This window comes from Ranitomeya variabilis, chromosome 2 (assembly GCF_051348905.1).
Source record: "Ranitomeya variabilis isolate aRanVar5 chromosome 2, aRanVar5.hap1, whole genome shotgun sequence".
In the NCBI taxonomy this organism is placed as follows: domain Eukaryota; kingdom Metazoa; phylum Chordata; class Amphibia; order Anura; family Dendrobatidae; genus Ranitomeya; species Ranitomeya variabilis.
Window position 1 is genome coordinate 464,185,245 of NC_135233.1, and position 59,741 is coordinate 464,244,985.

At 47.7% G+C, this 59,741-nt stretch overlaps 1 protein-coding gene across 2 annotated transcripts; it reads right to left on the bottom strand.

Annotated features, from left to right (window-relative positions):
• Positions 1-10,086: 10,086 nt before the first annotated feature.
• On the bottom strand, positions 10,087-38,242 carry STX5 (syntaxin 5). 2 transcript variants are annotated; one of them, XM_077287542.1, is made up of 11 exons: positions 37,974-38,242; positions 30,843-31,057; positions 30,522-30,592; positions 21,899-21,954; positions 21,345-21,415; positions 21,124-21,240; positions 13,339-13,395; positions 13,137-13,218; positions 12,850-12,950; positions 11,046-11,167; positions 10,087-10,950 (listed from the first exon to the last, which is right to left on the bottom strand). In XM_077287542.1, the coding sequence occupies exons 2-11, from the start codon at positions 31,041-31,043 to the stop codon at positions 10,791-10,793; spliced, it is 1,038 nt and encodes a 345-aa protein (XP_077143657.1). In that variant the 5' UTR covers positions 31,044-31,057; positions 37,974-38,242; the 3' UTR covers positions 10,087-10,790. The 2 variants fall into 2 exon arrangements, with proteins under 2 accessions (XP_077143657.1, XP_077143658.1); XM_077287543.1 differs by lacking the exon at positions 37,974-38,242 and adding an exon at positions 33,404-33,528.
• Positions 38,243-59,741: the final 21,499 nt, after the last annotated feature.

Consider the following 59,741-nt stretch of genomic DNA (forward strand, 5'->3'; position numbering starts at 1 on the left):
CACTGGTGAAGTTTCCCCCAGCATACCCCGCTCTAGATATATAATCATGCTGCTAACTACTTTATCCTACCTCATGCGGGCTGCTGTGTTAGGATTTCGGCGCCAGACAGGAGACTTCTGCATGTGACATTTCTATTTACTTCTCCTAGTCCGGTGTAGACGCGCCCCACGCATGCGCTGTGTCGCCTCGGCGGCGTCGCCGGCCGGCAGCGTTGCCGTGGTGATGGGACGGATGACGCACGTCCTCCTGCCCATACTCCACGGCGTGCCCTGGCCTGCGTCGCGGCTGACGCGCTTACACATCATGCTGGGCCCAGCGCGCCGATTTGCTGGCACTCCCCTCACTTCCCTACATATATCCCGGCCCTTCTTTTATTAGCCACGCCTCCTGACGAAGCCAAGGCGGTGAAACACGCGTCGAGGCATCCTGTCCCCTGTCTGCACGCCGGCACCCTGCTTTCATGATGTCTCAAGGTATTTTGCACCCAGTACTTATTTAGTACACTCTGACTCTATGCCTTATCTGGCTTACCTTAGGCTATATGATGCAGTATTGCGACCCAGCAATTGAGATATTTAGTACTGGCACCTGTTAGCTTGCCCTGTTATATTCTTCCCCTTATGAGGTGTTACATCTGTCTATTGTGGGCGTTTATATCGATTTGTCTGGCATCTATGTTTCAGGTGTTGTAGGCAGTGCAGCAGCGATTTTTTCTGTGCAGTCTTTTCAGTGCATCCCCTCCATGTGTGTTCACACCTGATGCACTGTGCTTTTTAGCTGTTTTTTTGCTTTATCACTGTTGTCCTGTTCATACTAGTATCTTTATATTTATATCCTCAATAAAATTTATATTCTTATTTACCCCTGTCTGGTTTGGACTTTATATATGGTCATAATTTATGGTTTATTTGTCCAATTATATTTAATATCTGGCGCCGCATTTAACGGTTGCTAGGTGTCTCCCCTTTTTTCTTTTTCGATTTATATGTATTGGCTGATGGGGGTTGCCCTTTGTTAGCTCTTAGGGTTCCTTTTTGGTATATTAGTGTATTTACTAATTTTTCGTCTATAGACTCCCTTACAGGATACATGGATTTTAAGAAATGGGACAAAACCCGGGTCACACAACTCGGGGCAGTGTTTGGTGAGAGACAGCTGACTGATAAAGACGCAACTGATATAAAAGACTTGAAACTGAGGATTAGAGATCTGCTTAAAAAACGCACTAAAACCTGGTGGAATAAAGCGGCCCTAGAAAATTATTTACAAAAAGATATCATACCTAGGGGCCTGCGTATTCAATTATTTCCCACTTTGGATATAGAAGATCCGGCCTTTACATCTAAATGGGAGGAAACTTTAACTAAATGCTCTAAGACCCTTTTGGAACTACTCGTGGGGGTGGATAAGAGAACTCTTGAGACTTTAGAGAAGGAGATCGAGACTATACGTGACAAAATCCAAGGCACACTCCCTGGTGATGAGTGCAGGAAATTCGATCTGTCTCTAGAGGAGGAACTCTCTAAGTGGGAGCTCGAGATACAAAATAATAAAACTAAAAAATATTTACGCGACCTGGAGGATTATCAACTGAAGCGAGTTTATCGCTGGCGTCAAAAACTCCCTAGAAAGCAAACCAGATCCCAATCGTTCTCCAGTGTTTCCACTACTTCCGAAGGAACATGTGGAGAGCATTTTTTAGACAGAGGACACCCGTCTACAAGGGATGGCCCTCCAACAGACCTCCAACGTATCTCCACACCAGCCACCATAAAAAGAAAGCACCATTACAACTTCCGAGACAAGAAAATGAGGAAGTTCTAAAGGTAATTAACTTATCCCATTTTCAATTGAGTACGTCACAGATTGAGGTGCTTTCGAAGGGACTGTCCTTTTCACCGGTTGAGGGGTCTGATTATTTCACCTTAATTAAAGATTTGGAGCTTTTTGCGAGAAAGCTCATCTTTAAAAAGTATTTTGCCCCTAAATTTGATTCAACCATCAATCAGACTGATTTGCAAGTTTTGGGTGACTTAGAGTCTTTGGAGGCCGAAAGCCTCCAATCTGACTCTTCTGCTGTTCCCACACATCTACATTTGCAGTCTAAGACTTTCCCCCCCCTTGTCCGCCTGTCCCCAAGTAGAAATCTTTGTGAGATTGATCAGGGAGGACTTTCATAGGTTAAACCCTTGTGTCCTCCATGATAACCTCACACCCCGACAAAGGACTGCTCTGAGAGAACTCGGAGCTATGAAGGACGTTGTCATCAAAAGGGCGGACAAGGGGGGTAATGTGGTGGTGTGGCCTATTGATTTGTATGAGGCCGAGGCCTTTAAACAATTGCTTAGACCTGACCACTATAAAAAACTTGATGCCTTGCCATTAGCTAAGTTTCAACGAGAATTGAGCCATCTGTTAGACGAGGGTGTGGAGTCTCAAGCCATAACTACGAAAATGAGACTGGCTTTATCGCCAGAATTCCCCATCATTCCCACTTTTTATTTGCTACCCAAAATTCACAAAGACCCCCTCTGCCCACCGGGCAGACCCATTGTCTCGGGCATGGGGGGTCTTTGTGAACCAGCTTGCCAGTTCATTGATTTCTATCTCAAACAATGTGTTGAGACCCTCCCGTCTTTCGTCAAGGACACCACTGAGGTCCTGAAGAGACTGGAAGAAATTTTTTCTTGATATGACGAACTTGGAACCAAATTTGATTTATTTTATTTTGGAACTTTTACAGTTCATTCTTACTCACAATTTTTTTGTGTTCAAGGACCGCCCCTTCCTACAGCTCCAGGGCACAGCTATGGGGGCGTCTTGTGCGCCCTCGTACGCTAACTTGTTCCTGGGGCTGTGGGAAAGGGATACGGTCCTTGACACACCAGGTCACAGCTCCGTCATCTCGTGGCTCCGCTATATCGACGATATACTGTTTATATGGCAGGGCTCCACGTCGCAGCTGGATTTGTTCTTGAACCAACTAAATGTCAATACACTCAACATCAGGCTCACATGGAAGTATAGCCAGAAGTCTATTGACTTTTTGGATTTACTGATTACTAACTCTAGTGAGGGTGCTGTGAATACGACTATTTTCCGTAAGGAAACGGCTACAAATGCATTATTGCATTTTACATCATCCCACCCCCCTAAACTCAAGAGTTCAATACCTACGGGACAGTTCTTGAGAGCCCGCCGCATCTGTTCGGATGAAGCGAATTTCATCAATCAGGCCAAAGACCTATCTTCCCGGTTCAGAAATAGAGGCTATAAACAGAGAGATATCTACAGAGGTTTCTCCCGCGCCCTCAATTCCGATAGAGCAACTTTATTGGCAAAATCACCCAGAAGAACTAGTAACAAAAATATAGATCTGACAACCCGTTTTATCACCAAATTTAATTCCAACTGGTCAGAAATCAACACAATTTTTAAAAAACACTGGCCAGTTTTATTAACGGATAGGGATTTGGCAAACCAACTTACTCCCCATCCCCTGATTACGTGGCGTAAATCTCGTACTTTGGGTGACCTTTTATGCAGTAGTCATTACGTACCCCCTAGGAGTAATCCTTTCGGTTCGGTCAGTCGTGGCCCTCCTTGGGGGTGCTTCCCTTGCGGGAAGTGTTCGGCCTGTGGTACTATCAAAAGGACAAAAAATTTCACAAACTCTGCGGGAGATAAAAACTATAAGATTGTTCACCATATCACCTGTAACACTGAAGCAGTAGTATATTGTGGCTGATGTCCGTGCGATCGCCTGTATGTCGGTATGACAACGAGGCCTTTAAAGATCCGAGTACAAGAACACCTGAGGGACATAAGGGGTTCAGCCAACTGCCCTGAACCTCAACTGTTAAAAACCATTCCGAAACACTTTTTTGAGAGACATAACAGTAACCCTAGGGGGTTTTCTGTATGCGGGATTGACCGCATCTATATGGGGATTCGGGGGGGGGGTGATGTGAAACAGAAACTGCTTCAAAAGGAAGCACGCTGGATTGTAACCTTGGATACGCTCTCACCTAAAGGCTTAAATGAGGCCCTCAGTTTCAAGTCTTTTCTTTAGATATGTTTTTCCATTTTTATCCATTTTTCCCCTGGGTCGGGGTATATTTTATAATTGTACGGTTTTTGTAGTATATTTGTTCACTGTTTGTCTTATTTCCATAGATGCTGCTCGTATTTTTTGTCCTTTCATTTATTTACACGAGATGGGGAGGCCACATCGGAAATACCTTCCGGATCGATAGAAGATATATGGACTGATTTATGCCGGAGAAATTCTTTATATAAATGTCTAGTAACCTGTTTGGTGTTTTCTGACTAAATAATCTCAGCAACCCTTTTTTTTACAGTTTATTTGCTGTTTGTGGTTTTGTCTTTATTAGTCATATTCTGCTCTGTATAATTATACTGCATATCTGGACAATTAGTTTGTTATGGTCTGTATGTCGTATTATCATAATTGTCTGGTAGGCACATAGCTTATTTGTGACACAAATTTGCTATTATTATCAGCCGGTTTATTTGGATGTTACTGCACTTTGCCTGATTCATTGGGTACACCCAGGGTTAACATTAATGCCTAAATTATTTTATGCCCTATGATTCACTGGTGAAGTTTCCCCCAGCATACCCCGCTCTAGATATATAATCATGCTGCTAACTACTTTATCCTACCTCATGCGGGCTGCTGTTAGGATTTTGGCGCCAGACAGGAGACTTCTGCATGTGACATTTTGATTTACTTCTCCTAGTCCGGTGTAGACGCGCCCCACGCATGCGCTGTGTCGCCTCGGCGGCGGCGGCGGCCGGCAGCGTTGCCGTGGTGATGGGACGGATGACGCACGTCCTCCTGCCCATACTCCACGGCGCGCCTCCCCTCACTTCCCTACATATATCCCGGCCCTTCTTTTATTAGCCACGCCTCCTGACGAAGCCAAGGCGGTGAAACGCCCGTCGAGGCATCCTGTCCCGTCTGCACGCCGGCACCCTGCTTTCATGATGTCTCAAGGTATTTTGCACCCAGTACTTATTTAGTACACTCTGACTCTATGCCTTATCTGGCTTACCTTAGGCTATATGATGCAGTATTGCGACCCAGCAATTGAGTTATTTAGTACTGGCACCTGTTAGCTTGCCCTGTTATATTCTTCCCCTTATGAGGTGTTACATCTGTCTATTGTGGGCGTTTATATCTATTTGTCTGGCATCTATGTTTCAGGTGTTGTAGGCAGTGCAGCAGCGATTTTTTCTGTGCAGTCTTTTCAGTGCATCCCCCCCATGTGTGTTCACACCTGATGCACTGTGCTTTTTAGCTGTTTTTTTACTTTATCACTGTTGTCCTGTTCATACTAGTATCTTTATATTTATATCCTCAATAAAATTTATATTCTTATTTACCCCTGTCTGGTTTGGACTTTATATATGGTCATAATTTATGGTTTATTTGTCCAATTATATTTAATATCTGGCGCCGCATTTAACGGTTGCTAGGTGTCTCCCCTTTTTTCTCTTTCGGTTTATATGTATTGGCTGACGGGGGTTGCCCTTTGTTAGCTCTTAGGGTTCCTTTTTGGTATATTAAGGAATGTGTTTCAGTTGTGAAAGGGCTATGGCAGCCATAAAATTCCTTCCGTTATCACTCACTACCTTGCCTGCCTCAAGATGTACAGTGCCCAGCCATGACTGAGTTTCTTGCTGCAAGAACTCGGACAGAACTTACGCGGTGTCTGTTGTCGCCCAAACACTTCATTGCCAATACAGCCTGCTGACACTTGCCACTAGCTGTTCCATAATTGGACACCTCATGTGCAACAGTGGCAGCTGCGGATGGAGTGGTCGTGCGACTGCGGTCTGTGGACGAGCTCTCGCTTCTGCTGGAGGACGAGGAGGGGGGACGAACGCCTACAGCCAACTGTTTCCTAGACCGTGGGCTAGGCAGAACTGTCCCAATATTACTGTCCCCTGTGGACCCTGCATCCACCACATTAACCCAGTGTGCCGTGATGGAGACGTAACGCCCCTGGCCATGCCTACTGGTCCATGCATCTGTTGTCAGGTGCACCTTTCTACTGACAGATTGCCTGAGCGCATGGACAATGCGGTCTTTTACATGCTGGTGGAGGGCTGGGATGGCTTTTCTCGAAAAGAAGTGTCAACTGGGTAGCTCGTAGCGTGGTACAGCGTAGTCCATCAGGGCTTTGAAAGCTTCGCTTTCAACTAACCGGTAGGGCATCATCTCTAACGAGATTAGTCTAGCAATGTGGGCGTTCAAACTCTGTGTACGCGGATGCGAGGATGAGTACTTCCTTTTCCTAACGAGAGTCTCATGTAGGGTGAGCTGGACTGGAGAGCTGCATAGGGTGGAACTAGCGGTGGTGCCGGTGGACATGGCAGACAGAGAGGGTTGGAGATGGTATTCTTGCCGGTGCCCTACATACAGTTTTTCCTACCACGAACCTGGTGATTCCCTGACTGCTTTGGCCTTGCGACGAAACCGCCACATTACCTGCAGGTGGTGTGGTAAAAGGTGGGCTTACAGTGAGGGAAGGGATGTCGCATTGCTGACTAGCTTCATTGTGAGAGGGTGCTACAACGTTAAGGGACGTTTGGTAGTTTGTCCAGGCTTGCAAGTGCATGGTGGTTAAATGTCTACGCATGCAACTTGTATTTGGATTTTTAACATTCTGACCTCTGCTGAAGGTCCTTGAGCATTTCTTACAGATGACTTTGCACTGATCATTGGGATCTTGGTTAAAAAAATTCCAGACTGCACTCTTCCTACTATCGGATACCTTTTCAGGCATTGCACACTGAGCTACGTTAACTGGATGGCCACGCTGTCCTACAACTGGTTTTGGTTCTGCCACATGTTTTTGGCCAGATACGGGCCTGCCAGATGGAACCTGTTGCGATGTTGATGCCTGCTGCGGCTCCTCCTCCTCCGCTTCAGAGCTACTGCCACCTGCACCCTGTTCCCCCAATGGCTGCCAATCGGGGTCAACAACTGGGTCATCTATGACCTCCTCTTCTATGTCCTGTGCACCTTCCTCTGGGTCACCGTGTACGCCGGTGCTATAGCGTTCGTGACGGGGCTCCATAGTCTCATCGGGGTCAGATTCTGGATCAGTACACTGCGAGGGCAATGTTCTGATCTGAGTCAAAGGAACAGCATAATAATCTGGCTGTGGCTGTGCATCTGTGCACTCCATGTCCGATTCATCTTGTAATGGGCATGGCCTGTTAACAATTTCCCTTTCTAACCCAGGCACGGTATGTGTAAAGAGCTCCATGGAGTAACCTGTTGTGTCGCCTGACGCATCCTTCACTGTTGTTCTGGGTGAAGGACACAAGGAAGCGACTTGTTCCTGACCAGGAGCATCCACTGACGATGCACTGCTCTGACATTTGGCACTTTCCGAGGAGGAGGCGAAAGAGCTAGAGGCAGAGTCAGCAATGAAAGCCAATACTTGTTCCTGCTGCTCCGGCTTCAAAAACGGTGTTCCTACTCCCAGAAAAGGGAGCCTTCGAGGCCTTGTGTAGCCAGACGATGACGCTGGCTCAACAACTCGAGACTTAAGGTACCTTCACACGAAGCGACGCTGCAGCGATAGCGCCAACGATGCCGATCGCTGCAGCGTCGCTGTTTGATCGCTGGGGAGCTGTCACACAGACCGCTCTCCAGCGACCAACGATGCCGAGGTCCCCGGGTAACCAGGGTAAACATCGGGTTGCTAAGCGCAGGGCCGCGCTTAGTAACCCGATGTTTACCCTGGTTACCAGCGTAAAAGTATAAAAAACAAACAGTACATGCTCACCTGCGCGTCCCCCAGCGTCTGCTTCCTGACACTGACTGAGCTCCGGCCCTAACAGCACAGCGGTGACGTCACCGCTGTGCTTTCACTTTCACTTTAGGGCCGGCGCTCAGTAAGTGTCAGGAAGCAGACGCTGGGGGACGCGCAGGTGAGTATGTACTGTTTGTTTTTTTTACTTTTACGCTGGTAACCAGGGTAAACATCGGGTTACTAAGCGCGGCCCTGCGCTTGGTAACCCGATGTTTACCCTGGTTACCAGTGTAAAACATCGCTGGTATCGTTGCTTTTGCTTTCAAACACAACGATACACGGCGATCGGACGACCAAATAAAGTTCTGGACTTTATTCAGCGACATCACAGCAGGATCCTGATCGCTGCTGCGTGTCAAACTAAACGATATCGCTAGCCAGGACGCTGCAACGTCACGGATCGCTAGCGATATCGTTACAAAGTCGTTTCGTGTGAAGGTACCTTTAGGGGCTATATTGCTTTTCCCACGACCACCTGATGCTCTCCACGACCACCACCACTACCATCATTACCAGCTGGCAATGACCGCCCACGGCCACGACCTCTTCCACCAGACTTCCTCATTCTTGGAAAATGTAACCAAACTAACAACCGTTATGTGGTCCTGTAAAACCAGGTAGAAGGTGTACGTGAACTTGTTGTGAATTTAAATCTCCCTTTTTTATGTGTGGGAGAATGCAGGAAAAAAATCAGGCCCACTGTATTACACTACACTGTTTGATTGGCAGAAAGAGGCTGGCAGATATGACACTAACAGGACTGACGCAGATGCACACACTGGCAATAGAAATGTCCCTCTTTTTTTTGATATGGGAGACAAGGGATTTAATCAGGCCCACTACATCACAGTATAGTTCCTGTGGCACAAAATGACTGACAGATACCACAGACAGCACTGGCACAGATGCACAGATTTGGCAAGATTATTCTCCCTTTAATTTTTTTGGGGGATATGGGAGACAAGTGATTTAATCAGGCCCACTGTTATACAGTAGGTTTTCTGTGGCAGAAAAAGAAAGACAGATGCCACACACAGGACTGGCACTGATGCAGATTTGACAATCTTAATCTGCCCCTTTTTTTTTTTTTTTCAGGGAGACTAGTGAATAAATCTGGGCCACTGTATTAGAGTATATTTTCTGTGGCAGAAAGTGGCTTGAAGAGATATAACAAAAAAAAAAAGAGAAAAAAAAAAAAAAAGGGACTGTACTACAATTACTATCTCCCTACAGTAATCTCAGAAAAGTATGGCAGGCAGCAATAAAAAGGACTGCTGCACACAAAAGTCAAAAAGTGTGGACAAACAAACAAGATAGCTGTGCAGAAAGGAAGGAGCAACAGGATTTGTGCTTTGAAAAAAGCAGTTGGTTTGTACAGCGGCGTACACACAGCAACGCAGCCTTATAACCTACAGAGCCGTTGCACAGAAATCTAGCCTCCACTGTCCCTGCAAAGAAAAGGTGGTGTTGGACAGTGGAAATCACTCCAGCCCAAGCGGTTTTGGGGTTAATTTACCCTGCCTAACGCTATCCCTGCTTCTGACGAAGCGGCAGCAACTTCTCCCTATGCTCAGATCAGCAGCAGTAAGATGGCGGTCGGCGGGAACGCCCCTTTATAGCCCCTGTGATGCCGCAGAAAGCAAGCCAATCACTGCCATGCCCTTCTCTAAGATGGTGGGGACCAGGACCTATGTCATCACGCTGCCCACACTCTGCGTGCACCTTCATTGGCTGAGAAATGGCGCTTTAAGCGTCATATGAAACGCGACTTTGGCGCGAACATCGTGTACCGCATGGCCGATCCCACGCTGGGATCGGATCGGGTTTCATGAAACCCGACTTTGCCAAAAGTCGGCGACTTTTGAAAATGACCGATCCGTTTCGCTCAACCCTAGTCCCTGGCCCTCCAGATGTTGAACATTGATGACCTGTCCTCTCCTGTATATACACCCAATTAAATAAAAAAAATTAAATATATAAAATGAAGATCAAACACAAGTTTCTGAGCTGAAATGTTTAGTATTTTTTGTGCATTCCAAGTTATATACAATCTGTACATCTTGCGACGGTCATAGCATTGACCCCAAATTCAACATTGGAGAGGGGTTAAAGTCATCCGTATTTTATGGAATGTTAAAAAAATAACCTCTTCTCCAGGTCATTCAATCCATGTCTGTTGGATCATCCCCTGCAAGAGGGTAAATCTGATCTATGCCCGGTGTAGTATGTTGGTTTTTATCTTTTTTTTTTTTTTTTTATATTAAAGAACAATGAATAATTTAAAAACAAACAAGTCAATATGGAGATTAAAATAACGATGAAATCTGTGTAGAGATGTGGCCGATCCTGGTCCATGCCTCAGATGGATTTTTTTTTTTTTTTTTATATGGGGGCGCGGGTCCAGTAAGACACTTCAGATTAATCAGCCACTCAAGTCTTTCGTCACTTTCACTCAAACACAATTTTACAAATATTGGCAAATGTCCCAGCATGTAGATGTACATGTCGCCCACATCTGCACATCGTACAGGCGCTCTCTTGCACGCATACACTCACTCTATGCTACAATATACCTATGACTCTGTGTGCATATTTATATGTATATAATGCTTGTAATTAATCTATACATGCACACACAGCCATCAACCGTTCATCCTTCTTTATGACACTATCAAATATGTGCAAGATCTCTTCTGGACATGTGCACCCTATGGCGGTAATAAGACCCTAGGATGCCCGAGCCCAAGAAGTCACAACACACCTCCGCCATCCCTCGCACACCTACCCAGTCCTCTTACACGCACAAGCAGTGACAATTTCCGATTATCCTTCCTTTTTCTTTTTTTGCAAGACTGGGCGGTCTGGAGGTAGCATGAAGTGCACTGATAGTTTTACTTTTTATTTTTTGGGGTTGGGTCTCGGGGGAGGGAATAGTCTCAGGCCAAGAAAACAACAAAGATGATGAAGAAAACAATAAGTATAAGAAAGATCTTAATCATGAGCCAGCGGTTCGATGTGACCGATTGGAAATATTTCAGGATTTCCGAATGTGCCGCTTCCACGTTTAAGTGTGTTTCTTCCACGTTTCCATCAATTCTGGGGACATAGGGAAAAATAAAAATAGATACGGAATCAGGACGGCGTTACTGAGATCAAGATATAGTTATATATTGGGTTCTCATGAGGATTACCTTTGTATAGTTTCCTCCTGCTCCTTTACCATGTGAGCCAACTGTTGGAAGATGGAGCCCAGTTCAACTATGGTGGATTCTATGTTCTGCATCGTGTCTGCTCGGCTCTGAATATATGAGTCCTGAAAAAAAAATAAAAAAAATTGTTTGTTCTTAATTATTATTATTATTTATTTTATTTTTTTTAAGTTAACCGCTTTCACTCACTGCCATGCGCGAATGTAATGAGTCGCCACTTTAAATTTAGAATTTAATGAAACTCTATAGAAAAGCGCAGAATCTTTATAAATGATACCCGGATCAATGCTCAAGAGTGCAGAAGCTTTTATTTTCCACTCCTGTCTCTGTAAGTTTGGGATGGAAGCAATAGCAGGAAAAGTGAGGGATGGCTACTGCCATCCCTGCACACGTGCAAAGGGTGTACTACAAGAGCTTTTCTTCATGGTATTCCTCCTCTATGACTGGAGATGGGGACATGTGCTTTCTAAATGTCAAATTGACAGAAAGTGTTTTTAAGTAAAGGGATGAAAAGAGTTGCACACCCTTTGACAATTGCACCTAATTATGCCAGTTGTTCACGCTACAACTCAAAGGTCACTGGTATCCGGACTGCAGAGGTTTAGGATCTTTTCAGAATTAATGATGATCTATGAAGTGGCATTTGTGCTCCCTGCATATTTTGTTCTGATTGTTTTAAGAGGTGCTGGGTGGGTTGTTTGGCTTAAAGGGAACCTGTCACCCCCAAAATCGACGATGAGCTAAGCACACCAGCATCAGGGGCTTATCTACAGCATTCTGGAAGATGAGAAAGAGTTAGATTATACTCACCCAGGGGCGGTCCGGGTCCGATAGGCGTCGCAGTCTGGGGCCTGCAAAGTACTGCAGTGCGCAGGCGCTGGGACTCTCTGACCTTTCCCGGCGCCTGCACACTGCAGTACTTTGCTCTGCCCTCAACAGGGCAAAGTACGCCTGCGCCGGAGCCACAGCATGAAGACAAGAGGACGTCATCGTAAGAAGATGGGAGGCCCCGGACCGGGCCGCGGTGCCCAACGCAGCGGGACTGCCCCTGGGTGAGTATAATCTAACCTCTTTATCTTATCTTTCAGGATACATTGGGGGCTTATCTATAGCATTCCAGAATGCTGTAGATAAGCCCTTGATGCTGGTGGGCTTAGCTCATCGTCGATTTTGGGGGTGACAGAGTCCCTTTAAACTTGGGGTAAATTCAGACGTCCTTGTAAAATCGGACCGCGGGTCTGCTGACCAGAGCATGACAGCTTCAGATACTTCTATGAAGCCGTCCTGCTCAAGTCAGGAGATCCACGACCATTCTGTGCATTGCAGTCCATTCACGGACATCTGAATGCACCTTTATAGTTACGTTTTTTAATTTACATATTACACACTGAAGCAGAATTGCACGAAGAAAGCCATAAGTGTGACGTACTGGGTAGCAGTTTGTTTGTTTCCTATAGATAGTTGGAATAGATTCAAAAGACCCGCTTCAGCAGTCTGGATGAATGCCCAGAGAACCGACGACATCTCTGACTCCTCTTTTGATTAACCAGCCATGATGAATATGACATAGTGCAAGGCCAGCTAATCAAAAGGAAGAGCTGCAAGTCAGGTAAGAGGCACCTGTCCACTATCAACATCTTAGCGGCTCTGCAGCTGGACCAGGTCTTGAGAATCAATTTGCACCAACCATATCATCAAGCATTTTTGCAATTTTTTTTTTTCCAAAATCCACCTAGCTGTAAAAGTATTATTATTCATAGAGTTAGCTATGTGATATCACCCTTACCTGCTCATCTATGAGCTGCAATTGTTGACTAACTTTAGAATCCATCTCTATTGTCACATCACCATGTCTGCGTGAATCATCTTGTAATAGTACCGATGGCCCTAAAAATCAAGATGAGACCACATGGAGAAAAAAACATTTCATTACACAGACCCCCAAGGTGAAATTTATATCATTACTCGCATATATGTCTCATGCCACCAGAGAAAAGTAAAAAAAAAAAAAAAAAGACAGGTGATCACATAAGCAGGAGCTTCAGGCTATAAAAGATATTCTGCCAAACTTACCCATGCTATTGTGGTGAAGAGGAAGAGTTGAGACCTGACTCTGAGAGAACTGTTCTCTGCGACTTCGTTGCTGTTTTAGATTCTGATGTACGAAAAAGCAAAAACAAAAAAAAGTTTTTAAAACTTAAGAAAAAAAAAAAATTCTCTCTCTATCACAAAGAATAAGGAAAAAAAAAAGTCCATCCCCAAAAATCTAACTCACCTCTGTTCTTACTTCCAATACAGACTTGAAATCATTGGACATTAATGCCAGTTTTGACTAGAAAGAAAAAAAAAATAAATAAAAAATAAACAAGAAAAAGAAAATGTAATTTATGGTGGTAAATATGAACTTATAAAAAATGTCTATAGACACATTTCACAAGGAAATAGGGATTTTTCTGTACTCACCGTAAAATCCTTTTCTCCGAGCCACTCATTGGGGGACACAGGACCATGGGTGTTATGCTGCTGTCACTAGGAGGCTGACACTAAGTTGAGACAAAAAAGGTTAGCTCCTCCCCTGCAGTATACACCCTCATGCTGGCTTCCAGAGACCCAGTTCAGTGCAAAAGCAGTAGGAGATTAATAACAATATAGTACATAACATTAGAGTATAACATGTCAGAAAAAGTCAAGAACCAAAAAGGTAACGAGCCGTAAGGCTAACAGGGTGGGTGCTGTGTCCCCCAATGAGTGGCTCGGAGAAAAGGATTTTACGGTGCGTACACAAAAATCCCTATTTCTCCTTCGCCACATTGGGGGACACAGGACCATGGGACGTCCCAAAGCAGTCCCTGGGTGGGTAACAATACAACCAAATAACTCTGTGTACCATCCGACTTATAAATGCACAACGCCAGCCTGCAGAATAAGTCTGCCAAGGGCCGCATCCGCGGAGGAATGAGTGTGGACGTTGTAGTGCTTTGTGAAGGTATGCAGGCTAGACCATGTTGCGGCCTTGCAAACCTGCTCCGCTGACGCCTGGTGCCGAATGGCCCAGGAAGCACCAACTGACCGAGTAGAGTGAGCCCTAACCCCCGCCTGGATGGGCCTGCCCCTGACCCGATAAGCTTCTTGGGTAGCCGATCGGATCCATCTGGCTATCGTAGCCTTAGATGCGGCTGAACCCTTCCTGTGACCCTCATGGAGGATAAAGAGGGAATCCGATTTATGGAAAGAGGCAGTCCTAGAGACGTACCTCCTGAGAGCCCGTACCACATCCAAAGTGTGAAGGGCCTTCTCGACCCTATGTTTTGGCTGTGGACAGAAGGAGGGAAGAATAATATCTTCATTGAGGTGAAAAGATGACACCACCTTAGGGAGAAAAGCGGGAGATGGGCGTAAGACTACTTTGTCCTGGTGGACGGAAAGGAAGGGTGCCCGGCAGGAAAGAGCGGCCAACTCCGAGACGCGCCTGATGGACGTTATTGCCACAAGGAAGGCCACCTTCCAAGAGAGAATAGATAGTGGGACGTCTTGCAGAGGTTCAAACGGAGGTTCCTGAAGGACGCTCAGGACCAAGTTGAGATCCCAGGTCTCTAGTGGCATTCTGTAAGGGGGAACCACGTGGGAGACCCCTTGAATGAAGGTCCTGACTTGCGAGTTAGTAGCGATCTTACGCTGGAACAATACCGATAGCGCTGAAATCTGGTCCTTGAGGGAACTGAGGGCTAGGCCGGAGTCCAAGCCGGACTGGAGAAAACCCAGAATGAAGGGAATGGAGAAAACGAGAGGGGGACGACCGCGGAGTCTGCACCAAGAGAAGAAGGCTTTCCAGGTGCGGTGGTAGATGCGAGCGGAAGACGTCTTGCGAGCTCTGATCATGGTGGAAATGACCTTCTGGGAGAAACCTGCTTGAGTTAGGATCCAGGTTTCAACAGCCACGCCGTTAAACGTATGGCCCCTGAGCTCTGATGGTAAATCGGTCCTTGACGTAGTAGATCTGGGCGGTCTGGTAACCGCCAAGGAACGTCGGATACGAGATGCACCAGTTCCGCATACCATGCGCGACGCGGCCAATCCGGGGCGATAAGGATCACCGGAATCCCCTCTATCTTGATTTTTCGGATCACCTTCGGTAACAGAGGAAGTGGAGGGAACACGTACGGGAATCGGAACCGGTGCCATGGGAATATCAGAGCATCCACCCCAACGGCCCGGGGATCCCGAGAACGCGCTATGAAGTTGGGGACTTTGGCGTTGAGCCTGGATGCCATCAGATCCACGTCCGGAGTCCCCCAGCGAAGGCAGATTTGATGAAAAACCTCTGGATGGAGCTCCCACTCTCCCGAGGCGAGACCCTGGCGGCTGAGAAAGTCCGACGCCCAGTTCTCGACACTCGGAATGTGTACCGCGGAAATCGTGGAGTGATTGTCCTCGGCCCAACGGAGGATGTGTGTGACCTCCTGCGTCGCTGCCCTGCTGCGAGTGCCCCCTTGATGGTTTATGTACGCCACAGCTGAGACGTTGTCCGACTGTATTCGGACTGGGTGACCCGCTAGCAGAGGGTGAAAACGTCTCAGGGCAAACCAGATAGCACGGATCTCCAGAATGTTTATGGGAAGTTTCGACTCCCGCATCGACCAACGCCCCTGGGCAGTGTGGTGGAGAAACACCGCACCCCAGCCGAGGAGACTGACGTCGGTGGTCACCACCAGCCAATGGATCGGAAGAAAAGACCTCCCCTGGTGGAGAGTTGACTCCAAAGTCCACCACGTGAGCGCCTGCCTGGTCCGTGGGGATAGAGGGCATGGGCGGTCGAGGGTAAAGGGACTCCTGTCCCAGTTGTCCAGAAGAGCCTGTTGTAAAGGACGGAGATGCAATTGGGCGAAGGGAATCGCCTCCATTGAGGCCACCATCATCCCCAGGATCTTCATGGCAAACCGAATGGACTGCGGGCGAGAAAGCGTCCTGGCCCCCTGTTGAAGCGCTTGGGCCTTGGGCCGAGGAAGAAAGACCAGTTCCTTGGACGTGTCTAGGGTCATGCCTAGGAAAGAGATCCTTCGAGCTGGAACAGGGGAGGATTTGTCCAGGTTGATTAACCAGCCAAGGCGCGAAAGGGAATCCAACGTAATGCGGACACTTGCTTCGCAGGCATGAAAAGATGGACCTTTGACCAGAAGGTCGTCTAAGTATGGCAACATGACCACTCCTCGGGAGTGCAGGATGGCCATGACCGCCGCCATGACCTTCGTGAATACCCTGGGTGCCGTGGCAAGACCGAAGGGTAAGGCCGTGAATTGAAAATGGTCCTCTCGGATGGCGAAGCGGAGGAATCTTTGGTGTGGCGGAAAGATTGGGATGTGAAGATAAGCATCCCTGATGTCTATTGATGCTAGGAACTCGTCTCGTTCCAATGAGGAAATGACCGACCGAAGAGACTCCATCCGGAAGTGTCATACTTTTACGTGCTTGTTTAGGAGTTTCAAGTCCAAGATGGGGCGCACGGACCCGTCCTTCTTTGGTACGACGAAGAGGTTTGAATAGAAACCTTTGAATCTCTCGTGTTCCTGAACGATGACCCCGTTTTGGCGGAGGGAATCGATGGCGCAATGGAGAGCGCGTGACTGAGCTCTTGAACTTGGGAGACGAGAGGGAAAAAAGTGAGCTGGAGGAGAGACGAAAAATTCTATTTTGTAACCAGACGACACCAGGTCTCTGACCCATTCGTCGGGGATGACGGAAAGCCAGGCATGACGAAAAAGAAGCAGGCGTCCGCCTACCTTGGTGGTGTCGACTGAAATACTCCCCGAGTCATTGTGAAGAGAATCTGGCAGGTCTAGAACCTCTGGTTCTGGGTTGTCTAGGTCTTCCTCTCCATGACGGATTTGGTTTGTAAGAAGGCCGAGAGTCCCTGTCTGTGCGTGTAGATCGTTCTGATCTAGACGATGCAGCGGAATTGGACCAGAAAGGGCCACCTCGAAAGGGGCGAAAACGAAAATACTGTTGGCGCTGAAAAGCAGCTTTTGGTCTGTGTTGAGGGAGGAACTTGCTTTTTCCCCCTGTAGCATCGGAAATAAGTTGGTCCAATTTTTCTCCAAATAGGCGTCCGCCCTGAAAGGGGAGAGAAATCAGGGACTTTTTTGAGGAGGAATCCGCCCGCCACTCTCTAAGCCAGATAGCTTTCCTGATGGTGACGGCGTTTGAAGCCACTGTTGTCGCACAGTCTGCTGCATCTAAAGATGCGTACATCACATAATCTGCTGCCATAGCAATTTATTTGGCGAGGTCCGCCGCTTCAGCCGGAAGAGCGTGGTCCTGAAAGGAATGTGCCAGAGTATCTGCCCAGGAAACCATAGCTTTGGCGACCCAGGCTGCAGCGAAGGAAGGGGATAAGGAGGAACCTGAGGCTTCATACACTGATCGCGCCAGGGAATCCAACTGGCGCTCTGTGGGACTTTTAATTGATGCCCCGTCAGGCACTGATAACAGCGTTTTGGTAGCCAAACGCGACACCGGAGGATCCACCAGCGGTGGCTCTGTCCAATCCTTTACCAGTTCTGAGGAAAAAGGATATTTAGATTCCAGGGCCTGTTTGCCCGTAAAGTGTTTATCCGGTCGCTCCCTGTGCCTCTTAACTATCTCTAGAAAATCCGGATGGGAGGCGAACACCTTATGGGATCGCTTGTTTCTAGTGAAGGAAACTGCGTGATCCGGAGCTGAATTAAGGTCCTCATTAATATTTAGCGCATGATTGACAGCCTCAATGAGGGAGTCAACAGTTGAACGGAACTCCGGAGAATCCGGGTCCATGGACGCCTCAGACTCGTACTCAGAGTCGTGATCGCTTCTAGCCCCTGGAGAGGGTGAGCGAGAAGTGGAGCTATTGGAGGCTGAATGGCGCGGTGAATGATCGTGAGAGGTAGTGCGGATCCGTTTTGTGGATGTCCGAACCTCCTGTGGGTGAGAGCGGCCCCTGCTGGCCGACGATTCCCCTCTAATAGAGGGGTCTCTTAACCCAGGTAAACGAATGCCCTGCTCCCCAGAGGGGTCATGAAGGGATTTAATCACCCTAGCTAGTGAGGCCATGGACTGGGACAGGGACGTAGCCCACTCAGGGGGGCTAGGAGCACTGGGGTCGGTAGCGGCGGAGGGCTCCTGGGCACATTGGGCATCACAGGATGGGCAGAACGGGGAGCTCTGAGGCTTGGGAAGAGGAGCCTGGCAGGTGGTACAAGCAGAGAAAAAGGTGGTATGAACCTTATTGACCTTTTTACCCCTTGACTGGGACATGTTGTACCCCAATGTAATGCACAGAGCTGCTATGAGGAAGCTGAGGGGTATCGCTGCAGGGAAGCAGATCGAGCCGTCTCCTTACCCTGTCCTGTGCCCCGCAATCGAGTGGAGAAGGAAGATCCTCCGTGGGAGTGAGTGGAAAGGCCGGCGCTGCATGCTGCAGGAAGATGGCTGCCGAGACCCTGAAGAGAAGTCTCGCAGGGAGCGAGAAGCGCCAGAAGCGTGGGCGGGGCCGTAAAAGTGATGCGTGGAGTGGGCGGAGCCTACCAGAGTGCGGCCTAGCAAGGGGCCGAAGCCGGGGACTAAATTTCTGGCCTCGGCCGGCGAGCACCCGCGGACAGCGGGGAAGAGAATCGTGGCGCTCCGTAAGGATTCTGCCGCTAAGGAGCCCCCCAGAAAAGGTGACCGCCATATAAAAAAACAACCCCTATGGCCATACAGTGACAGGGGCGCACGCCGTCTGCACTTACCCCATAAATGCCAGGGATACATGGGACGGTGCAGGGTTAGGGGAGCCTCCATCCACCATCCCCATGAAAGGGGGGTGGAGAGGAACCGTCCGCCTCCTTCCATCATCCGCTCTTTTTCAGTGGTGATGCAGTGGGGGCTGCACGGACGCCACAGTGGAATAGTGCCTCTGTACAGCCGAGGGTGAAACCTGGTGGGCAGGGCAGATGTCCGGCAATGAAAGGCCTGGCTGCAGAAGAGGATACTGGAGGTAAAACACCAGTGCTCGTCTGATAGTCGGGGGGAGATCGGTGCCCGTGAAAGGGTCCCGTCGCCCAAAAAGGTCAGCTCAGGCAGTGGCTTCCCACGTCGCAGGAGAGGATACGGAGAGGTGAAACTCCCATGCTTGCCTGTTGTTGGTTCGGGGGAGATCGGAACATGAAAGAATCCGTCGCCCCCTTCGTCTGGAATAACAAGGTTTAAATCCAGTGTGCCTCCTACGGACACTAAGCTTGAACTGGGTCTCTGGAAGCCAGCATGAGCGTGTATACTGTAGGGGAGGAGCTAACCTTTTTTGTCTCAACTTAGTGTCAGCCTCCTAGTGACAGCAGCATAACACCCATGGTCCATGGTCCTGTGTCCCCCAATGTGGCGAAGGAGAAAAAGGTTTTTACATAAGTTACTACTTACACCAAGTTTCAGTCTGCAATCTTCATTCTCCAACCATTTGATACGCAGTGTAACTTCCTTTCAGACTTTTTTGCATAATTGTGTCCCTGGTAATAAATGTGTGTTCAGGAAGCTGCCGCCTTTGCTAGCTCTCCTGAACGAGCACAGCTTCATTCATTGACTGCACTGCCACCTTTGCTAGCTCTCCTGGACGAGCACAGCTTCATTCCTTGACTGCGCTGCCACCTTTGCTAGCTCTCCTGGACGAGCACAGCTTCATTCCTTGACTGCGCTGCCGCCTTTGCTAGCTCTCCTGGACGAGCACAGCTTCATTCCTTGACTGCGCTGCCGCTTTTGCTAGCTCTCCTGGATGAGCACAGCTTCATTCTTTGACTGCGCTGCCACCTTTGCTAGCTCTCCTGGACGAGCACAGCTTCATTCCTTGACTGCGCTGCCCCCTTTGCTAGCTCTCCTGAACGAGCACAGCTTCATTCATTGACTGCACTGCCACCTTTGCTAGCTCTCCTGGATGAGCACAGCTTCATTCTTTGACTGCGCTGCCACCTTTGCTAGCTCTCCTGGACGAGCACAGCTTCATTCCTTGACTGCGCTGCCCCCTTTGCTAGCTCTCCTGGACGAGCACAGCTTCATTCCTTGACTGCGCTGCCGCTTTTGCTAGCTCTCCTGGATGAGCACAGCTTCATTCTTTGACTGCGCTGCCACCTTTGCTAGCTCTCCTGGATGAGCACAGCTTCATTCCTTGACTGCGCTGCCGCCTTTGCTAGCTCTCCTGGATGAGCACAGCTTCACTCCTTGACTGCATTCACTTGTACAGCCACGAGGGAGAACTCTTTCTTTGTGTTATACAGATAGTGATGCTGAGGATTGTGCCATTACACCTCCTCCAAGGGGGTGTGCTCCGTTCTCTCTATACTGCCGACTTTTGTCTGCACTTCACCACATCTACTCTTTGATACAGTACATGTGATCTGCCTTCCCTAAATACATGGATGTTTTTCCCTCTGATCAGCGCCCCATCTCTGCTGGTATTCCTTAAAGGGAATCTGTACCAGGTTTTTGCTACCAACTGAGAGTAGCATAACATAAGAAATAGAACCCCAGATTCCAGCAATGTATCACTTACTGGGCTGCTTGCTACAGTTTTGATGAAAATCAGTTATCTGCTGCAGATCTAGCAGTGCTCTGAATGCTGAGCTCTGTATAACCCCGTCCACACCACTGATTGCACAGTGTGCACAAAAAGCTGCCAATGTCAGAAAGAAGTCAAATCAGTGTTGGAGGTGGGGTTATACAGAGCTCATGCATATGGACGACTACATGGAAGCAAGTTTACTAGTCCTCTAGTGATAATCTCCTGCTGATAAAATGTGTTTATCAAAACTACAGCAAGCAGCCCAGTAAGTGACACATCTCTGGAATTAGGGTCTCTGTCTCTGCATTATGTTGTTCTCAGATTAGTTGGCAAAAACCTGGTGACGATTTCCCTTTAAACACATAGAGGGAAATATTAGGTGTTTGTGCGCATGCATATAAGATGTAATGTTTTTTAAAAACAAATAATACAATACTATCCACCGGGAGATGCACATTAGTAGTGTGGCATTTGGTCACAGCTAGTAAATGACCACCTCACCTGAAGGGAGACCACCACAGTATTCGAATGGGTCTGGAGATGCCGTCCGCTCTGGCTGCCCCTGGCTCTCACAAAGGACTGTAACTGGGCAATTTGTTGATTTAAACTATTAATGTCCTGTGGATACATAGAAATAATCCATGTATTAACCATAAAACAAAGAAACAAAAGCACGCGTTATGTAGAATAACTAAAGCGATACTGTATATTCAGACACTTACTTGCTTAATGATATATGTTAGTTCCTCAATTTCTACAGCTTTGTCATCAAAAAGAGACTTCCTTTTAGCCACTGTGGAGAAAATAAAACGTTTATGTTTTCGGCAACCAAAAAGAAGATTTTCGGAGCGACGATATCAGAAAGGTTCACTCTAAAAACTAGCGGCTATTTTACATTTTAAAACAAGGTGGGAGCAAAGTTTGAAGTTCGCCTGCAAGATCAGGATAAACAAAAAAAAAAAAAAAGTTACATGTATGTTGGGAAGGGATTAATGATCAGTATACTTTATAAAGAAAAAAAACTTCATTAGGGATGGGATAAAGAAATTATACTTCGTCCGAATGGTCGCCCTTAGAACATTGCAGACTATGGTTTTCCTTATTCTTTGCTTTGGACCTCTCTAGCGAGGATCTGGAGTTATTCTGCTAGGAAAGGTTTTGTAGAAAGTTTAGTACCCCTTACATTACTAGGCGTTGTGCCACCAAACTGAAAGATACCTTTTAGCCCCCCGATGTTAGCTTGCACGAGATCCATTTATGAATGACCTGTACTTACATATCGTCAACTTCTCCAGCTTAGTAAATGTGTTGCTAAGGTCCTTCCCGATGCGTCTGCAAAACAGAATAAGGTGAACTAGTTGTATCCCAAAGCTTCACTCTATATACATCTGATAACACAATCCTCATGTATTTTTTTCTTTTTTGACAGAGACTTTACATCAAAGCATCAAACAATAGCTCTGCTCAGGATTGACAAAGAAAAGGAGTAATTCGGATCGAAAAGGAGTAATGAGTGGTCTTTCCACCTATACATTGTTTTTGCATCCATAGTTTTAAAGGGAACCTGACAGCGGATACATGCTTCCCAATCCATGTATCAGGCGCTGGCTGTATGATCTCAGCCAGGTATGTGCGACTCTGAAACGCTGCGGCATTTCAGACAGAAATGGACTTTAACCCCTTCACGACCTTTGACGCATACGCTGCGTCATGAAAGTCGGTGCCAATGCGACCTATGACGCAGCGTATGCGTCATGGAATGATCGCGTCCCTGCAGATCGGGTGAAGGGGTTAACTCATTTTACCCGATCTGCAGAGACAGGGGGAGTGGTGCTTCAGCCCAGGGGGGGTGGCTTCACCCCCCCGTGGCTACGATCGCTCTGATTGGCTGTTGAAAGTGAAACTGCCAATCAGAGCGATTTGTAATATTTCACCTAAAAAACAGGTGAAATATTACAATCCAGCCATGGCCGATGCTGCAATATCATCAGCCATGGCTGGAAAACCTGAATTGACCCCCCCCACCCCACCGATCGCCCCCCCAGTGCTCCGTTATGGGGTCCGGTCCCCTCCGTCCGCCTGCCGGCTCCCCCGTCCTCCTGTCCGCTCCCCCCTGTGGTCCGATCACCCCCCCTGTGCTCCGATCACCCCCCCTGTGCTCCGATCCACCCCCCCACCACCCCTTCATACTTACCGATCCTCCCGGTGTCCGGACGTCTCCTCGCTGGGCGCCGCCATCTTGGAAAATGGCGGGCGCATGCTCAGTGCGCCCGCCGAATCTGCCAGCCGGCAGATTCCTTACAAGTACATTTTGATCGCTGTGGTAGGTTCTATCACAGCGATCAAAATAAAAAAAATAATAAATACCCCCCCCCCCTTTATCACCCCCATAGGTAGGGAGAATAATAAAATAAAGAAAATATATATATTTTTTTTTTTCCGTTTTCCACTAGCGTTAGGGTTAGAACTAGGGGTAGGGTTAGGGGTAGGGTTAGGGTTACGGGTAGGGTTAGGGTTATGGCATGTGCGGATTTGGCTGTGGATCCGCAGCGGATTGGCCGCGGATCCGCAGCGGATTGGCCGCGGATCCGCAGCGGATTTGGCTGCGGATCCGCAGCGGATTGGCCGCGGATCCGCAGCGGATTTGGCTGCGGATCCGCAGCGGATTGGCCGCTGCGAATTCGTTGCAGTTTTCCATCAGGTTTACAGTACCATGTACACCTATGGAAAACCAAATCCGCTGTGCCCTTGGTGCGGAAAATTCCGTGCAGAAACGCTGCGTTGTATTTTCTGCAGCATGTCAATTCTTTGTGCGGATTCCACAGCGTTTTACACCTGTTCCTCAATAGGAATCCGCAGGTGAAATCCGCACAAAAAAAACACTGGAAATCTGCTGTAAATCTGCAGGTAAAACGCAGTGCCTTTTACCTGCAGATTTTTCAAAAATCGTGCAGAAAAATCTCACACGGATCCGCAACGTGGGCACATACCCTTAGGGTTAGGGTTGGAATTAGAGTTAGGGTACCGTCTCACAGTGGCACTTTGATCGCTACGACGGTACGATCCGTGACGTTCCAGCGATATCCATACGATATCGCTGTGTCTGACACGCAGCAGCGATCAGGGACCCTGCTGAGAATCGTACGTCGTAGCAGATCGTTTGGAACTTTCTTTCGTCGCTGGATCTCCCGCTGTCATCGCTGGATCGTTGTGACAGCGATCCAGCGATGCGTTCGCTTGTAACCAGGGTAAACATCGGGTTACTAAGCGCAGGGCCACGCTTAGTAACCCGATGTTTACCGTGGTTACCAGCGTAAAAGTAAAAAAAAAAAAAAACGTACATACTCACATTTCGGTGTCCTTCAGGTCCCTTGCCGTCTGCTTCCCGCTCTGACTGTCTGCCGGCCGGAAAGTGAGAGCACAGCACAGCAGTGACGTCACCGCTGCGCTCTGCTCTCACTGTACGGCGGCACTCAGTCAGAGCGGGAAGCAGACGGCAAGGGACCTGAAGGACACCGAAATGTGAGTATGTACGTTTTTTTTTTTTTTTTTAACTTTTACGCTGGTAACCACGATAAACATCGGGTTACTAAGCACGGCCCTGCGCTTAGTAACCCGATGTTTACCCTGGTTACCCAGGACCTTGGCATCGTTGGTCGCTGGAGAGCGGTCTGTGTGACAGCTCCCCAGCGACCACACAACGACTTTCCAACGATCACGGCCAGGTCGTATCGCTGGTCGTGATCGTTGGTAAATCGTTATGTGAGACGGTACCCTTAGGGTTGGAATTAGGGCTAGGGTTGGAAATAGGGTTAAGATTAGGCTTGTGGTTAGGGTTAAGGATAGGGTTAGGGTTGTGTTGGGGTTATAGTTGTGGGTAGGGTTGGGATTAGGGTTAGGATTAGGGTTGGATTTAGGGTTACGGGTGTGTTGGGGTTAGGGTTGTGGTTAGGGGTGTGTTGGGGTTAGGGTTGGGATTAGGGTTATGGCTACAGTTGGGATTAGGGTTAGGGGTGTGTTGGGGTTAGTGTTGAAGTTAGAATTGAGGGGTTTCCACTGTTTAGGCACATCAGGGGTCTCCAAACGCAACATGGCGCCACCATTGATTCCAGCCAATCTTGCGTTCAAAAAGTCAAATGGTGCGCCCTCCCTTCCAAGCCCCGACGTGCGCCCAAACAGTGGTTTACCCCCACATATGGGATACCAGCGTACTCAGGACAAACTGGGCAACAACTGTTGGGGTCCAATTTCTCCTGCTACCCTTGTGAAAAAAAAATTGCTTGCTAAAACATCTTTTTTGAGGACAGAAAAATGATTTTTAATTTTCACGGCTCTGCGTTGTAAACTTCTGTGAAGCACTTGGGGGTTGAACGTGCTCACCACACATCTAGATAAGTTCTTTGGGGGGTCTAGTTTCCAAAATGGGGTCACTTAGGGGGGCTTTCTACTGTTTAGGCACATCAGGGGCTCTGCAAATGCAACGTGACGCCCGCAGACCATTCCATCAAAGTCTGCATTTCAAATGTCACTACTTCCCTTCCGAGCCCTGGCATGTGCCCAAACAGTGGTTTACCCCCACATATGGGGTATCAGCGTACTCAGGAGAAACTGCACAACAACTTTGGGGTCCAATTTCTCCTGTTACCCTTGGGAAAATAAAAAATTGTGGGTTAAAAAATCATTTTTGAGGAAAGAAAAATAATTTTTTATTTTCATGGCTCTGCGTTATAAACTTCTGTGAAGCACTTGGGGGTTCAAAGTGCTCACCACACATCTAGATTAGTTCCTTGGGAGGTCTAGTTTCCAAAATGGGGTCACTTGTGCGGGAGCTCCAATGTTTAGGCACACAGGGGCTCTCCAAACGCGACATGGTGTCCGCTAATGATTGGAGCTAATTTTCCATTCAAAAAGCCAAATGGCGTGCCTTCCCTTCCGAGCCCTGCCGTGCGCCCAAACAGTGGTTTACCCCCACATATGGGGTATCATCGTACTCAGGACAAACTGGACAACAACATTTGGGGTCCAATTTCTCCTATTATCCTTGGGAAAATAAAAAACTCCGGGCTAAAAATCATTTTTGAGGAAAGAAAAATATTTTTTTTATTTTCATGGCTCTGCGTTATAAACTTCTGTGAAGCACCTGGGGGTTTTAAGTGCTCACTATGCATCTAGATAAGTTCCTTGGGGGGTCTAGTTTCCAAAATGGGGTCACTTGTAGGGGAGCTCCAATGTTTAGGCACACAGGGGCTCTCCAAACGCGACATGGTGTCCACTAACGATTGGAGCTAATTTTCCATTCAAAAAGTCAAATGGCGCGCCTTCCCTTCCGAGCCTTGCCGTGCACCCAAACAGTGGTTTACCCCCACATATGAGGTATCAGCGTACTCAGGAGAAATTGCCCAACAAATTTTAGGATCCATTTTATCCTGTTGCCCATGTGAAAATGAAAAAATTGAGGCTAAAAGAAATTTTGTGTGAAAAAAAAGTACTTTTTCATTTTTACGGATTAATTTGTGAAGCACCTGGGGGTTTAAAGTGCTCACTGTGCATCTAGATAAGTTCCTTGGGGGGTCTAGTTTCCAAAATGGGGTCACTTGTGGGGGAGCTCCAATGTTTAGGCACACGGGGGCTCTCCAAACGCGACATGGTGTCCGCTAAAGATTGGAGCCAATTTTTCATTCAAAAAGTCAAATGGCGCTCCTTCCCTTCCGAGCCCTGCCGTGCGCCCAAACAGTGGTTTACCCCCACATATGAGGTATCAGCGTACTCAGGACAAATTGGACAACAACATTCGTGGTCCAGTTTCTCCTTTTACCCTTGGGAAAATAAAAAAAATTGTTGCGAAAAGATCATTTTTGTGACTAAAAAGTTAAATGTTCATTTTTTACTTCCATGTTGCTTCTGCTGCTGTGAAACACCTGAAGGGTTAATAAACTTCTTGAATGTGGTTTTGAGCACCTTGAGGGGTGCAGTTTTTAGAATGGTGTCACTTTTGGGTATTTTCAGCCATATAGAACCCTCAAACTGACTTCAAATGTGAGGTGGTCCCTAAAAAAAATGGTTTTGTAAATTTTGTTGTAAAAATGAGAAATCACTGGTCAAATTTTAACCCTTATAACTTCCTAGCAAAAAAAAAAATTTGTTTCCAAAATTGTGCTGATGTAAAGTAGACATGTGGGAAATGTTATTTATTAACTATTTTGTGTCACATAACTCTCTGGTTTAACAGAATAAAAATTCAAAATGTGAAAATTTTCAAATTTTTCGCCAAATTTCCGTTTTTTTCACAAATAAACTCAGAAATTATCGACCTAAATTTACCACTAACATGAAGCCCAATATGTCACGAAAAAACAATCTCAGAACCGCAAGGATCCGTTGAAGCGTTCCTGAGTTATTACCTCATAAAGGGACACTGGTCAGAATTGCAAAAAATGGCAAGGTCATTAAGGCCAAAATAGGCTGGGTCATGAAGGGGTTAAAAGCCTCTGGGGACCGAGCAGGAGACTAGTCGGACAAGCAGATCCCTGGCGTCTGCTCCTGGCCTGCTACCCTGGAGTGACAGCAGGCAGGGGGCAGCCACTAGGAACCCGTCTGTCCAACTAATCACCCCATGATCCCCGGCAACTTTTAACCCCTTAGTGACAGCGCTAATTTGGTACTTAATGACCAAGCCAATTTTTACAATTCTGACCACTGTCACTTTATGAGGTTATAGCTCTGGAACGCTTCAATGTATCCCACTGATTCTGAGACTGTTTTTTTCATGATATATTGCGTTTATTTATGAAATAAATGGAAATTTGGCAAACATTTTGAAAATTGTGCAATTTTCAAACTTAATTTTTGTACCCTTAAATCAGAGAGTGGTGTCACACAAAATACCGTATATACTCGAGTATAAGCCGACCCCCCTAATTTTGCCACAAAAAAACTGGGAAAACTTAATGACTTGAGTATAAGCCTAGGGTGGGAAATGCAGCAGCTACCGGTAAATGTCAAAAATAAAAATAGATATCAATAAATGTAAAATTAATTGAGATATCAGTAGGTGAAGTGTTTTTGAATATCCATATTGAATCAGGAGCCCCATATAATGCTCCATAAAGTTTATGATGGCCCCATAAGATGCTCCATATTAAAATATGCCCCATATTAAAATATGCCCCATATAATCCTGCATAAAGGGTAATAATGGCCCCATAAGATGCTCCATAGACACATTTGCCCAATATAATGCTGCACAAATGTTGATTATGGCCCCATAAGATGCTCCATACAGACATTTGCCCCATATAGTGCTGCACAAATGTTATGGCCCCATAAGATACTCCATACAGACATTTGCCCCATACAATACTGCACAAACGTTAATTATGGCCCCATAGATGATCCATAAAGATATTTGCCTCATATAGTACTGCACAAACTTTGATTATGGCTCCATACAGACACTTGCCCCATATAGTGCTGCACAAACGTTATGGCCCCATAAGATGTCCCATACAGACACTTGCCCCATTTGCTGTTGCTGCGATAAAAAAAAAAAAAAAAAATCACATACTCACCTCTCCGTCGCTCAGGCCCCTGGCACTTTCAATATTCACCTGCTCCTCGTTCCGGCACTGCTCCATCTTCAGCGTCTTCTGCACTGACGTTCAGGCAGAGGACGCGCACTAACCACATCACCGCGCCCTCCAATTTGGGCATCACTGCTAAAGACGCTGAAGACGGAACGGCGCCCGGAACGAGGAGCAGGTGAATATCGTGCAGCGCAGCGCTCCCCTCCCAGTTATACTCACCTGCTCCTGGCGCAGTGCAGTCCCTGCTTCCCTGGCGCTGCAGCTTCTAACTGTACTGAGCAGTCACCGTTACCGCTCATTACAGTAATGAATATGTGGCTCCACCCCTATGGGAGGTGGAGCCGCATATTCATTACTGTAATGAGCGGTACCATGTGACCGCTCAGTACAGAAAGAAGCTGGGGCGCCGGGAACCTGCAGGGACTGCGCCGGGAGCAGGTGAGTATAATTACACAGCCCCCACTCCCCCTCCCCCTCCGACCCCTGGGTATGACTCGAGTATAAGCCGAGAGGGGGACTTTCAGCCCCCCAAAATGGGCTGAAAATCTCGGCTTATACTCGAGTCTATACACGGTAGTTAATAAATAACATTTCCCACAGGTCTACTTCACATCAGCACAATTTTGGAAACAGAATTTTTTTTCTGTTAGGACGTAATAAGGGTTAAAAGTTGACGAGGAATTTCTAATTTTTCAAACAAAATTTACAAAATAATTTTTTTAGGGACCACATCACATTTGAAGTGAGTTTGGGGGGGGGTCAATATAATTCAAAATACCAAAAGTGATAACATTCTAAAACCTGCACCCCTCAAGGTGCGCAAAACCACATTCAAGGAGTTTATCAACACTGCAGGTGCTTCACCCGAACTAAAGCAATACGGAAGAAAACGAATGAACATTTTACTTTTTTCACAAAAAATTTACTTTGGAACCATATTTTTATATTTTCACAAGGGTATCAGGAGAAAATGGACCACAAAATTTGTTGTGCAATTTCTCCCGAGTACGCCAATACCCTATATGTGGGGGAAAGCCACTGTTTAGGTGCATGGCAGGGCTCAGAAGGGAAGGAGCACCATTTGACTTTTTAAACACAAAATTGGCTAGAATCAATGGTGGGCCCATGTCACATTTGGAGACCCCCGTCGTATCTAAACAGTGGAACCCACCCAATTCTAACTCCAACCCTAACCCAAACAAACCCCTAATCCTAATCTCAACCCGAACATACCCCTAACCCTACCCTAACCCTAGCCCAACCCTAACCCTAACTTTAGCCCAACCCTATCTTTAGCCCAACCCTAATGGAAATTTTTCCCTAACTAAGGGGGTGATAAAGGGGAGTTTGATTTACCATTTTCTTTTATTTTGATCACTGTGATTGGGTCTATCAAAGTGATGAAAATGAACCAATAGGAAAAATTTCCTATAGTTGCGGGGTGCCAGCGAATCTCGGCGGGCGCACTGCGCCCACCATTTTCTTTCCGGAAGAAGAGGCCGGCAGCCCGGGGGCACGCAGAGACACGAGTGGTACTGGGGGTGGCCTAGTGAAAACGGGGGACCCTATTTCTCTTTCCTCTGATGTGAGATCACATCAGAGAGATTAAATGGGAAATAGTACTTTTTTTTTGCGGTCGCCGTTATTACATTAATTATGGCAACCGCAACACTGGGGTTGATAGAATAGGACCCGAATCATGTTCTCTAGAGAAATTCTAACCCTGGGAGGGCGCTGTACACTTATTTCTCAGCGCCGTTAAAAAGCGGACTTGAGGCATAAGTGCCCTTAACTGCCGCCGTTAAAAGGCGTATCGGCGGTTGTTAAGGGATTAAAGCAAAGTTATTTTCTTAAACACTGCAGCGTTTCAGAGTCAAACATACCTGACGGAGATGATAAGATGATACAGCCAGAGCCTGATACATGGTCCTGTGGATTGGGCAGCATGTATCAGCCGTCAGGTTCCCTTTAACTGAATGTGGATGTAGCTTACTTATTAAAGTAAAACATAGGCAAAAATGCATCCAAGACTAGATTCACACATGCAGTTTTTTTCCTTCGAAGAGATCTAGCATTCCCCCCCTTCCTTGATCCACTGTGGGCTTGTAATAAAAAAAAAAAACAAACAAACAAAAAAAAATCTGCAAGTGCAATTCAAGTAAAACACTGAATTTTTATCAATTTCCCCCAAAAGCGTCTCCTCTCATTCTTCTTCTCCAGTACTGAACACTCTGGTAACAGTTTACTGTGTTCACAGAGGACACTTCACGAGGTTTTCATAGGATATAAGTTTAGAAATATATATTTTCTTCTTACTTGGCCATCAGAGTGAATTCACTTTTCTGTTTTACAGCATTGAGAGAGGGGTTGGAGAGTGGTACGCTGTTCTGTAAATGAAAAAAAAAAGTTTAGCTGCATGTAACTAAAAAGAAAAAGTATATCAAAATAATTGATTTATTGTCAAGACTCAAAACCAGCGTGGCAGATGAGGGCTGGGGCTACGTGGCCAATGCTCGCAGAGGTCACTTAATGCAAAATCATTACTACTTATCAAAAGAAAAAAAAAAAAAAGATTGTTTGATAAGCCTAATAAATCCCACCCAACTCATTTTTTCTCCCTTTCATTCCAGCACTAACCTGGCGTCCACGCAATGACTTGCAAACAGACATGAACTCAGCGGTGCGGTCCCGGCAAGACATGTTATCGGCTGGTGGGACGAAAGTAGGGGGAGGCAAAACTTCTGGGGCAGCTTGGGAGGGCAGGACCTGGGTCTGTGGGGGTCCTACGTATACTCCGTTCTCAGTGTTTCGGGAACCGTGACGTTTACGAGTGTTCATCGGTCCTGGGCCAACTATAAGAAACAAACAAAACTTGCATTATTAGTTGCTGTATCATGGTGTCCATACAAAAATAGATTTGGATATTTTATGAAAAAACACATACATACACACATTTTTTTTAAACAGAATTACATAGCTGTGAAACAGAACATAATGAGGAAGGTATCTTTTTCAAACATTTTTCCGTTTTCAGGATTCGTTTGGAAGGATCGTGCCAAGGAATAACCAGCAAAGTGGCACAAGTTCTTAAAAGGTTTGTACAAAGTTGGCAAGTTATCCCTTTTCCAAGTAGGAAATAACTCCCTGATTAGTGATGAGCGAACGTGCTGGATAAGGTGTTATCTGAGCATGCTCGGGTGCTAACAGAGTGACTTCAGGGTGCTCGAATAATATGCTACAGTCCTGCGGCTGCTCGACAGCCGCAACACATGTAGCCGTAGGGACTTTAACATTTTTCGAGCACGCCGAAGACACTCGGCTAGCACATGAGCATTCTCAGATAACACCTTATCCCAGCACATTCGCTCATCACTATTACTGATCTCTAGGGGTCCTTCAGCTGAGACCCCCTGAACTCATTGTCTATGGGATGCTCAATTCAGATGGGGCATGGCAGAGCCCATTTCTACACATCAGGGACTCAGCGGTCAAAGTACCAGCGATCAATAAATTATCCTCTATCGTATAAAAGTTGGGGAAACCATACAAACTTTGGTCATTTTAAGTATTTGCCAATGGTTAACCCTTGTGAGGGTACCATATGCTTTTTCCTTGAGCAGAGGGTTGTACATAACCATGACCTCCCAAATGAGGCCGTATAAACAATCCTCATATACATGTGCATGGGTCTCACCCTGGTAAGATTGGGGGGAAAAAAAAGTCAAGAGTGCCCCCAAAATCAGTCAGAAAAGGATCACAACCTTCCATATTCCTATGACGTTAATGCTCTTCCAGTGGGAAGTTAGTCTCCCACAATGGAGGCAGCTCCAAGGAAAGAAAGGAAAGATCTCTTCTACAGGGGGAGGAGAGGCATGGACGTACAGTACATTGCCATATAGTCATTCCACAGTACATAAGAAGCAGCAATGATCAGGAAATTGCCGATAATGCACGACCTCGATATACATTAGGACTTTAATGGTTCAGACATTAGAAGATACACAGGAAATAAAAGGAACAAATGCCTCTTTCAGATGATGAGCGCACATCACATAAATTCACAACACGCCTCTACATCACTTTTGATCGAGGAAGGTCTCATTCATTATGATCACTTTGCCCTCTTGTGCTTACAAAGGTCATTTTCTATCATGTATTCTAAGACGTATGGATGAAAGGCTGCGTTACTGTCCGGGCGCTGCCATGGATGTAAGTCGTGCTTTATTTCATGCCTTTTCTCCTTTACTGTAGGGATTTGACAAATTGTTCTGCCACATGTGGGAACCAATGTGTAAGTGAGATGCCCATAAAAATAATTAAAATCAATATCAGACTGGTGGCAAACAAGTAAATAGGAGCTGCTGCGCAGAATATGCAAGAGAATAGGAGCTGATCTGCAGTGACTGGCAGCGACCACTACACATTGAATGAAGCCACACACTGCAGCTCCTATCAAGGCTTACAACTGGCCAGAAATAATAGCTGGCAGATGCGGAGGGTGACAGGTATCAGGCTTGCCCACCCCACAGAAAGTTTATCCTCAGGATTAGGTCATCAATATTCTACCCCTTCGAGTATCCAATGGATTCAGACGCTGGCATAAAGATCCATCTCTGCATTATTGGTGCAGGGTCAATGCACCTTCCTTCTCACCATAGCTGCCAGTCTCATCATATGCTATACATGCAATACATTTATGAATGGATGCTTCTCTGCCAACACTGCATTATGCAAACATCCAGGCGAGAAGAATGCACCCCTCTGTTTGGCTTGGAAAAATGTGCTCCGCAAGTAAATCCAGAAAGTTCATGAGACTTTAACCCATGCCACTCATACACTGACGCCTAATGAAAGCTGGAACATATTTCCACAGGTTTTGTTTTGCTTTTCTTCATGCAGATTAAAAAAAAAAACAAAAAAAAACCCAAACACTTAGTAACCACATGCTAAGGGGCTGCAGCAACCTAAAAAACAAAGTGCTGCAGAAGAATCACAAAGCCGATAGTCAGGTGCCTGGATGAGCATCCAGAAACAAGGGCAGAATTCATTTCAAACCTTCAGATACACTGCATTCATTAAAAGGAACCTGTCAGCAGTTTTGGCAGATAAGAGATACGGCCATCACCTTTCCATACTGCATTCTATAATATTGTATATCTGCCCCCAATCTGACCTGGAAGAACTTTTATTATACTCACCTGCGGGGCGGTCCGGCCGAGGGGCGTCACTGGTCTTTGTCCGGCACCTCCCATCTTCTTATGATCGCTGCCCGCCTGCTTGCTTCTTGTGGATGACGCGACCATGCATCATCCACACAGGCTCTTTGACACCCCAAACAAAATTTTTTTTTCTTGTAGACATCCAACTTTCCAGTAGTGTAGAAGCCATATGCAAATCAAGCTGAAAGTTCATTGGGGGGGGGGGGGGTGTCAATGCACTTGGAAGCAGCACTCAGTGCACTGACCACTCCCCAACTGCACTTCTTTTTAGGACTTCTACACTACGCTTCTCAAGACTAGCACATCTGAGCTCTATAAAACCAGGTACAGTTTTTATTGTGGCACAAGCACATACGCAGTTATACCACTATTCTAAACATCCAGAAATGTTCCAGTAAGTTCCCTTTAAAGCTGTCAAGGGGCATCAGAATTGTAAAAACAGAATAACCAAGAAAAATCGCACAGCCAGAGGTCGGATGCCCAGCTACATGTTCAGAAGAGAACACACAGCTGTATCTTTTTGCGTTCTCCGTACCCAGCGTTCAGTGAGCACTGTGTATACAACAGATTAAGAAGCGCAACAAGGCGGCTGTCGTATCACAAAACTGTCGGGTCTAACTAGACCCAGCACAGGTCTGATTGTGACTCCAATTTTCTGCCCCATTTCACCCACAATGGCCCCCACCGCAATGTCACCTCATGAGAGATACGCAAGATAAAGAGAAGTAACTGAAGGAACTTTTAAAAATAAGCATTGAAGTGTGTAAATAGGGGAGAACAGACCAGACAATTGTGATCGCGTCAGACCCAGCAGCGCAACATTAACATTATTACTTCTATACGTGCAACTTTGATATTAACATTTAAAAAAAAATTCACATTAAACATTTTCGCTCATCTTCTTTCTCCAGCACAGCGCCCCTCTCTTGCCTGAAAGATTCCCAGAGAGAACAGACAATTAAGGGGGACGACTACATGGTCGAGTTGCCGGCCCAAATGTGCGCTCTCCCTTGACGTGAGCAGAGGCGGCTTTGTCTCTGCAGCATTTGAGAAGCGCAGGGACCCTGAACCTACTCAGATCCAACCAGCTTCAGAGCACAGACTAGCTGCCGAAGAAAGCAACCACCTCTGAGACGGTGGCTGGTAACCTAGGCAACGAGCAGTACACTATAAAATTAGAAGTCAAATTAAGAAATTGTTTGACTATTACCAAATTATGAAAAAACGCTTTTAAAAGGAGTGCTATATGTCCATATGCTGCAGCGTTTTAAAATACACTGAGCTTTTACTCATCTCCCCGGGGCTGGTGATACCGCTCTGCTCCCATCACATCAACAAGTTCTCGTAACAAATGCAGCCAATCACCGGCCTCAGCAGCTTATGCCGTCTACATCTGCAGTTAGACAAGATGTCACCGCTGCCAGCAATCAACAAAAAGGGGAGCAGCGGTAAAGAAACACCACTGTAGCCGTGTGGAATGGGGGGGGGGGTTTATTAACAGCTCTGGTCATGGACCACCACTGCCATCATCACACATTATCACTCCTGCCCCCCTGGACCACCACTGCCATCATCACACAGTATCATTCCTGCCCCCCAAGACCACCACTGGCATCATCACACACTATCACTCCTGCCCCCCAGGACCACTACTGCCATCATCACACATTATCACTCCTGCCCCCCAGGACCACCACTGCCATCATCACACACTATCACTCCTGCCCCCCAGGACCACCACTGCCATCATCACACACTATCACTCCTGCCCCCCAGGACCACCACTGCCATCATCACACACTATCACTCCTGCCCCCCTGGACCACCACTGGCATCATCACACATTATCACTCCTGCCCCCCCAGGACCACCACTGGCATCATCACACATTATCACTCCTGCCCCCCCAGGACCACCACTGGCATCATCACACATTATCACTCCTGCCCCCCAGGACCACCACTGGCATCATCACACATTATCACTCCTGCCCCCCAGGACCACCACTGCCATCATCACACACTATCACTCCTGCCCCCCTGGACCACCACTGCCATCATCACACACTATCACTCCTGCCCCCCAGGACCACCACTGCCATCATCACACACTATCACTCCTGCCCCCCAGGACCACCACTGCCACCATCACACACTATCACTCCTGCCCCCCAGGACCACCACTGCCATCATCACACACTATCACTCCTGCCCCCCAGGACCACCACTGCCATCATCACACACTATCACTCCTGCCCCCCCAGGACCACCACTGTCATCATCACACATTATCACTCCTGCCCCCCCAGGACCACCACTGTCATCATCACACACTATCACTCCTGCCCCCCAGGACCACCACTGCCATCATCACACACTATCACTCCTGCCCCCCAGGACCACCACTGCCATCATCACACACTATCACTCCTGCCCCCCAGGACCACCACTGCCATCATCACACACTATCACTCCTGCCCCCCTGGACCACCACTGGCATCACACATTATCACTCCTGCCCCCCCAGGACCACCACTGTCATCATCACACACTATCACTCCTGCCCCCCAGGACCACCACTGCCATCATCACACACTATCACTCCTGCCCCCCAGGACCACCACTGCCATCATCACACACTATCACTCCTGCCCCCCTGGACCACCACTGGCATCACACATTATCACTCCTGCCCCCCTGGACCACCACTGGCATCATCACACATTATCACTCTGCCCCCCAGGACCACCACTGGCATCATCACACATTATCACTCCTGCCCCCCAGGACCACCACTGGCATCATCACACATTATCACTCCTGCCCCCCAGGACCACCACTGCCATCATCACACACTATCACTCCTGCCCCCCTGGACCACCACTGGCATCACACATTATCACTCCTGCCCCCCTGGACCACCACTGGCATCATCACACATTATCACTCCTGCCCCCCAGGACCACCACTGGCATCATCACACATTATCACTCCTGCCCCCCAGGACCACCACTGGCATCATCACACATTATCACTCCTGCCCCCCAGGACCACCACTGGCATCATCGCACATTATCACTCCTGCCCCCCAGGACCACCACGGCCATCATCGCACATTATCACTCCTGCCCCCCTGGACCACCACTGCCATCATCACACATTATCACTCCTGCCCCCCTGGACCACCACGGCCATCATCGCACATTATCACTCCTGCCCCTCTGGACCACCACTGGCATCATCGCACACTATCACTCCTGCCCCCCAGGACCACCACTGCCATCATCGCACATTATCACTCCTGCCCCCCTGGACCACCACTGCCATCATCACACACTATCACTCCTGCCCCCCAGGACCACCACTGCCATCATCACACACTATCACTCCTGCCCCCCTGGACCACCACTGCCATCATCACACACTATCACTCCTGCCCCCCAGGACCACCACTGCCATCATCACACACTATCACTCCTGCCCCCCTGGACCACCACTGGCATCATCACACATTATCACTCCTGCCCCCCAGGACCACCACTGGCATCATCGCACATTATCACTCCTGCCCCCCAGGACCACCACGGCCATCATCGCACATTATCACTCCTGCCCCTCTGGACCACCACTGGCATCATCGCACACTATCACTCCTGCCCCCCAGGACCACCACTGCCATCATCGCACATTATCACTCCTGCCCCCCTGGACCACCACTGCCATCATCACACACTATCACTCCTGCCCCCCAGGACCACCACTGCCATCATCACACACTATCACTCCTGCCCCCCTGGACCACCACTGCCATCATCACACACTATCACTCCTGCCCCCCAGGACCACCACTGCCATCATCACACACTATCACTCCTGCCCCCCTGGACCACCACTGGCATCATCACACATTATCACTCCTGCCCCCCTGGACCACCACTGCCATCATCACACATTATCACTCCTGCCCCCCTGGACCACCACGGCCATCATCGCACATTATCACTCCTGCCCCTCTGGACCACCACTGGCATCATCGCACACTATCACTCCTGCCCCCCAGGACCACCACTGCCATCATCGCACATTATCACTCCTGCCCCCCTGGACCACCACTGCCATCATCACACACTATCACTCCTGCCCCCCAGGACCACCACTGCCATCATCACACACTATCACTCCTGCCCCCCTGGACCACCACTGCCATCATCACACACTATCACTCCTGCCCCCCAGGACCACCACTGCCATCATCACACACTATCACTCCTGCCCCCCTGGACCACCACTGGCATCATCACACATTATCACTCCTGCCCCCCAGGACCACCACTGCCATCATCGCACATTATCACTCCTGCCCCCCAGGACCACCATTGCCATCATCACACGCACCCTGGTAACTCCTACCGTCCAGCCCGACGACCCCTTCTAATGACGTCATCAAAATAAAGCCCGGATCCCGCCGGCGCCTGAGAGTAAAGTAATGGCGCCCTTCTTACACCAGAGCCCTGTGAACGGTACACCGCTCCCGGACGGGCAGCACTTACGGTTCTTTTCTCCGTCAGTTTCACCGGTCACCGCCGCTCGCAGGCTCAGTCTGTGCCGGGGGTTTCGTTGACGTCAGCGCCACGTACCCACACGTCACTGGTTCCTGTGCAACTCACGGCGCACGCTGATGACGTAGGGAAAAAAAGGGGCGGGCACATGAAAACCCGGAAGTGGTGGATGTGTGGAGTAGGCGGCTAATTGGACCCTGGCGGCCTGCGGAGCGGGGAGAGGTAGGTGGGGGTCACACAGCTGTCCGTATATAGCGCGCAATGCCCGGACTGACTGCCGAGCTTCAGACCACAACTCAGTCTCGTAGACGTATATGAGGCGGTACGTGTAGAAAAGGTAGAGGCTAAAGGACCTCTGCTGACGTCATGCCCATGTGACCAGAAGGGGCGGTGCCTCCCTCCATAGAGCAGGCGCGAGGAAGCTGTGGATGTCATGACGGGATTTGGAGTGTTTTGGGGCCACAGATCAGGTAAGCGGATGTTCATGCACGAGCTGGGAGTCTGCCTGGGCATGGGGGAGGGGGGTGATATTGCTTGCATAGGGCTGCATGCTGGAGGGGGGGTGATATTGCTTGCATAGGGCTGCATGCTGGAGAGGGGGTGTCTGCCGGGGGTGATATTGTTTGCATGGGGTTGCATGCTGGAGGGGGGTTTGCCTGGGGAGAAGGGGTGATGTTGCTTGCATGGGGCTGCATGTCCATGCTGGAGGGGGGGGGGGGGGTCTGAGGAGAAGGGGGTGATGCTTGCATGGGGCTGCATGTGCATGCTGGAGGGGGGTCTGTCTGGGGAGAAGGGGTGACGTTGCTTGCATGGGGCTGCATGCTGGAGGGGCCTGCCTGGGGAAGGGTGACTGCATGCTGGGGGTCTCTGTGGGTAAGGGGGTCATGTTGCATGTGTGGGGGGGTCTGCGTGCAGGGGTGGGTCTACCTGCAGAATGGGGCTGATGTTATTTGTGTGGGGTAGGGGGCTGATGTTACTTGAGCTATGCAGGTTAGGGTGTGATGTCACTAGCGGTGGGGGTGTGTGCAGGGGAGTATAGTGCTACATGTGCGGGGGCGAACAGGGGAGGGGATGAATGATGTTTGAGATCTGAGGAATTGATATTACTTAAAGGGAACCTGTCGCCCACAAAATCGAAGGTGAGCTAAGCCCACCAGCATTAGGGGCTTATCTACAGCATTCCGGTTGGCGTCGCAGTCCGGGGCCTCCCGTCTTCTTACGATGACGTCCTCTTGTCTTCACGCTGCGGCTCCGGCGTATATTGTCTGCCCTGTTGAGGGCAGAGCAAAGTACTGCAGTGTGCAGGCGTCGGGAAAGGTCACAGAGGCCCAGCACCTGTGTACTGCAGTACTTTGCTTTGCCCTCAACAGGGCAGACAATATACGCCGGAGCCGCAGCGTGAAGACAAGAAGAGGACGTCATCATAAGAAGATGGGAGGCCCCGGACCGCGACGCCCATCAGACCGGACCGCCCCTGGGTGAGTATAATCTAACCCCTTTTTCTCATCTTTCGGGTTACATTTGGGGCTTATCTACAGCATTCCAGAATGCTGTAGATAAGCCCCTAATGACGATGGGATGAGCTCACCTTTGATTTTGGGGGTGACAGGTTCCCCTAACATGGGAATCTCTGCCTGAAGATGAGGAGTCAGTCCTGTGTTTTTTGTTTTTTTTTGGTTTTTTTTACATAAAACGTTTTATCATTAATATTATTGGGCACACATGACGTGAGGTTGATCCCTATGACCTCTGGGAGCGAAACTGCATGACAATGTCTCGAGATCCCGGCATTATTCTCTCCTCGCACGCTGTGCTGTTTAGTATTAGGCTGCCGTCACACTAGCAGTATTTGGTCAGTATTTTACCTCAGTATTTGTAGCCAAAACCAGGAGTGGGTGATAAATGCAGAAGTGGTGCATATGTTTCTATTATACTTTTCCTCTAATTGTTCCACTCCTGGTTTTGGCTTATAAATACTGATGTAAAATACTGACCAAATACTGCTAGTGTGACGGCAGCCTTAGCCTGGTGGCCGCTGGTGTTAGTCACTACTTGTATCGAGTTTTCTGCATGATTTTTTTTTCTGTTATATTCTAGGTATTGTGGCTATTCCCCATCCTGTGTCCCCAAGAGCAGTAATCTCCCCCCCCCCCCCCCCCCCCCCATCCCCCTTTGCCGCCCCACAGGGGACTTTGGTACAAAATACTTTTTGCTTTTTTGTTATCTCTAATGTCTTTAATGTTTAATTCATTGTTTTGATTTCTAAAACTCTTTATTATTCATATATATTTATGTATTTCTTTTTTATTTCTAACTATTTGACTTGTAATAAAATTGTTTGACAGCTATGAGTTGAATTTTCCTTTCTCTAATAATTCTAAAGCTCAGGGTGACATTAGTGGAGAGTAACTGCCGCTGGATCTGTATCTGGCTGAGTTTACACACTGCGGTTTATTGGGGAAACTATCTGTAGGGACGTCCTCACCAGTAGAACGGACCCACACTTCCATGTAGCCCATACAGCCGGACTAGCTGTATGTTTTTTTTTTTTTTGTTTTGTTTTTTTTTTAATTCCTAATTGTTCTTTTATTAAAAAGACATAAGCTGCTTTTCGCTGAGGGTTTGACTGCTGCTGCCACCACATGGAAGTACACCATATGGAAAACTGAAAATGGTCTGGTAAGATGAATAAAAACTGGGTGAGCACAGCAATGAGAAGTGAGAACACATCCTCCCGTTCTCCTGGATGAGGATGGCCGTGCTTTCTGTATCCACTGTTGTAAGTGTCCTCCTATACTGAGCCTGATAGAGACTGGAGGAGACTCCCAAGACGCTGGCTACAATCATTGTTACACTTCTCCTTTAAAAGGGTATCAACCACTGATGATTCTCAAATTTTTATATTTTACTAATTTTTTTTTTAAAGAAAAATTTAGACAATTACCGTATACTGTTTATTTACCAACCTGATGCACGCTGCCAGTAATGAAGCATGGTTCAGTGTGCCCTAATCCAGCCTCTTTACTGGGAATTATTGTGGGGAGGGAGAAACATGAGGAGAGCATCAAATGAAAGACGTGGTGGAGGTGTAGCTGCTTCAAGGAGATGACATGGTTGATCTGCGCCTGTAACATGTCTACATGAAACATGTTCCTCTGCACGCAGTCCACAGGATGTTGTGCACCATATCCTAGGCACGAGTACCACTGGATGGATAGTGAGGCAAGAACATGTGCAGACAGTGTTAGATTCGATGGCTGAGAGCACCTCCAGTTCCTTCCATAGCGCAGAGTTTTCACCTGAAGACATTGCACATCTTTCTTCCACCTCACTCCCTTGCAAATCGGCCAAGCAGTATCAGCCCAAAGTCATGAAGCAGTATCTTCTGATTTTTTTTTTTTTTTTTTTTTTTTTAACATTTTCTTAAGCTGAGCACCACCTGCATCTGAGTTCTAAGTACGAGCTGCAGTAGAGTAGGCACCTTAAATAACATGACACATGTGAGCTTTCCTCCTGCTGCGGTCTTGACCTCTTCATCCAGCTCACGAGCAACAGCCTACCCGCAAAGACAGGATGTGACAGCACCACCAGCAGTGTCACCGAGCATCTTCACCCTGTCCCATGGAAGTGTTAATCTCTCCATCACCCAAACCCTATAGAGAAAGAGGAAATACCCCACTACCCGCCCACAGGCCCTGGTCCTGAGTAACAGCATTTACCAATTCCTGGCCTTTGAAATGCTGCCATTCCTGCTGATGGAGAAAAACCGTTAAAAAAAAACTGATGGTGGTGGCTGTCGCGAAGTATGTGGTTCCCATCCACCACTAATGTTTCAAGTTGGCTATCCCTGCCCAGCACACACATTGCAACCAAAATAAGGTGTGCACTGCGCAACGCCATCAGTGGCAAGGTCCAGATAACTACCAATACGTGGACCAGTAAGCACGGGCAGGGATGTTACATCTCCCTATCTGCACACTGGGTAATTGTGGCAGCTGGGACAGAGGAGGAAGGCGTTCTAGCACATGTCCTACGTCTATTGCTGGATATTGCTCTGCCTATGTGGCCTCCTACACCACCACCTAGCAGTAAGGGTATGTGCATACGCAGCGGATTTGACGCTGCGGATTCGCAACAGTTTTCCCAAAGTTTACAGTACCATGTAAACCTATGGGAAAAAAAACCCGCTGTGCACATGCTGCGGAAAAATCCGCGCGGAAACGCAGCGGATTATTTTCCGCAGCATGTCAATTCTTTCTGCGGATTCCGCAGCGGTTTTCAACCAGCACCAATAGGAAAGTGCAGTTGAAAACCCGCAGAGGAAACCGCAAGAAAATCCGCAGTGAAAACCGCAGTGATTTTGCACTGCGGATTTTCAAAATCCGCTGCGGAAAAATCCGCAGCAGAATCCGCAACGTGTGCACATGGCCTAAGACTTGCACCAGCAACTTCAACACAGCCAGGGGGAAAAGACAGTAGGCTGTTCTCAAACTCATCATTTTGGGAGACAAGTTCCATACTACGCAAGAGCTGTGGACAGGGATTAAACAAGAGACTGATGAGTGGTTGGTGCCGCTGAACCTAAATCTTGGCCTGGTGGTGTGTGATAACGGGCAAAATCTGGTAGCAGCTCTAGGCCTAGCCGGTTTGACGCACATCCCTTGCCTGGCACATATGTTAAGTTTAGTGGTGCAAATCTTTTTTTAAAAACTACCCATATGTGAGAGCTGCTGCAGAGATTGTAGGTCATCTGTGTACGCTTACTGTATGGCATCCACACCCTGCTGCTGCTCGCCAGTCTGCGCTGCAGCGTCACTTCTGTCTTCTCGCTCAGTACCTCATATGCAACATATCAACAAGGTGGAACTCAAAAGTTGAATACGCTGTAGAGGCTGTGCGAGCAGAAGCAATACTGGAGTTTCAGCGGCAGCACGCACGGGCAAGTCGCTCTGTGGAACAACACTTCACCATCATGTCGTGAACACAACAGGGTGGCACTCAAAGTAGCTCACGGGCATCACTGGAGCATGGCACAGACCATACACCTCCCACAGAGGACAGCTTGTCTTTGCCTCTGGGCAGCCTGGCACAAATTATTATTATTTATATAGCACCATTAATTCCATGGTGCTGTACATGAGAAAGGGGAATACGTAGAGAGTTAAAGATATCATTTACAGTAAACACGTTTAGAGTGACAGACTGGTACAGAGGGGAGAGGACCCTGTCCTTGCGTACTTACATTCTACGGGATAATGGGAAGGAGACAGAAGGTCGGGGGTGCAGTAGCTCTGGTGGTGGTGAGGCGGTAGAATGGTTATTGCAGGCTATGGGACGTGCGGTTTGAAGGACAGGGCAGAGTCGAGAGTTACCCTGAAGGCAGCGGATTTCAGGTGCGGGAAAGCGTGATGGTGTTTACCATAATAGAAAGATCAGGTAGGGGGGATATGCGAGATGGAGGAAAGATGATGAGTTCGGCATTGTCTACATTGAGGTTTAGGAAGCGAGAGGTGAAGAAGGAGGATGTGGCCGATAGACACTCTGGGATTCTGGACAGTAGAGAGGTGACATCTGGGCCAGAGAGATAGATTTGAGTGTCGCCTGCATACAGGTGGTACTGGAAGCCATGGGACTTTGAGTTGTCCTAGGCCAAGGGTATAGATGGAAAAAAGTAGGGGCCCCAAGACAGAGCCTTGAGGGACTCCCAACAGAGAGGGCGGGATGAGCCAATACAGTCTGCTGTGCCTGCGCAACGACCGCAGAGTTGCCCAGATCGTACCCCTACTGATTACTGGGTGGCCACCCTGCTGTATTCCTGCTGCAAAGACAAAGTACCATTATTACTTCCGTCACTGCAGCGGGATGGCAAAATGTGTGAATACAAGCACATGCTGGAAGGGGCACTACTGACGGCGTTCCGACCTGACAGAAGAAACACAAGGCAGAGGAGGAGGAAGTAGCCAACGCAGCTGGAGCATCACCTCGAAAGGGAGGGTTAGCATGGTTAAAATGTGAAAAAAAATTCATCAGCACACCACAACATCCAGCACCACCATCTGATACGGTCTATACAACCAGGTGCCAGCCTTATAACAGCATGATGGAAGAGTACATGTCCATGTCCACACATCTGCATGTACTAAGTGATGGGTCTGCCCATTTAACTTTTTGGTTTCCAAACTGGACACATGGCCTAGGCTTGTACTTTTTGACTTGGAAGTGCTGGCATGCCCCGTGGCAAGTGTAATGTTAAAACGTGGGTTTATCACAGCAGGCGATGTAATCACACATAGGTGCATCCACCTGTCCAAAGCCAAAGTGGGCACTCTCGCATTCATTAAAATAAACCGGGAGTGGAGCCCACAGAGCTTGTCTGTACCTTTGGCTGACCAGACAAATGTACCGTCTGCACCCAGACATTGTTACATTCTATTTGACATTCGTTTTATTTTGGGGCCTCACCAAAAAGGAAGAGAAAAAAAATTCACAAAAATAATGTTGCATACCAACTGCCCTGCATCTTCCACCTACACTGCAATGTCCACCTATTGCTGGTCCACCTCCACCACCTCCTCCTCCACTAGGACATCCGACTACTGTATCTACATTGTTTTTTTATTTTATTTTATACTATGTTCTTTTAAGTGCTGTCCCTTAAAAAAAAAAAAAAAAAACCTACAAAAAGCTGGTGGATACCTCATCCCCTGCCTCTTCCACCTTCATCACCACATCCGCCTCAAGCTCATCCACCTATTACACCTCCTTTGGACATATGTCTCTTTTTTCAAGATTATTATTACTTTTTATTCTCTGTTATTTTAAGTGATCTTACTATCCACATTTGTTTTCGGTGCTATTGTCCTGCTTACCCCCTTTTTGTTCCATTTCTCAACTTTACCCCTTACTACCCCCATTTTACAGCATGAAAGTTCGAGACCACATTGGCTGTGAGCTGGTCTCATTATGCTGGGAAGGGCCCAATAAACATTAACCTTTTCAGCCTATTAATCAGTCAACAGCTGTCTGCTTTTACTTTGCTGGTTATTAAAAAATGAGTGGACTCACCCAAAAAATTAATTTGGGCCCCCTCCATTTTTAATAACCAGCTAAGGCAAAACAGACAGCTAAGGGCTGTCACAAACTCCTCTCTGGAGGTGCCGGAATTATAGTGGCTATACTCCAGCCCTAAATTCACATACACAAACTCCTCTCCGGAGGTGCCGGAATTCTAGTGGCTATACGCCAGCCCTAAATTCACACACAAACTCCTCTCCGGAGGTGCCAGAATTCTAACGGCTTACAGCCGACCCTGAGCACATGCTGACACAGTCCACAAAGTAGCAAAGCTCATACACTCATGAACATAAGTTGATACTAGCGCATGGCCATGCGAACCTTTTATAGAGGAAGCTCTCCAGGACATTCCTAGTGGTCCAATAGGAACTGCTAAAGGACCTGCGCATGTGACCCCCGACCTCCAATGAGAGGTCGTCCCTTGGGCATGCTCAGTAGAGGAAAAGCAGGACTTAGTCCCAGGAGCGTCTGCTCGCTGCAGAACAGTGCTGGCTACAATGGCTGAGCCTGGAATATCAGTAACCAAGCACACAGTACAGGTCCTTCTCAAAAAATTAGCATATAGTGTTAAATTTCATTATTTACCATAATGTAATGATTACAATTAAACTTTCATATATTATAGATTCATTATCCACCAACTGAAATTTGTCAGGTCTTTTATTGTTTTAATACTGATGATTTTGGCATACAACTCCTGATAACCCAAATGTACCGTCTGCACCCAGACATTGTTACATTCTATTTGACATTCGTTTTATTTTGGGGCCTCACCAAAAAGGAAGAGAAAAAAAATTCACAAAAATAATGTTGCATACCAACTGCCCTGCATCTTCCACCTACACCGCAATGTCCACCTATTGCTGGTCCACCTCCACCACCTCCTCCTCCACTAGGACATCCGACTACTGTATCTACATTGTTCTTTTTTATTTTATTTTATACTATGTTCTTTTAAGTGCTGTCCCTTAAAAAAAAAAAAAAAAAAAAAACCCTACAAAAAGCTGGTGGATACCTCATCCCCTGCCTCTTCCACCTTCATCACCACATCCGCCTCAAGCTCATCCACCTATTACACCTCCTTTGGACCTATGTCTCTTTTTTCAAGATTATTATTACTTTTTATTCTCTGTTATTTTAAGTGATCTTACTATCCACATTTGTTTTCGGTGCTATTGTCCTGCTTACCCCCTTTTTGTTCCATTTCTCAGCTTTACCCCTTACTACCCCCATTTTACAGCATGAAAGTTCGAGACCACATTGGCTGTGAGCTGGTCTCATTATGCTGGGAAGGGCCCAATAAACATTAACCTTTTCAGCCTATTAATCAGTCAACAGCTGTCTGCTTTTACTTTGCTGGTTATTAAAAAATGAGTGGACTCACCCAAAAAATTAATTTGGGCCCCCTCCATTTTTAATAACCAGCTAAGGCAAAACAGACAGCTAAGGGCTGTCACAAACTCCTCTCTGGAGGTGCCGGAATTATAGTGGCTATACTCCAGCCCTAAATTCACATACACAAACTCCTCTCCGGAGGTGCCGGAATTCTAGTGGCTATACGCCAGCCCTAAATTCACACACAAACTCCTCTCCGGAGGTGCCAGAATTCTAACGGCTTACAGCCGACCCTGAGCACATGCTGACACAGTCCACAAAGTAGCAAAGCTCATACACTCATGAACATAAGTTGATACTAGCGCATGGCCATGCGAACCTTTTATAGAGGAAGCTCTCCAGGACATTCCTAGTGGTCCAATAGGAACTGCTAAAGGACCTGCGCATGTGACCCCCGACCTCCAATGAGAGGTCGTCCCTTGGGCATGCTCAGTAGAGGAAAAGCAGGACTTAGTCCCAGGAGCGTCTGCTCGCTGCAGAACAGTGCTGGCTACAATGGCTGAGCCTGGAATATCAGTAACCAAGCACACAGTACAGGTCCTTCTCAAAAAATTAGCATATAGTGTTAAATTTCATTATTTACCATAATGTAATGATTACAATTAAACTTTCATATATTATAGATTCATTATCCACCAACTGAAATTTGTCAGGTCTTTTATTGTTTTAATACTGATGATTTTGGCATACAACTCCTGATAACCCAAAAAACCTGTCTCAATAAATTAGCATATCAAGAAAAGGTTCTCTAAACGACCTATTACCCTAATCTTCTGAATCAACTAATTAACTCTAAACACATGCAAAAGATACCTGAGGCTTTTAAAAACTCCCTGCCTGGTTCATTACTCAAAACCCCCATCATGGGTAAGACTAGCGACCTGACAGATGTCAAGAAGGCCATCATTGACACCCTCAAGCAAGAGGGTAAGACCCAGAAAGAAATTTCTCAACAAATAGGCTGTTCCCAGAGTGCTGTATCAAGGCACCTCAATGGTAAGTCTGTTGGAAGGAAACAATGTGGCAGAAAACGCTGTACAACGAGAAGAGGTGACCGGACCCTGAGGAAGATTGTGGAGAAGGACCGATTCCAGACCTTGGGGAACCTGAGGAAGCAGTGGACTGAGTCTGGTGTGGAAACATCCAGAGCCACCGTGCACAGGCGTGTGCAGGAAATGGGCTACAGGTGCCGCATTCCCCAGGTAAAGCCACTTTTGAACCATAAACAGCGGCAGAAGCGCCTGACCTGGGCTACAGAGAAGCAGCACTGGACTGTTGCTAAGTGGTCCCAAGTACTTTTTTCTGATGAAAGCAAATTTTGCATGTCATTCGGAAATCAAGGTGCCAGAGTCTGGAGGAAGACTGGGGAGAAGGAAATGCCAAAATGCCTGAAGTCCAGTTTCAAGTACCCACAGTCAGTGATGGTGTGGGGTGCCATGTCAGCTGCTGGTGTTGGTCCACTGTGTTTCATCAAGGGCAGGGTCAATGCAGCTAGCTATCAGGAGATTTTGGAGCACTTCATGCTTCCATCGGCTGAAATGCTTTATGGAGATGAAGATTTCATTTTTCAGCACGACCTGGCACCTGCTCACAGTGCCAAAACCACTGGTAAATGGTTTACTGACCATGGTATTACTGTGCTCAATTGGCCTGCCAACTCTCCTGACCTGAACCCCATAGAGAATCTGTGGGATATTGTGAAGAGAAAGTTGAGAGACGCAAGACCCAACACTCTGGATGAGCTTAAGGCCGCTATTGAAGCATCCTGGGCCTCCATAACATCTCAGCAGTGTCACAGGCTGATTGCCTCCATGCCACGCCGCATTGAAGCAGTCATTTCTGCCAAAGGATTCCCGACCAAGTATTGAGTGCATAACTGAACATTATTATTTGATGTTTTTTTTGTTATTAAAAAACACTTTTATTTGATTGGACGGGTGAAATATGCTAATTTATTGAGGCAGGTTTTTTGGGTTATCAGGAGTTGTGTGCCAAAATCATCAGTATTAAAACAATAAAAGACCTGACAAATTTCAGTTGGTGGATAATGAATCTATAATATATGAAAGTTTAATTGTAATCATTACATTATGGTAAATAATGAAATTTAACACTATATGCTAATTTTTTGAGAAGGACCTGGTCCTTTAGCCTGCCAGGTCTAGTATTAAAACACTCACAGGGACCTAGTCCTTTAGGTGACTGGGGTTTAGCTTTCTCACAGAGAGCAGGCTAAATCCAAGCTGAAAGAAGGACCTGGTCTATTTGGCCAATAGTTATAGTATTAACCCCTTCACAACTCATGATGCAGTTACATCATATATCATAAAAATAGAAAAAAAAATCGCTTTTCCTCCATTAAAAAAAATACAAAAATTTGGAATTGACGTGTTCAGAAAGGTGTGACCAATCAAAATCTAAAATAATCTGATCGATAAATGGCATAACGAGAAAAAAATTGAAACGCCATAATTACGTTATTTTTGGTCGCCGCAACATTGCAATAAAATGAAATAAGATGTGATCAAAACATGGTATCTGCACCAAAATGGTATCAATAAGAACGTCCTGCCAAAATAAAAAAGATCCCAACGGTGATGTGGATGGAAAAAAAAAAAAGTTATGGGAAGGAAAAAAACCTGAAAATCGCCCGAGGGTTAAAACACTCCTAGGTGCATGCATGGAAAAAAATCTGTGGTTGTGTGATCTACAAAAATGATCACCATTAAATAAAACGGGACACGGATGAGATTGGCGCAGAATATTGTACACACTGGAATTAAGGGGAAAATTCTTGTGTATAAATGTCACATATAAATAAATGTGTAATCAGAAGTCATATCTAGTATGCGGCTCAATATTACTGCAAAAAATCACATGACAGGATTCATATATATGCAGCGCCCCAGAGTCCTGGTCGTTGCAGTGCTGTGGCTTCGCCGCTAAGGGGAGCCATGGTACGTTCGATGGCACCGAAGGAGTTCCTCCAATCAGGTATCACAGACACCAATATGTTTCACAGCTGGGCCTCCGGGGGGAGCTAAGGGTGCTATTCATTAGGCCACTCCCCACCATAGTGGGTAAACTGGGGGTCAGGCAGGAAGTTAGACAGAACGCTGACGGGATTGAACGGAGCAACACCCTGTGGCAGGGGGTGTTGTGAAGGGAGAGACTGTAGGGTCTCTACCAGGGGTGGGATCCTGGCAGAGGCTTGGCATTGAAAGAACGTAACGGGTCCGCGCAGGCTCCTGGAAGCGGCGGGACTCAAGAAAGGACTAGAAGCGAGATAGATTGTGCTGAGTGAGAAACGAGATCAAGCAGAAGGAGAATACCAGCAGGGGTTTTGTTGAAAGAGGCAGCACCCTGCTGAGGCGCAATACCGGTGGCCGGAACGCCGAGGGAGTGGATTAGAATACAGCTTCAAGCCATACTCCAAACAGCGGCAGGACAGTCGGTCTCAGGCGGGCTGTCTACCACATATCACCTATGAAGTCTTGGGGGGCAATTGCGGGAGAGGGGCGACTCTAGGGTCCCGGAAGAACTCCAGGCCTACCTGACAAACGGGTGCCATTCCAACCTGAATACAGGGAAGGGGTGGATTACAGAGGAACATCAAATCGAGTTGTGAGGGAACTTAAGAAACAGACACAACCGTTGTGGGGTTACTTTCCGTGAGCACAGCAGGGAAGGACTACAACACATAGCGCTAGAAGGAAGGCACAGATCTCCACCTGAGAGGAGAACTCTGGAGGTGCCATTGGACCGGCCGGACTTGCGTAGCCTGGTGAACCGTGTTCTGGACTGAGGACTCAGAGATCTCCAGTAAAGAGGTAAAGAGACTGCAACCTGGTGTCCTCGTTATTTACCGCGACTTACACCCCACAACCGCACCGCTACATCGCTACCATTACTACCACCTATTACACCGGACGTCCCCCACTGACGGACAGGGCCACGGACCGGGTCTAGCCACCGTGACAACCCCGAGACTGAGAACTAGAGGCCCGGCTCCGGGTACCCCTCGGCCCTGCGGCGGTGTGGGGGCGCGCCGCAGACTTGGCGTCACGAACAGGATCTACTTAAGCCTGAAGAATCAGGTCATGTGTGCCTAGAGACTGTGATTTGTTGTGCTTGGACTGTACTTTATTGTAAGACTGTGCTGCGCCATTAGCCGCCAAAAGTTCCCGCCAAAAGGCGCCGCCATTGCTACACCCAGGGGGAAGGAGGGCGTGTTATGGGCGGAGACTCCCAGTGTGGCGCGAGAAATGGCTACCGCCCCCTGCACTTCTGGCTGCAGAGGAATGACCTGCCCCAAAGCAGAAGAGAAACACCCCTTGATATGCAACGGCGAGAGGCTGGTGACGGAGAAGCCCGACCTCAGAGAAATGGCGGAGTTAGGTGCATGCACTGCCAGCGACTATCAGGTGGCGATGATGAACGGCGAGTGCCTGAGCGAGGAAGAAGCGGTTCAGGCCTGCCTTTCTTCACCGGAGATGGACCGGAAGCCTGCGGATCCGACAGCAAAGCTACGTCCACCAATCCCGACCTCGGAGTTAGAGGAGGAGGAACCACAGCAAGCGGAGCGGAGTCCGAGCATCCCATTGGAGGAGCCCCGGTCCGGGCTGCAGCAGACTCCAGCGTCCTCGTTAACGGACCAGAGCGACACCGATGGAACCACATTAGGCGCAGGTATGGCCGACGTCCCTGCTCCCCTTCACGAGCCCGCTTCTATGACCCACCCCCATCTCAGTAGGGAGCGACTTATCTCGGCAGGGCTAATGGTGCTATCCCCCGATGATCTGGGGAGGATGGTGCCACCGCTGTCGACCGGAGTGGGGGAGCCCGTGGATGTGAGCTTAGATGGAGTAGTTTTTCGGTGGGACACCCCCTGGTTTAGAGCAGATGGATCCCGGGAGAACGGGTCCACCCTTGCGGTGCTTACATGGGAGCAATATAGACAGTGCTTGATTCTGCAGTGGAAAGGACGTAAAGGAGCTGAGTCGATGGGCCCATCGAAAGTACAACAACCCCCCCCGGCATGGGATGACAGAGACGCGGTAAGGCGGGGCACTGTGTTGGCCTACCATGTAAAAAGGGGGTGGGGCCTCATACACGAGCCGGGACTGGATACTGATGTTTTCGTTGCGCATTGTAACGTGAGGGCTCCCTGTTGTGGCCGAAGCGGAGAACCGTTACAGAAGGGGGATCCTGTGACCTACAGCCGCCACTTGAACCCACTTGGGTGGTATGCACGGAATGTTCGGCGGTGTATGTCCGGACCTGCGGCACCTGCAGCCCCAGACCTGGTCCCGGGGGCACCCGAACTTGTCACCATCGCAACGGTACGCCTAGTAGCAGCCCCGGAATTGGCCAGTCGGGTTCATCTGCATGTTCGAACCGCGGACGCTGGCGCTGCAGTGACCGGGGCTCCAGAACCCAAGCCACCAGAAGAAGAATAAACCTCGATACCATGAAAATGTAAATAGTTACTGTTTGTTCTTTTAAGTTGCTGCTAAACCTGTCCAGGGTTAATGGATCCCTTTGTTGACCCGGGATCCCCTTTGGTTGTTTTCCTTTTCCTGAAGTTTATACAAGTTTTAAAGTTACATAAACTGCAGTAATCATGGACTGTGCATGATTCGAACTTTCTTTTGTAAATAGTTTGCACCTTCTTAAAGGTGCTCCCTACTGGTTTTAGCCAAAGACACTTTGCGAAGATATTTGCCCTATTGGTTTGAGCCAAAGACACTTTGTGAAGATCCCTTTCCTACCGGTTCTAGTTAAAGACACTTTGCGAAGATACCATACCGGAACCTTTGCGTGGGCTGGTAGGCTGAGAAGACGAGCTACCTCAGAAAGACTTGGTCCCCTCTTAAAGGGGATGTGTGAAATTGAACTTGAGAAAGATACTGTTGCAGAACAGTAATGTGATAATGAAGCTTGAAAAAGAAATGTAACTGTTTTACATGCTAAGTTATATGTGTTGAATTTGTTGAAATGTGAAATCTAAATAATGTTTTGCAGAAAGAAAAGATGCAGAGAGCCCGTAGGGGTAGAGATAGAGATCTGCATAGCTGAAAGTAAGGAAGTAATGATGAAGGTGAGGATAGAAGGTCAACCCTGCGTCCCCATAGAAAGTTACTTTGTTACTAAGGACAGAAGGCGAACCCGTAGGGGTTAGAGAGTGGGTCCTTAAAGGAGCCGAGTAGAGCGGGCTCAGAGTTCTTGAAACGAAAGGAATGTTATGTCTATACTATGTATAGTAGCGAAAGGCAGTAGGCCCTGGCTGAACGGGGCGGTCCTGTAAAAGAAAGGAGAGGCAGTAGGTCTGGTGCCATAGGGACAGGCGGTCCTGCAGGTTCAAAGTAGGAGAATGTGAAGTTACCTTACCCTGTAATGTGATTATAGGAAGGCCTTTGGTAAACTAAGAGTGTATGTTTCTTAAAGGCAATGTTAATTTATTGTTCCAGAATTTGCACTAAGTAGAATACCCGGTTGGGTAACAGGAGTTATGCATAGCCTGTAATTTATAATGTTGACCATGTTTGTAACGTTACAAGTGTCCTCACCTCCCATAAAGGGAAGCCTGTTCAAGTATACTTATCGTTTTGCACTCAACAAAATTGTATGTCTTTTTGCTAATCTGTATTGTTGTTTTTCTTCCCAGTCCCGGAGTACTGTGTTTAACCAGGGGGGAGTGCAGCGCCCCAGAGTCCTGGTCGTTGCAGTGCTGTGGCTTCGCCGCTAAGGGGAGCCATGGTACGTTCGATGGCACCGAAGGAGTTCCTCCAATCAGGTATCACAGACACCAATATGTTTCACAGCTGGGCCTCCGGGGGGAGCTAAGGGTGCTATTCATTAGGCCACTCCCCACCATAGTGGGTAAACTGGGGGTCAGGCAGGAAGTTAGACAGAACGCTGACGGGATTGAACGGAGCAACACCCTGTGGCAGGGGGTGTTGTGAAGGGAGAGACTGTAGGGTCTCTACCAGGGGTGGGATCCTGGCAGAGGCTTGGCATTGAAAGAACGTAACGGGTCCGCGCAGGCTCCTGGAAGCGGCGGGACTCAAGAAAGGACTAGAAGCGAGATAGATTGTGCTGAGTGAGAAACGAGATCAAGCAGAAGGAGAATACCAGCAGGGGTTTTGTTGAAAGAGGCAGCACCCTGCTGAGGCGCAATACCGGTGGCCGGAACGCCGAGGGAGTGGATTAGAATACAGCTTCAAGCCATACTCCAAACAGCGGCAGGACAGTCGGTCTCAGGCGGGCTGTCTACCACATATCACCTATGAAGTCTTGGGGGGCAATTGCGGGAGAGGGGCGACTCTAGGGTCCCGGAAGAACTCCAGGCCTACCTGACAAACGGGTGCCATTCCAACCTGAATACAGGGAAGGGGTGGATTACAGAGGAACATCAAATCGAGTTGTGAGGGAACTTAAGAAACAGACACAACCGTTGTGGGGTTACTTTCCGTGAGCACAGCAGGGAAGGACTACAACACATAGCGCTAGAAGGAAGGCACAGATCTCCACCTGAGAGGAGAACTCTGGAGGTGCCATTGGACCGGCCGGACTTGCGTAGCCTGGTGAACCGTGTTCTGGACTGAGGACTCAGAGATCTCCAGTAAAGAGGTAAAGAGACTGCAACCTGGTGTCCTCGTTATTTACCGCGACTTACACCCCACAACCGCACCGCTACATCGCTACCATTACTACCACCTATTACACCGGACGTCCCCCACTGACGGACAGGGCCACGGACCGGGTCTAGCCACCGTGACAACCCCGAGACTGAGAACTAGAGGCCCGGCTCCGGGTACCCCTCGGCCCTGCGGCGGTGTGGGGGCGCGCCGCATATATCTATATACAATAAGGGTCCTTCTATCTGCTGGGATTTAGCATTCTTATATAGAGCAGGCTAAATTCAAGTCAGCTAAAGGACCTGGTCCCTCTGCCAACTAGGAAATAGCCGACTCTGTGTGAGAAAGCTAAATCCCAGTGCACAGAAGGACCTGGTCCTTTAGCCGACTTGGATTTCACTTTCTCACACAGAGACAGCTATTTCCAAGTTGGCAGAGGTACCAGGTCCTTTAGCAGACTTGGATTCAGCCACAACCATAATGGGACCCCGGCGGCCGGGGAAGCAGGGAGTGCAGCCTGTATCCTGACCATGGTGGGGCAGCTGCTGGGTGCGGTGCTCTGAAATCAGCTGTAATACGTGGGGAAGGACAATACAAAAATGACCCAACAGATATGTAGGTGGGGGTCACAGCTGTATTTCACAACTCAGCCTCGTACACGTATATGAGGCGGTACGTGCAGATAAGGAGACCGGAAAATACGATCCTGGCCTTAGACTGGTTTCACACAGCTGTGTTTCATAATCCGAGTACCCAGGCAATGATGCATGGACCGGCTGTGGACCTCCTGATCTGGGTTCGGCAGCCCCAAGGCCACGGGCCTCCTGACCCCGACTCGGCAGCCCCATGGCCACGGACCTCCTGACCCGGGCTCGACAGCCCCATGGCCGTGTACCTCCTGACCCGGGCTTGACAGCCCCATGGCAGTGGACCTCCTGACCTGGGTTCGGCAGCCCCATGACCGTGGACCTCCTGACCCGGACTCGGCAGCCCCATGGCCGTGGACCTCCTGACCCAGGCTCAGCAGCCCCGTGGCCGCGGGCGTCCTGCAGCCAGATATGCCCGATGGAAGACAAATCCGGAGATGTTGCAGGCCATGGTAGCAGGTTTAGACGTTTAGGCCAGACAAGTTTCTCACAGTAGCACAAACAACATGAAGCGTGGCGTTGTGTTAAAAACTGCTCGAGACACTTTAGAGAAACGGCTGCACCACGGGTTTCACCACCAAATCATTGTGATGCCGAGCTGTTGGTGCACCTGGAATGAAGACTAGAGGGGACCAGCATTATGCCACCCAACACCATAATCCCAGGAGTAGGAATGGTGTGACGTATCATGACGTTGTCCACGTGGTCTCTAGACAAGTATCCAGCTATCATTGTGTCCAAGACAAAAGTGGTTCTCATCGCTGAAGGTAGGCTTTAATTCCGTCCTTCATTACTTGTCAAGAGAGAGTAATGATCTTATCAATGCTGATTTTGTATTTTTGTAATTAGATATTGGTGCATAGTGGGGCTATGTAGTCACAGACTGGTTTAAGTCACCATGCTGACCCCTGGCCATTACCAAAACTGTCTGCAATGGGTACATGAGCATCAGAACTGGACCATGTTATGTGTGGATTGTACACTCACTGGCCACTTTATTAGGTACACCTGTCCAACTTCTTGTTAACACTTAATTTCTAATCAGCCAATCACATGGCGGCAACTCAGTGCATTTAGGCATGTAGACATGGTCAAGACAATCTCCTGCAGTTCAAACCGAGCATCAGTATGGGGAAGAAAGGTGATTTGAGTGCCTTTGAACGTGGCATGGTTGTTGGTGCCAGAAGGGCTGGTCTGAGTATTTCAGAAACTGCTGATCTACTGGGATTTTCACGCACAACCATCTCTAGGGTTTACAGAGAATGGTCCGAAAAAGAAAAAAAATCCAGTGAGCGGCAGTTCTGTGGGCGGAAATGCCTTGTTGATGCCAGAGGTCAGAGGAGAATGGGCAGACTGGTTCGAGCTGATAGAAAGGCAACAGTGACTCAAATCGCCACCCGTTACAACCAAGGTAGGCCTAAGAGCATCTCTGAACGCACAGTGCATCGAACTTTGAGGCAGATGGGCTACAGCAGCAGAAGACCACACCGGGTACCACTCCTTTCAGCTAAGAACAGGAAACTGAGGCTACAATTTGTACAAGCTCATCGAAATTGGACAGTAGAAGATTGGAAAAACGTTGCTTGGTCTGATGAGTCTCGATTTCTGCTGCGACATTCGGATGGTAGGGTCAGAATTTGGCGTAAACAACATGAAAGCATGGATCCATCCTGCCTTGTATGGAGCATCTTTGGGATGTGCAGCCGACAAATCTGCGGCAACTGTGTGATGCCATCATGTCAATATGGACCAAAATCTCTGAGGAATGCTTCCAGCACCTTGTTGAATCTATGCCACGAAGAATTGAGGCAGTTCTGAAGGCAAAAGGGGTCCAACCCGTTACTAGCATGGTGTACCTAATAAAGTGGCCGGTGAGTGTATATCTAGAACAGAGATGGCACCAGAAAGAAGTAACATGAAGAAGGCAATATTCTGTTTGGAAACCTTGAGTCCTGGCATTCATGTTGATATTACTTTGATACACACTACCTACCTAAACATTCCCGTAGGCCAATTACACTCTTTCAGTAGGATAATGCCACTTGCCACATCTCAAAACATTGTTCACGAATGGTTGAAAGAATATAACACAGCACAAGGTGATGACATGGCCACCAGGTTCCTAGCTCTCAATTCTAGCAACTGCGGGATGTGCTAGAACAAAAATCCAAACTATGATGGTATGACCTCTCAATGTACAGGACTTGAAGCATCTGATGGTAGTTTGCCACATATCACAGGACACCTCCATTGGTCTCATGGAGTGCATTCCTTCAATGAGTCAGAGCTGTTTTAATGACTTGAAGGATGCCTATACAGTATGAGGCAGGTGGTTCTGAACTGACCCTTCGCACCTTATATTAAATGTGACCATATGCATTCCATTATGCTGCTGCCTCCAGCATTCATCAATCCGCCATTTTATAGCCACCAGAGTGGCATTGAGAGCTATGTGGAAAGTGAACCACCCTTCCCTATTTTCTGTCACGGGATGACAACGCATCTTTGGTGTTGGTCCATCCCATGGCAGAGGTGAGGTTCAGACTCTTCCCAATGCTCCACATGCTAACTATTTTGGGAAAAAATAGTCACATTTATTATGGGGGCTGCGGGGTCAGTTTTATGTTATGGCAATTTAGTACTGGGCAAAAGTTTGGACACATCTGTTCATGCAGTGTTTTTTCTGGCTCTTATTGGAATGTGAACATTTTAGATTCAGACTGAAGGCAGTAATACCATGAAGGGACACATGGAAACAAGGAGCAAAGAAAGACTAACCAGAGTATGTGTTAAGCCTTAGATTCCTTGGCATTCTCTTTCTCTCATCACCTGTGATGTCTTCCAACAATCTTGAAGGACTTAAGAGAGATGCTGATCACAGTACCGCCAACGGTAGCAGGCCACACAACAGCTATGAAGCCCGTAAGGTGGGCTATATAGTGGCCGTGAGGCCTGCTGGCTACCTCAATGCCAATACAGTTGGAAGCAATGATCGAGCGCTACCTCATCATTCTTCCTCAGCGTCTGACGTCTCAGCATAGTGGGTGCGAAGATGCCACTACATGGCGCCTGCCTGACTGAGACGTGCGGTGCTTCCGAACACTCACTGCAGAGACTGTAGCAGGAGGGGAACAAGAAGAGGTATTATGGTTTTTTTTTAATACATGAGAACATTGGGATGGCCAGAATACTGTATGGAGGACTATGAGGAGTGCAGTATACTGTATGGAAGACTATGGGGTGCATTATACTGTAGGGAAGACAATGTGGGGACCAGTATACGATAGGGAGGCTATGTGAGGTGCATTATACTATATGGAAAGCTATATGGGGGCTATTATATTTGGAGAGCTAGCTGGGAGCCTTTCTACTTTATGGAGGGCAATGTGGGGGCGAGTATACTGTATGCAAGCAGTTATAGATTGTGAAGATTTGTGTGGGGTCCATTATATTGTGTTGAGGACTGTGTGGGGTCAATTATACTGTTTGGAGGGCTAGTGGGGGCCATTATACTCCATAAAGGGCTGTATAGGGGTCATAGTTGAGGATCATACTGTCTTAGGGCCACCATACTTTGCGGGGGAAGTTGAGGTAGGGTACGTTAGAGTCAGGATACCGTGCGAGTGGAGGAATTCACCGTAGGGGTATCACATACTATTTGTGGGGCACTTATTTGCATCACATTTTATGGAGGCAATGAAGGGAGAATCTAGACTTGTTAAATTATCCAGAAAAGAAGACTCGACTTAAAACGTACATTTATTACTGAATAAAGAATAGTAAAAGCGGCGCAGGTGTCAAAGAGATATAAATACCTGCAGCAAATTAACAAATAACCACAATATTGTACGAGGTACAGAAAATAAAAATGCAATAATTTGCGCTGGTATAAAAGAAAAAGGTTGTACCAAACTAATTGCACCGGTACCGCCGGTAAAGTCGACCAAAATGAAGTCTAAAAAGGTGATTTATAGCCTGCCACTGTATTCAAGATACATAAGTTGAATAATACCAAGACCCGGAGTTGGTTAAAAGGAAAAAACAAAAATAAAGTAATAATCAAAACCTTACTGGCAGGCGCTGAAACATGCGGCTCCGTGGTTTCTAAATGTTCCTGGAAGCGGTAAATGCGGTGAGCAGATTTTTTCCGCGCGAGGTGCGAGCAGTGAAGGCGGCTCGTCTAGGACCTGCGTGACGCAGTGTATCAGATGACTGCCCGCGTGATTAGGAGCTGGATACGGAATGCGGTAAGGACCAAAACCAACGCGTTTCGGAAACACCTGTTTCCTTCCTCAGGGATGGTCCTTACCCCGAATAGAGCTTGTTAAATAGCCTCATCAATTAGATATGCTAATAGAAGCCAAAAAGTTCAACTTCGCTATTGAGTCCTCTGGGAATCAGCGTGTCCAGCATGAAGATCCATTTGTCCTTGACATGGATTTAATAAAATTCCCACCTCTCCAATGGGGGTATACAATTTCAATACCTGCTATCTCCATAGTATGGACTGGTTGAGCTTTTTCCGTATCCAGCTCCTAATCACGCGGGCGGTCACCTGATACACTGCGTCACGCAGGTCCTAGACGAGCCGCCTTCACTGCTCGCACCTCGCGCTGCGCTTCTATACAGGATCTCCGCCCCCCCACAGGAGCGCAAAGATGGGGCAGCTCTCCAACTCTACATCTGGAAGCAATCTGCTCACCGCATTTACTGCTTCCAGGAACATTTGGAAACCACGGAGCCGCATGTTTCAGCGCCTGCCAGTAAGGTTTTGATTATTACTTTATTTTTGTTTTTTCCTTTTAACAAACTCCGGGTCTTGGTATTATTAAACTTATGTATCTTGAATACATTTATTACTGACCTGTGCCACATTTAAAGGTGCAAAATACTGGACTAACCTGTCAAGACTTAGCGGGGAAAGGAGGTATGGTCTAAGAGAGCAACACCATGTGCCAAAATATTGGTGGAAATTTGTACCGTAAAGTAAGCCAACTTATTGG

Excerpts from the sequence above, each read along its gene's own strand:
- STX5 (XM_077287542.1), bottom strand. The coding sequence starts at position 31,043 with ATGAACACTCGTAAACGTCACGGTTCCCGAAACACTGAGAACGGAGTA. Across the intron at positions 11,168-12,849 it reads TGCAGCTCATAGATGAGCAG|GACTCATATATTCAGAGCCG; the intron begins GTAAGGGTGATA and ends TTTTTTTTTCAG. Across the intron at positions 10,951-11,045 it reads CAGGAGGAAACTATACAAAG|AATTGATGGAAACGTGGAAG; the intron begins GTAATCCTCATG and ends CTATGTCCCCAG.